General features: G+C 43.6%; 2 protein-coding genes across 2 annotated transcripts in view; both read left to right on the top strand.

Annotated features, from left to right (window-relative positions):
- Positions 1–265: 265 nt before the first annotated feature.
- On the top strand, positions 266–29197 carry PPEF2 (protein phosphatase with EF-hand domain 2). The gene is made up of 17 exons (XM_079772824.1): positions 266–308; positions 4731–4847; positions 10053–10180; positions 10328–10385; positions 11831–12006; positions 13388–13502; positions 15070–15116; positions 15931–16097; positions 16565–16601; positions 16694–16843; positions 20697–21083; positions 21894–22079; positions 23368–23510; positions 25656–25762; positions 26671–26834; positions 27578–27665; positions 28567–29197. The coding sequence occupies exons 2-17, from the start codon at positions 4793–4795 to the stop codon at positions 28848–28850; spliced, it is 2292 nt and encodes a 763-aa protein (XP_079628950.1). The 5' UTR covers positions 266–308; positions 4731–4792; the 3' UTR covers positions 28851–29197.
- A 26002-nt stretch (positions 29198–55199) lies between these two features.
- Positions 55200–65697, top strand: part of LOC307103990 (uncharacterized protein) — a 10746-nt gene continuing 248 nt past the window's right edge. The window contains exons 1-4 of the mRNA XM_079778614.1: positions 55200–55338; positions 59200–59265; positions 63608–63688; positions 65334–65697. The exon at positions 65334–65697 is cut by the window's right edge and continues 248 nt beyond it. Coding sequence (XP_079634740.1) covers positions 59209–59265; positions 63608–63688; positions 65334–65697 — 502 coding nt within the window. The 5' untranslated portion in view covers positions 55200–55338; positions 59200–59208. The remainder of the gene's footprint in view (positions 55339–59199; positions 59266–63607; positions 63689–65333) is intronic.

The raw sequence follows: 65697 nt of genomic DNA on the forward strand, positions 1-65697 counted from the left end.
GCAGGCCTGATCTGACTGAGGTCACGGGGTGCCTACTGCCACAAGGCTTGATCTGACTGAGGTCACGGGGTGCCTACTGCCAAGAGGCGGGGAGCCCTGATGCCTGGCCAGGGCAGTGGATGTCCTCATTGCCTTTCGGGGAGGAGGTATGTCAGACAAGGCCTGTACTTTATTGATTGGATTCTAGATCTGGAAGAAATGCAATCAACCCAGGGGTCCCTCAGCCAACTGTGAATCAGGATGTGGAGCGCCCCTGCGTGTTAAAGTGGTTCCTGCCCTGCGTCTCGTAGTGAAAAATACCGAAGGAGGTAAGAGCTTTCTTTCTAGCCCAAAGTGCAGAGATGGATGCGACCATGAGGACCACAAACATATTTTCACGCAGGAAATAAACAAACGGGTTTGGTTTGGAGACAGAGGACAGAGAAAGCCCCTTGTTTTCTCAGTGACTGACCCAGGGAGGGTCTTTGCTCTGCGTGTTCCAGGTCTTTAAGTCCTGGGTGATGAATCTTCCTTCTGTTCTGGGGGTTTACTTAGTGGGCAGATAAACAGTTACCTACACTTTTTAATGATAATGTCAGATACAAGTGGTGCTGGATCAAATCCTAGAGGGGCGTGGAGTCTCCACCATGCAGTGTAGATGCGCTGGGTACCTGGGAAGCAGGCCTAGCCGGGCCTCAGTAGCAGAGAAAGGGCTGGTGGTTACCAAGGTGCTGAACAATCCAACAACCTGAGGCCACATCAAGTTAATTTTTCGTGATCTTACAAAGTTTTCACTTTTTGCCTTGAGAATTATTTTATTTCTCTTTCCTTTTTGTTTTTCTTAATGACTTCTAAAACATTCTCAGCTGGCCTGCAGACAATATCACTTTCTTATCTTTTAAAAAAAATAAATTTGTATTGATTTCAAAGAAGGAGGGGGAGAGGGAGAGGGAGAGAGAGATAGAAACATCAATGATGAGAGAGAATCATTGATCAGCTGCCTCCTGCAAACCCCGAGGCAGCCCCCCACTGGGGGTCAAGCCTGCAATCCAGGCATGTGCCCTGACTGGGAATGGAACCGTGATCTCCTGCTTCATAGGTGAACACTCAACCACTGAGCCACACCAGTTGGATTCACTTTCTTATCTCAAGGCAGCTGAATGCGATACCTATTTAGTCAGTGTCTTTCTTTTTTAAATTTTTATTTTATTTTTCCCATCACCATTTATCCCCTCTATGCCCTCTTCAGTGTCTTTTTCTAATTTATTTCTTATATGCAAAATTTTTTGAAAAATATAGTTTATGATTTTTAATGATAAAAGATACAATAGAAGTATGTAAGTTAAAAGTGAAAACTCCCCACCCTACCACATTCTCTAGAGGTAATCATTGTTCACAGTTTGGTGTATACTCTTGGATTAGACATATAGGACATATTTCTTATGTAGCCAAGATCACATTAAGCATACTGTTCTGCAATTTGCTTTTCTTCATGTAACACTATATCTTGGAAATATTTTCATACTATCCCATATAGACTAGCCTTGTTCTTTGTCGTGGCTGATCACGGCTAAACGCTATCCCATTGTTTTTAATTTGCCATGATGTATTTTGTCAACTCTGTACTGATAACTATTTAAGGTGCTTTTTATTTGAGGGAAAACAATTTTAAAGAAATTTCTGAAAGTGTCAATTAAAAAGCTCCTCTATGTTTTAAATGACAATGAAAAACTTTGCAAGGTACTTCTCCTATGTAACCTCATGTCACCCTCATAACAACCCTGTAGTGGAGTCACATGATCCATACACGGCAGGGAAGCAGATGAGGCCTGGAGCCCCAGAGCGGGGAGTCCATGCATCTACGCTGTTGTAGTAACAGCTGGGTGCCCCTCCCCGCTCCCCCACGATTTACGAAAGCACATGGATATGCTGCCTGGTGGGAGGCTTTATTTCTTTCACTCCTAGAGGTTGTTTTAAATGGTTTCTTGGCCCATGAGAGTTATTATTTTCTCACTCTGTAGCAGTGTCATATTTCTACCTTCAACGCTTTTTTATAGGATAGGTGGTTTGTCCTATTCTACCACTGTATTTGGATTTATAAACACATCAGAAACAAGATATCTGAAGGGCAAAAGAGAACTTAGGTGATAACAGCAAGCCTTGACCCAGCCATATTCAGTAACCATCACATTGGTTTATGCTTGTCTTAGCTCAGGCTGCTATACACAAAATACCGTAGATTGGGTGGCTTAGACAACCAACATTTATTTCTCACAGTTCTGGAGGCTGAGTAGTCCAAGATTAAGGTGCCAGTAGATTTGGTTCCTGGTGAGAGCTCTATTCCTGTCTTGCAGATAGCCACCTTCTCCTTAAAGAGAGAGCGCTCTGGTCTCTCTCTTCTTGTAAGGACACTGATGCCATCATGGGGGCTCTACTTTCATGACCTCATCGAAACCTAATTACTTTCCAACGGCCCCACCTCCTAATACAATCATATTGGAGGGTAGGATACCAACATATAGGTTAGGGGGGCCCTGATATTCAGTTCATAACAATGCTGCATTGAGATAGTATGTCTTATACTGCCTCCTAAATTTGAGCCAGGACATGTTTTTTTTTAATTGTTAATATTTTAAAATAAATATAATATCAGATTCAGCCCATATATTGAGGTTCTACTATATGTTGAAAGCACTTTAAATATATTATTTATTTTTCTCAGTAATATATAAATGAGAAAACGGAGAGGTTAAATGGCTAAGATCTAGTGAGAAGCTGAGCTGGAATTTTCCACCCCATCTATGCACTTCCAAAATCCAAACGTTTCAATACACAACATGGCTCTATAGGGAGTTTACTCATTATCAAAGCAGTTTATGAGCCACTGGCAGACTCAATCATTGCTGATGCCCCTTCCAGCTCTAAAAGTGTGTGGGGAGTTTGGTTGATTTGTTCATGATGGCTTCTTACTTTACCTCCTGCTCAGATTCTGATTACACATCATTTTTTAGAGAGAGTGGAAGGAAGGGGGAGAGACAGAGACAGAGAAACATCGATGTGAGAGAGACACATTGATTGGTAGCCCCCTGCATGCGTCCCCACCTGGGGCTGGAGATCGATCCTGCAGCTGAGATATGTGCCCTTAACCAGAATCGAACCTGAGATCCTTCAGTCCACGGGCCGACGCTCTAACCACTGAGCAACGGGCTAGGACTACATGACATCTCATATCTGGAAACAATTTTGCTCACAAGAAAAGAAATTATAGTCTTCTTTTCTTTGAATATTAATTTTTTAAAAGTCAATCAACAAAAGTAAGGTGGGCCTTACATTTGAATTTTCAAGGGAAAAGATAATTTGTTGATAAACCCCAATATAATAACCTTCAAAAATAGAGGAAGGAGAGAGAGGTAGAAGTGAGGGAGGGGGGAAAATATTGAAATGGAATCCACTGTTGACATTGTCAGTACATCTTACATTGATTCCTGAAGAAGAGCTAGAGAAAGATTTATCATTGATGTGTAAAAATTAATATGGCATAAAGTTAATTCAATTAATATTTATTGAATCCCTATTAGTGTCAGGCACCATGCTAAGTCTTGAATATAAAAATGGTGAATTTGTACACACATGGTCTTTGCTCTGAAGGAAATCACAGTCCAATGGTAGAAAGACACAACGTAGAAATTTTTAATATGGTATTATAATGATGAAGATATGAATAGAATATTCAGGAGCTCAGAGGGGGGCATGTCCAACTGGGTTCCTTAAGAGAGGTGATGTCTAAGGTGAGCCTTAAGGAATGAGGCGAGTTGGACAAGTTAGGAAGGATGGGACAGGAAGAATATTCCAGGTAAGAGCAAAACCACAAAGGTCATGGTGGTCAAAGAGCAGAGTTTGAAGAAAGGAGAGAAAGGAGATGAGGCTGGAAAGTAGGCTTTTGAGAAGATGAGTTATATTTATGATACATGGAATCTAAGACACTCCAGTGAAAGTTTAGCATGAAGCTAGGTATATGGGGCTGATGTTTAGGGATGGCCTTGGATGAATTTGAGAGGTGGGAATTGATAGTTGAAAAATGTGATAATTAATTAAATCATCCAGGGAGTTTGTACAGAGTGAGAGATGACATTTGAGACTAGATTACAAATAAAAATTAACATTTGAGAAATGGACAGAGAAAAACGAGCTCAAAAAAGGAGAAAGTGTAAATAGAGAGGCAGGAGTAAATACAAGGGGGTCTGGCCTCATGGAAGCCCAAGGAGTAGAATTATAATTAAGGGGTGGCTTGTGGAGGCAGATGGCCTTGCTATTCTGACAACAGCAAGTGGCTGTCAAAAGTAGTCTAAAGTCTGAAGAGGCATTAAGGAGAAAATATGTAGTCTACTCCTGGAGGTGAAGAAAAGAGAGGTTGGGTTATAGCTGGAGGAATATGGGAGGTCAAAGGATAGTGATGACGTTGATGATGATGATGGTGATGATGAGTTGCTTTGAGAAGAGAGAAGACTTCAGTATGTTTCTTGACTGTAAGGGAAAAGCTAGTAGAAGAGTAGAAAGCATAAGAGAGAGATGTACTGACAAATGGAGGGACTTTTCAGGGGAGGTACACCACATGCACTGAGACTGGAGAGGTGATAGTCTCAATTTTTTTTTTTATTATGTGGGAGACAAGGTTCATAGAAAATTTGCTGCACCTGAACTAATACTCTGCCCGAACCTCCCTATTGAAGATTTCCTCTTCCTTTCATCAGCAAACAATTCACTCTTCCTTGGACTTGCTATCTGAGTCCTGAAGAAACATTGTTCTTACACCATGGGAAGTGGCGCCTCAACCCACCATCATTTTGCTTTCCAGAATGCAGAAAAAGGTATGTGTTTCCCACCTCCCAAACTAGTTCTGGGTACCCCAAAGTTTATGTTGCAGAGGAGGGACTTGTCAGGATAGAAACAAAAACCATTGTATTTCTCCTCATGCAACTCTTCAGCTTCTTCTTGTGCTATGACCAGCAGAATGTTCAGCTGAGTATCTTAGGACTTGGTGAAGTATATTTGACAGAATTAAAATTTAATCAAGGGGTCAGGCTGTTCATTGGGGTTTATCCCAAACTATGTAAGTGAGTGACATAGGTTGGGCAAAAAAAAAGATGAAAGAGCACTCCAGGTAGAGGGTACAGCATGCACAAAGGTCATGAGGTAGGAAGGAGGGAGGCATATTCAAGGAACTAAATGGTTTGAAGTGAGTGAGATAGAAGGTAGCATGACATGAGGCTGCTGAGGTAGACAGAGCCCAGATCACTGAGATCTTATAGAATTTTAAACTTTATCCTAAAGGCACGATGAACCATTGAGGAATTAAAAATAGGAGTTCTATAATAAGATTTTAATATTAAAAGACCCTTATTTAAAAGACTCTTCTGGCTTCCATGAAGAAGGGATTGAAGGAGGTAAGAGGAGAACAGTTTAGAAGCTACCAAAGTCATCTAAGCAAGAGGTGATGACATCTTGGTCCAGAGTTGGTGGCAGTAGAGACAGAGAGAATAGGGTAAACTACAGTAATATTCAGGAGGTGGAATTGACAGAATCTAACTGACTGGATATATGAGGTGAGGGAGAAGGATCGGTCAAGAACAACCTTCAGGTTTCTGGCTATCAAAACTGTGTAGATGATAATAACACTTACTGATGTAATGATAATGAAGAAGAACCAAGTTTGATTGGAGGGAAGATGATGAGTTTATACACGCTGATGATGAGTTTCTGCACTCTTGGTTGGAGGTGCCCTTGAGGCATGCAGGTGGAAATGCTAAGTAGGCAGCTGCATATTCAGATTCGGATTTGGGGGGAATGTTGGGCTGGAGATATGTGCATTTGGAAGGCATCAAAGTGTAGGTGGTTGTTGAAGCCATGAGGGTCACTGAAGTAGCCTAGAGTGAGAATAAAACCAGATCAGAGACCAGGGCCTAGGACAGAGCCATACTTACTTAGAGAGAGTGGAAGGTAGAAAGAGGTTGATCCAGCAAAGGAGGCCAAGGAGAGCAGCTGGGGTGTTGGAGGAGGCAAAGGAAATAGTGACAGCACCTTGTTTACATAGGCCTATGCATCTCGGTAAGCTTGCAGCTTCCTTGATTTCTAGTTGGGCAATATGTCCTAGGCTCAATTTGCATATTTTTGGTCCCAGACCAGGCATAGCTATTTCTCCAGGGTGTAGTGTATTTATTGCTACCAGGTTGATTATTATTTCTATATTATTTTAGTGAACAGATTCAGAAAAAATATATTATTTAAAGAAAAAAATAATCATGACCAATTTGTATTTAGGATCACAATATTTTTACTTATCAACCTTGATATTATATTTATACTAGAGGCCTGGTGCACAAAATTTGTGTACTGGGGGTGGGGCGGTGACCCTCAGCCCAGCCTGTACCCTTTTGCAGTCCGGGAGCCCTTGGGGGATGTCCAACTGCTGGCTTAGGCCCGCTCCCTCTGGAGAGGGGGCCTAAGCCGGCAGTTGGACATCCTTAGCACTGCCGCGGAGGTGGGAGAGGCTCTCACCACCGCTGCTGCACTCGCCAGCCGGGACTCTGGCTGTGGGAGCACACTGACCACCAGGGGTCAGCTCCTGCATTGAGTGTCTGCCCCCTGGTGGACAATGTACATCATAGTGACCGGTTGTTCTGCTGTTCAGTCGATTTGCATATTAGCCTTTTATTATATAGGATGTTTACTGAAAACACTTTAAGATTCCTTTGCAGTTCTTTTGTTCTTCAGATATATCCACTGGGGATGTACAAATTACTGAACTTTCAAGTCATTTGCAATAACTCTTTTCTGTGCAGTGATGTCACCAACTTATACGTGGTTAGGTTCACTTGTTTAACTTTTGCTTTGGATTTTTAGAGATTGAGGTTTTCACTTTAATTTGTTTTATAATTTTGTAAAACATTTATACATTTACTGTTCCACTTATATGTTGCTGTGTAACAAACTATCCCCAAACTTAGTCGTTTAAGACAAGTATTTTATTCTGGTCATGATTTTGTGGGTCAGAACTTTGAAAAGGGTCCAGCTGGGGTGGTTTGTCTCTGATCCTCAAGGCAGCTGGGGCTGGAAGCTCTACCTCTACGACAGCTCTTCATTCTGTATCTGAAGCCTTGGTGCCCTTTGGCCTCTCTCTCCCCACGTGATTGCCTTGTTCTTCATATGGGGTTTTAGCATCTTCATATGGGGTTTTAGCATCTTCATATGGGGTTTTAGCATCTTCATATGGGGTTTTAGCATCTTCATATGGGGTTTTAGCAATCAGGCGTATTTGTAACTTGCACCTTAGCATTTAGTTTACATAATGCCGGAGCAAGAAGTGCTCAAGTGTATTGTGCTGTGGGGAGGGGAGGATGGGGAAAAGGTTCTAAAACTGTCTTGTACCTCACAGTGCCCATCTCAATTAAAGATAACCCCAGCCCCAGAGAGAGAACTGGAGGGAGAATAAAGAGGCAGAGAGAGGCGCTGCCTGCTCCCCGGCCCTAAGTGGCCGAAGCAGGACACAGGATATAAGTATGTCTAGTTGGCAGCACTTGCCTTAAAATGCTTGAGGCGAGGTGTTAGCGAACATTTTCAGGGAACCTTAATGGCCTTGATATTCTTCAGTGTTGCTTACACTTTAGCGCAAGTAAGAGTCACATGTCGAGCTTGTTAAATCTGCAAGTTTCTGGGTTCCCTGTAGAGATTCTGATGCTGTAAGTCTAGGGCGAGGTCCAGATGCCCATGTGTTTCCCACGTGTTCTGAAAGAGTCTATAGTGCTTACCCTGGGCATGCCTTTCACTCTGCTGAACATGCATTTGTAGAATGCAATTGGTAGAGCTTCAACCTCATCCTACATAATAAAATGGTAATATGTAAATTACCATCACTCCGCTACGCCCACGATTGGGCCAGCAGGAGGCGCAGGGGGCGGGACTCAGGGTGGCCGGGGTAGCTGATTGGGCCAGAAGGACGCTGAGCTCGCGGCGCCAGAGGCGCCGCGAGCTCAGCGTCTGTACCATGGCTGCCGGAGGCTTTCGGAAGGCCTGGGGTGCCTGCGGACAGCCAGCCGGACAGGTCCCCCGCGATCAAAGGCCAAAGCGGGGGACCTGGCCGCCTGTCTGCTCCGGCGCAAGGCCTTTCGAAAGCCTCCACAGCGCCGGAGGCTTTCGGAAGGCCTGGGGCGCCTGCGGACAGCCAGCCGGACAGGTCCCCCGCGATCAAAGGCCAAAGCGGGGGACCTGGCCGCCTGTCTGCTCCGGCGCAAGGCCTTTCGAAAGCCTCCGCAGCGCCGGAGGCTTTCGGAAGGCCTGGGGCGCCTGCGGACAGCCAGCCGGACAGGTCCCCCGCGATCAAAGGCCAAAGCGGGGGACCTGGCCGCCTGTCTGCTCCGGCGCAAGGCCTTTCGAAAGCCTCCGCAGCGCCGGAGGCTTTCGGAAGGCCTGGGGCGCCTGCGGACAGCCAGCCGGACAGGTCCCCCGCGATCAAAGGCCAAAGCGGGGGACCTGGCCGCCTGTCTGCTCCGGCGCAAGGCCTTTCGAAAGCCTCCGCAGCGCCGGAGGCTTTCGGAAGGCCTGGGGCGCCGGCGGACAGCCAGCCGGACAGGTCCCCCGCGATCAAAGGCCAAAGCGGGGGACCTGGCCGCCTGTCTGCTCCGGCGCAAGGCCTTTCGAAAGCCTCCGCAGCGCCGGAGGCTTTCGGAAGGCCTGGGGCGCCTGCGGACAGCCGGACAGGTCCCCCGCGATCAAAGGCCAAAGCGGGGGACCTGGCCGCCTGTCTGCTCCGGCGCAAGGCCTTTCGAAAGCCTCCGCAGCGCCGGAGGCTTTCGGAAGGCCTGGGGCACCGGCGGACAGCCCGCTGGTGCACCAGGTGCATGATTAAATCATGCACTGGGCCTCTAGTCACTTATAATTTAGTAAGTGCCTTTGAGAAATATTTACAGTATGACTTTTCTCCCCGTCATAGGAAATCAAATTTAGCTTTGCTTAAATTCCTCCCAGGTTCTCTTTTCCCACTCCACCATCATTTTTCTCCTTAGGGAAATCAGCAAGAATTGTATTAGCTCCCTAACGGAAGCTAAATATATTAAGTCCATCTGTCTACCATCCACGTGGCTGACCTGAGTGAACCTGCAGGCTTTCCTGTGTGATCCTGCTTTATCTACAAACAACTTCATTCATCACCGGCGGCACATGCAGGCCTTGAGCTTAAGAAGAGTCTAGTTATTTGTATGGACAGCTGTCCTCCTCTGTGGACCCCAGGTCCCAAAGCCCGTGTGAGGAATTAAAAGTCCTCAGGCCATCCTGTGGTGACAGTCACCTAACACAGGTCCTGGCAAAAGGACAGCCCAAAGGCTGCCTGTGTATCTGATAGGCAGCGCCGCCGTGGCAGTGCTGCGATGGGGACCCTTAAAACCGGGGATGTCGGAATACGGGGAGAGCCAGCATAGAACCCAGCACGTGCTCATCACACCTGACACTACAGCATGTCATAATGTGCATGTTTTTTGTTGTTTGCTTTCCCCAGTCATCATCTAATTCATCACCTTTTCCAGATGAGAACATCGAGGACCACGAAGGTGACTCACCTGAGGCCACAAAGCTGGTGTCAAAACACTTTCAGGCCCAGAACCCAGATCTCCTGACAGCCAGTTTATTGTTACAATATCAAAATGCTCCTCCCCAACGCCTGCATTATCCCACTTTTCAAGGATGCTGCATCCTTGCAATCTCTCCAATTTCCATATCCTTCTCAGAATCCTGACAGTCCAGCCTTTTCATCTTCACTCATGTAAATATTTTCATTAAAAAAGTGGGAATCCAATACGCCTCCAGTGATAGGAGCATAACCAAGAGGTAAGAGTGGAGGTGGCCTGAGGCATAAGTAGGGAAAAGAGCACCCCCACCAGGGGAAGGCACGTCCTTCCTACCAGCACCCACGGTCTGTGCCTTCTCCACCGTCTTGTCCCCACATTACCGTGGGAGAGGCCCTCACCTCCTCCCAGGCCCCGGGAACCCTAGCTCACACGCCTGCTTCCCCATCCACGTCACAGCCTTCAAGGCGGCGGCCCTGATCCAGAGATGGTACCGGCGCTACGTGGCACGCCTGGAGATGCGGCGGCGGTGCACCTGGAGCATCTTCCAGTCCGTGGAGTATGCGGGGCAGCAAGACCAGGTCAAGGTGCGGTGGGACGTGGGACGCCTCCAGCCCTGCCTTCCAGCCCCTGGGCAGCAGGGCCCAGGTGCCCAGAGGTGTAGCCGGTCTGGACCACTCCTGGGTCTCTTCCCACTCACCTCTAAAGCCGAGTCTCCCTGGGTTCCTCTGTAGCTCCACGACTTCTTCAGCTACCTTGTGGACCACTTCACCCCCAGCAGTCACAATGAGAGTGAGTATGAGCTGCCACGCGGCACGTCCTCCTGTCTCGGGGTGCTAGGTCTGGGGGTGAGGTGGGAGATGCACAGGGAGTGAAAATGTGAATCCGGTGACAGCTGGGAATGGGCAAGGAGCACAGCCAATACATGGCAGAGTGGACGCGTATTCTGGGTTGCCCCAGAAGCACACCTGGAGACAAGGGTTTGAGTGCAAGGAGTTTATTTGTTAAATACAGGAAACAGGGTGGGTGGGGAAGGAGGGGGAAGGGATTCAGGGAAGGGAAGGCAGCCAAGAAAGGGTGGGCTACTAAGCTAGCAACTCAGTGTGCCTGGGAAATAATGCAAAACACACGCCCGGAATGATCCCACCTGAAGGCAGAGGGAACCTGAGTCCTTATATTGGCAGCTCCTGGGAGGGGCAGACAGGAAGGGTTGTTAACTCCACAGCATTTCAGGCCTGCCTAGCAGGGAAGCAGGGCTTTCTGTGGATCCAGGAAAAAGCCCTCAGGCTAGAGATGCGGGCCAGGCAGTTGGAAATTGCCTGAAGGGCACTGAGCACCATAAATGCTGGGGAACTTGTTTCCCACGTGGCTTTTCCTTTTCCCCTCCTTCCCTCCCTTCCCTCCTCCTCCTCCTCCTCCTCCTCCTCCTCCTCCTCCTCCTCCTCCTCCTCCTCCTCCTCCTCCTCCTCCTCCTCCTCCTCCTCCCTCTTCTCCTCCCTCTTCTCCTCCTCCTCCTCCTTTTCCTCCTCCTCTTCCTTTTCTAATCTTCACCCTAGGATATTTTTCCATTGATTTCCAGAGAGAGTGGAAGGGAAGGAAGAGGGGAGAGAGAGAGAGAGAGAGAGAGAGAGAGAGAGAGAGAGAGAGAGAGAAAGAGACATTGATGTGAGAGAAACACATGGATTTGTTGCCTCCCGCACACGCCCCCACCAGGGCTGGGGAACCTGCAACCAAGGTACGTGCCCTTGACCAGGAATCAAACCCAGTCCACACGCCGACGCTCTCACCACTGATCTAAATTGGCCAGGGTTTTCCTTTCTTCTTAACAAACCTAGGCCCCTAAGTTTCCATCCTTTCTAAGTCTGACACATCTCAATCCTTTAAAATAAAAGTAGAAGGGAATTGACACAAGGACATACATAACCTTTGCCTCCTGCCCATCCTAACTTGTCGTCACTTTCCCCTTTTCTTTCTCTCTCCGGAGCTGGAGCTGATGCCAGACTGGCCACTTCACACTTTCTAAGGTTGGCGAGATTCCGCAGGAACATAACTCTTGTTTGTATATAATAGCCTATGGTGAAACTGGTTTTGTTAAATGTTGCTTCACTTAAAGTCACTGAACCTATTGAGAGCATTAAGTGAGGACCTACTGTGTGGCCCAAGGAAAGACTCCTCTGTGCTGCCTGTGGACTGACTGCACGTCTGATTGTAAGCCGCCACCCTTTCTGTCCTGGCAGGGGACTTCCTGAACCGCATGTTCACTGAGGAGGGAGTCCCCCGGGACTCCGAGGTAGAGAAATGCAGCGACTATGAATCCATAGAGGTGCCCGACAATTACACGGGGCCACGCCTCTCCTTCCCACTCCTTCCTGACCACGCAACGGCCCTGGTGGAGGCTTTCAGACTGAAACAAGTAAGCTCACCCAGGAACCCGAGTCACCACCAACTCCTGGTCGCCTGCAGGGGGAGAGCAGTCAGAGCAGAAGGCACGGCCCCAGACTTAGGGTGCTTGTGTCACGGGTCCACCGGAGAGATTCCACTCCCTCCTCCTCTGCTTAGCCAGGACTGTGATCAACCACCGGGTCCTATGCACTCAAAACTTCTCCTAATAATGTAATCCCCCTTTGTCCACCCATCCCACAGATCATTATTGGGCACCGCTGTGTGCCAGCGCGTTCTGGACATGGGGACCCAGCAATGAGCAGGACAGACACACAACTCCCTGACATTCTAGTGGGGAGACAGACACATAATAAATAACCATAAATGAGTAAATGATGTACCCACTCTCTCCATTCAGAACAAAATCCCTGCAAATAGCCAGGCCCTCCCTTGTCAGAACAGTTCATTTATTATTACTTGCCCAGGCCCCAAGTAAATTGTGTGTATTAGAAGGCGGTAAGAGCTATGCAAAAGGATCAACCAAGTTCTAGGTGGGAGAGGTGGCAGTTTTATCCAGTGGTCTGAGGAGGCCTCTGAAAAGGTGATTTCTGAGCAAAGGTCAGATGAAGGTGGTGAGGGAACGCACCAGGTGGACATCTGGGGGAAAGCATTTCAGGGAGAGGGAGCAATTGGAAAGGGCCTGAGGCAGGACCTTGCCTGGACTGCCCATGGGCCTGGAGAAGGCCATTGTGGCCAAAGAGGAGGGAGGCAGGGAAAGAGTATTAGGAGATGGCGGCAAAGAGGACAGGGGGTGAACTTTATTCTCCTGAAAGAGATGGGGAGACATTGAGCACAGGAACGCTATCATCTGGCGTGCTTTTAAAAGTAATCATTTGTGTGCTGATAGAGTGTAAGGAACAAGGGCTGAAGCAGGGAGGCCAAGTCAAGAGGCTATTGCAGTGGTCCAGGCGAAAGACGATTGTGGCCTGAGACGCTGGTGGTAGAAGCAGAGGTGGGGAAAAGTGGTCGGATTCCGGCTCCATGCCAGGTTCCAATCCTTCCCCTCTTTCATATGAATTAATTTACTGCAGGAGGAGTTGGGGTGATTTTCCCGGTAATGTCAGGATTACCCAGTACCATCAGCATGCATGCACTTATTCATACTTGGCTGAACAATCATGTGTTTCTCCCCAGCTAAAGGCCAGGGGGGCTTTCATAGAGCAGATAGAGGAAATTAGTTCAACATTTGGGTGACGGTGAAAAGCGGAAACAAGGGTAGAAGATGGATGAAAAAGAAAGGATCTGTGCATAGGGTCCCAGGGGCAGTTGATTAGACTCACTTTTGGGGAGGCCCGTCTTCCCTCACAAGTATCAGTGTTGTTCTGTTCCCTCCCTCCTCTTCCTCCTAGTAGCAGCTACATGCTCGCTATGTCTTGAATCTTTTGCACGAAACCAGAAAACATCTGGTACAGCTGCCAAACATCAACCGGGTCTCCACCTGTTACAGCGAGGAGATCACAGTGTGTGGTAAGAGCTGGTCTGAATTGGTTTTATATGCTAGACCCAAACTAGAAAACCCTGCCTGTGGTGGGGGAGGAGGAAAGGCGGGGCTGGAGGGAGTGGGGATAGAGAGGGTGAGGGGGGCGGGACTCAATGGCCAGGTGGGCAGGCTAACTTCACTCCTTCACACTGAGAGCAATCGCATATTTGCTCCAGATACTTAAACTAGAGGTGGTTCAGTGAAGGACTAGGGGGCCACAGGGTCCAGCTCAGCCTCTGCTTTATTTTCCCAAGCAATTCATATTTGACCCCAAACTCATGCTCTCCATTTAGAACAAAAACCCTGCAGACCCTCCCTTGTTAGATAGTTTATTTATAACTGGAGGCCGGGTGCACGAATTCATGCACAGGTGGGGTCCGGCCAGCCCTCCCTGATTGGGGCTGATCGGGGTGGGCTGGCCAGAAGGATGGGACATGGGTGTTTGGCTGGCTGTCCCTGCCCCCAATCGGGGGTGGGGGGATGGCAATTGGGGCCACAGTGTGCATCAAAGCAACTGGTCGTTCCTATCATTCGGCATTCCTGTCGCTTGGCTTTTATATATATAGATTGCTTGACCAGGCCCCAAAGCTTAGTGAATATTCCTGCCATTCACATATATTGTCCCAGACAGAAATCCTGTTAGTGACAATTTTTCCACCTCCTTATGTTTTCAGTGATATTTTAGATGGCACCTCACACTTTATATTATAGATGGACGCCCCACACCTTAATTTAGGGGAGGCAGACTGTGGTACAGCAGGGATCATAAAATGGCACTTCTAGGAACATACAGCTTACAGATAGGTCCTGAAATAATCTTAAATTTTAAAAATTAGTTTCCAATATTTGAAAATTAGAGGATTTCATATTAAAATCCATATTTCCAACTTTTCTTGAAAAATCTTGCAAGACTGACCCATAGGTAAGTTGCAGCTTCTGTACTAGATGGAGTGAAATGTCTCCCATTCTCGTCTGGGTTTTCAGCCCCATGCTATTCTGTCCCATCTTTGCTTCTGTAAGAAGACAGGTTGTTTACTCTCCTATATAATAAAAGGCTAATATGCAAATTGACCAAATGGTGGAATGAACAGCCGCTATGACACACATTGACCACCAGGGGGCAGATGCTCAACGCAGGAGCTGCCCCCTGTGATCAGTGCACTCCCACAGGGGGAGCGCCGCTCAGCCAGAAGCGGGGCACATGACTGGCGAGTGCAGAGGCGGTGGCGGGAGCCTCTTCCATTCCTAGAATGTGAGAGGGCGCAGGCTGGGGTGAGGGAGCCCTCCACCCCTCGAGTGCATGAATTTTGTGCACCGTACCTCTAGTTTAGGATAATCATGCAGGAGAAATATTGCGTTTCTGCTTTCAACATTAACAACCCCTACAACAAAGGAAATTATAATTATTCCTTATCTTACATATGGAAAAATGACTAACCATAAGTTTCTTAACCTTGCCAGTTTTTCTCTGGGTATTTTCCTTTTTTAGAGTAAAAAATGAGAACCAATGGTAAGGACCAATTAAAACTGATATTCCTTTTCTGTTTTTGTTAGGAGATTTACATGGTCAGTTGGATGACTTGATATTCATATTTTATAAGGTATGAATGTTCAATTTAAGTTTCTGTCTTTCTCTGAGGTACAATTTAGAAGTTTGAATACAGTATCTAATAAGCAAATTATTAAGTATTGCTTGGATTTTAAAATATTAAATATACATAGCATATTTATACATATAGAAAATATTAGAACACATAGTAGAAAATATATAATATAAAAGCCAGCATTGCATTATATTCTACTATATAAGCTGTTTAAAAAATACAAAATTTGAGGTTAATAAAGAGAAGGAATCATTATTCAGCAATTGATTTTCTTTTTTTCAAATAAAGAGAATTATTTATTATCAAAGCAGTTGAAAGCTATTTTCACATCAGTTTTTAATTATAAAATATAGAGCATATAGTAACATATAGTATATGAATATTCTGTTTATGTAATATAACTTTATAGATATACTGCATTTCCCAAAGCATGTTGCCATGTATTTCTTGTTTAATCCTTATGAATCTCTGGCAGTTGTTATTGTTAATTAAAAACAATGCTGCCAGGACTTAAAACTGGCCTTTGGATCACAAGTTCAGTGTCCTTTGCACATACCACATTACAACACTCTGGCTTTGCGTAAAACATTTATTTTGATGAACATGTCATAACCTCAGCCTGGCTGGAAAGGAAATATAGGACCAATAGAGAATATTTCCATCTCTTACTGACGTTTTACATTTGGAGGAGAGCCCAAAACTCAGAATTGGTGTTAGATCTGATGTAAATGTCAAGTACACGTTGGCTTAACCTGATTTCCTACTCCCTTCTTCCTCTGCCTCTTCTGGGACTTAAATCCTTATTGGGAAGAATGGCCTCCCATCCCCAGAGCGAGCCTATGTGTTCAACGGTGATTTTGTGGACCGAGGCCCGGACTCAGTAGAGATCCTGATGGTCCTTTTTGCCTTCATGTTGGTTTACCCCAAAGAGTTCCATCTTAACCGAGGAAACCATGAGGACCACATGGTGAACTTACGGTACAAACCAAAACACGCTTGGTATTTGATATTTACTTGTTGCAATTGTAAAAAGTTACTTTGTCAGAGTTTCTTATCTGTTAGATGCTTTTTAAAATAGTCTTTCAATTTTATAAAGTAAAATATACAAGATAATACATTTTAAAAGTTTTTTTAAAAAATTTACACATTATCCTACTATTTAATAAAACCACTAATTTTTTTTTACATACCCATACTCTTTATCATATAAACAATAAAGTTTAACTACAGAAAAAGTAAGGAATACAGATAAGCAAAAAGAAGAAAAATTAAAATATACGATAACTTGTCTACCCAGAGATAATGTTTAATTGTAAACATTTTGATGATTAGTCTCTTTTCTATATAGTTAAGTACATGTATAAGAATATACATTTTATAAAAATGCAATTGTGTCATAACTATTGTCACTAAATTTAATATCTATTTTTTGCTTCTAAATCTAGATATGGCTTCACCAAGGAAGTGATGCATAAATATAAGGTGTGCTGCCTCTAAAAGCAAAAGTTTCTCTGAGCTCTGAATAGTTGACTGAAGTATCTGAAACTTAGTGTCTTGTTCATATCATTTTTCAGACGCACGGCAAGAAAATACTACAAATACTGCAAGATGTTTTCTGTTGGCTTCCACTGGCCACGCTGGTGGATGAGAAAGTCCTGATTCTTCACGGTGGTGTGTCAGACATGACCGACCTAGAGCTTTTGTCTAAACTAGACAGGCACAAGGTACTGACTGGATAATGAAACTAGTGCACATTTTACCAAAACACCCAGTTTTACTATCAACATAAAATAAAGGTTATCTTGCATGCTGACTCCAATTGACTAAAAAGGGCTGTAAAGATAAACCATTAGGCCTGGCCAGTGTGGTTCAGTAGTTGAGCATCTACCTATGAACCAGGAGCTCGCAGTTCGATTCCTAGTCAGGGCATGTGCTGGGGTTGTGGGCTTGACCCCCAGTAGGGGGTGTACAGGAGGCAGCAAATCAATGATTCTCTCTCATCATTGATGTTTTTATCTCTCTCTCCCTCTCCGAAATCATTAAAAAATACACACACACACACACACACACACACACACACACACATATATATATATATATATATATATATATATATATATATATATTTATTTTAAAATTAGACCAGCAACTTTCAGCCTTTTTTTCTTTTAACTCATAGCACATAAAATTCTGTGGTACACCAAAAAACATTTTTTGCTGGTCTGACAAAAAAAAAATAGGTATAATTTTTTATTCATTCACACTGAACGGCTATTGTGTTAGCTGTTGTCATTTTTTTTTAAATTTGACAGTCTAAGGGAAAAGAGGTCAGTGTCCCTGACTAAATGTTCAGATGTTGCATGTTTTAAAAATTCTTATGGCACTCCAGTTCAAAAATTGCTGCATTAGACCATTAAAAGGAGAAGGACTGAGAATCCACAGCTGGGCTCAGGGAGCAAGTTGCTGTGACCAATTAGTGGTGTTTGCCATGGACGTGAGAGTGGGGAGCTAGTACCATGTGTTTCCATCCCCGATCTAATAACAGTTGGAGTAGAGAATCATAAGATACCATACACGTGGAAGAGTCTATGATTAAAGGAAAACAGTTCTGTTACTTATAGTTATGCAACCTTGAACAAGTTACTTAACTTAGTGTAACCTCAGTTTCTAAAACTGTACAATAGGGATATGAATGTATCATAGATGTTGTGAAAATATATGTGCATCTGCCTTACAAAATTTATACTCAGTAAGTGGAAATAGTATTAACTCCATTTGGCTGAAGTAGCAGACAAATAACAATGGCTTAGTATTTATTTGTTTCTCATGTAAATAAAAGCTGGAGGCCAGCAGTCCAGGACTGGTGTAGTAACACCACAAAGCCATCGGAGACCCAGGTTCCCAAGTTGCATTATGGCCCAACATGGATGCTTGAGCTCCAGGCATCATGACCCCAGTCTAGCCAGCATAAATTAGAGAGCAGAAGGAAGGCATGCTTCGTCCCTTTAAGGACATTTGTTTGTACACACAATTTCTGATCGCAACTTTGTCATATGTCAACACTCAGCTGAAAAGCAGGTTGGAAGGTGTAGTCTTTATTTCAGGTGGTGTCTATAAGAATCTGGGTTTCTATTACTCACGAGGACGGATAGACAGATATTGCTGTAGCAACACTGCTTAGTCTGTCCCTGTGGCTCCCAGATGCACGCCTTTCTTCCCACACATAGAATCATGTTCATCCCCTCCCCAAGGGAGTCTACACTCAAGTCTCATCCACTTACATCCAGCTCAAAGCCTGAGGTTTCTGGATTCAGGTCCTATCTACTTGGTTTGACTATGGCTCCTTGAGGTCTGATGACTAAAAGATGTTATGTGTCCCTGCACACCAAACTCCGTGTTGGGAAGAGAAAAGGTAACCCCTTGGCAAAGGTGGAAGAGGGGAGGCCGGCCAACATTTTCAATAGTTCCCTGCAAACTCCTCTCAATGTCTCCACAGTCTCAACCCTTTCATGTTCTTGACTGAGAGGGAGGGTCCCAGGTGATGTAAAACCAGCTCTTAGTATTTCCTTTGTCAGTTCTGCATGTTGTCTGGTACCTCATTGTTTTTTGTTTTTTTTTCAATTCAAACATTTCTATTCAGCTGCATCCACGTAGAGACAGCAAGTTATGATAGATCAGATTTATCTCATGGAAAGAATCACATTTAATTATGTAAATATAGGAGAAGTGGGAACTTTGGGAAAGATTGCTAGAGATTCCTGTGGCTTAGCAAAAAGCTAACTTCCCAGGAGTTGGTTTGCAAAGCTCTGGGGAGAGGTGAGGTCTTGATCTGTACAGAGTCCAGGGCCACTTGGGAGGAAAACACTAAGAAAATGGGTTCTGGGGCCAGTTAGCTGGATTCTGCCCTGGTATAGTCTTGGTATCTCTGTGCCTCAATTTTCTTATCTCTACCATAAATAAGGATGCTACTTCATAGAGGTGTGACGGCCAATGAATTAATTCATGTAAAACTATAGGTGAGGATGGTATTTCATAGGAGTGGCCTCAGGTTAAACAATTAGTTCATGTAAAGTGCCCAGGACAGCCCCTCTTTGGAAAGGGCTCTCCATATGTTAGCGCTGTTATTCTCTTTAAGAATCAAAGCCAGGGATGCCTCATGGAGCAGATAATAACATCCTTAAAATGAAGGTACCTGAGGGGGACTGATAGTCTGGCCCTCGATGTGAGTTGGCAACGAGGAGAGCAAGCGGTGATCATGAGTCCATTCACATTTTGTGGCTTTCACTCTCTGTGCCCAGGGCTGGACCTGCCTAGGAAATACTTAGCACTTGTCCAATGTTAGAGAATAACCTCTGTTCTGTTCTCTTTCATCTGGACACCTCCTCAAACATCACGCAGGTTCTGCTGACCCTCTCTGAGTGGCCTTCCTTGTTCTTGCCCTCAGCCAGCCCACGCCAGGACATGGCTTTCTGGTGTTCTTATATCTACTTGCAGAGGCTCTTGTTCTCTGATGATGTGTTGCACAGATATCCCGTGTGAACCAGACCTTCATCACTGATATTCCTGTGGGAGTCGTGTCCCTCAGTTTGCACTGTGGCACGCAGGCATGCCACGAATGGCTGCTCGATGCCACAGCTCTGCTCTGTGGCCTGGCCCCTCTCTTTCCCATGATCAGAATTCTTTTTGCTTGTGTCCTCCATGTTCTCATCCTGGTCCCGGTACCATGATGACTCTGAGTCAGTGAGAGGGACCATGCTGAACCCTCTTCTCAGGCTGAAAAGAGGTGTTCCCTTCCCCGGTGAGCTAACAGGTCAGCTAGCATTCCTGTAAAATGTGATCTCACAGCAAGTGTCAAGAATTCCCTGTTCCAACGTTTCTCAGCCATAAGCTGCCTTTCTTCTCCTCTGCTTTAGTGTCTGTGAAACAACAGAAAAGTCAGTAAGGGCTCGTCTTCCTGAGAGAGAGGAGTCCTTTCTCATCCTTGTCTAAAATCACTAAGCTCCAAGAGAGAAATCATGACATAGGTTAGCATTTATCCAGTTATCTGTGGTGAAGGACCAGGCTTCATAATTTTCCAATTTTAAAAAATATTTTTAATGATTTCAGAGCAGAAGGGAGAGGGAGAGAGTGATAGAACAATCAACTATAAGAGAGAATCATTGATCGGCTGCCTCCTGCACACCCTCCACTGGGGATCGAGCCCACAACCTGGGCGTGTGCCCTGACCTCCTGGTTCATAGGTTGATGCTCAACCACTGAGCCATGCCAACCGGGCAATTAATTTCCAATTTTTCACAGATTAATACTTTTGTAAAATCTGAATGACTAGAAAAATGAAATTCCAACAAAAAATATAAGGCTATGGATCATGGCTTGAATGCCATAGCACTACCAACTGGCTGTAAAAGTTTCTAAAGGCTCACTCCCAAGTTCAGTGCCTATCTTGTCCAGGGTCAGGACAAACTGTTCACAGACCAGCACTTATTTGTGGACCCCAGTGTGAGGAGCATTGGCCTGATGCTCAAAAAGGACCTCTGGTTTCATTCCATCATCTGTGTGTTTTCTGGACATTTGTAGATTGTTTCCACCTTGAGGTGCAAAACAAGAAAAGAGAACGAGAAGCAAGCGGAGGAGAAGGGAAAAGCCGAGCAGACGAGCCCTGCAGGGAGCCTCTCCCCGTGGTTTCTCCCCCAAAGCCGCTCTCTCCCCTCTTCGCCCCTTCACCTCAGCTCCCACAAGACCCACAAAGCTGGACGCTCCTGCAGCGTCCCCTGCAGCATCCCCCTGGACCCTAGAGGGCTCTCCCGGCAGGTGAGGCGCTCCGTGGACCTGGAGCTGGAGAGGTGCCGGCAGCAAGCAGGCTTCCCGGTGATCAAGGAGAAGGAGGAGCCCTGGCTCTTCACCCCAGAAGCTGACCCTGCAGCCCGGGAGCTGCTGGAGCCCACTCAGGAGGAGTGGAGGCAGGTGGGTGTGGCCAGGAGCTGCTCCCAAGATTTGGCTGCCATCAGGAGGGACCAAGGATTTAAAAAAACATCAAATCTCATCTTTCCATGCAAATTCAGGGTATTTTTTTTTTTTTTTTTTGCCCGTCTTTCTCTATCCCTGGCGTTAGGACATCCCAGGAAGATATTAGTATTTGCCTAACGACTCATATATTTTAGAGTTTTATGAAGGATGGAAAGATGTAGGCTCTATTGCCTGAGTAAACTTGGTTTAGTGACCTAGCATCGCTGGGGTGAAAGGTAAGCCACCATTTCTTGGATGCTATTGTTTTATTTTTTGTTTGTTTTAATGTGTCAGAAAGATGGCTGCTGTAGCTCAAAGCCCCTAAGGGCTGTCAGTAGCTTCTGTCCTCCTCTGTTATCAGGCAACCAAAGGCTTTTCCATAATCTCTGGAACTGTGTCACATGGCTACCCCTAGCTGCAAGGGAGGCTGAGAAAGCAAATATTTAGCTTGGCACATTGCCACCCCAAACGCCCAATCAGGGTTTTGTTTGCAAGGAAGAAGAATGGATATTGAGGATGTATTCACAATGCTTGCCAAAATAGAGGCATACCTCGTTTTATTGCACCTCACTTTATTGTGCCTTACAGATGTTGCATTTTTTCCCCCAATTGAAAGCAAGACCTTCCATTAGCAAAAAGATTACAACTGGCTTCATTGCTGTTCCATCTGCTCTTCCTCCTTCTCTTCTTCTTCCTTTATTTGTAGAAATGACTCTGAATGAATATCTGTCTAGTTTTTAGGAAAGACACCATCTCTGTTTTCTCCAGGTTGTAGATATACTGTGGAGTGATCCCATGGCTCAGGAGGGCTGCAAGGCCAACACTGTTCGAGGAGGAGGCTGTTATTTCGGGCCGAATGTGACAAAACAGCTGCTACAGAAATACAACCTGCAATTCCTGATCCGCTCACACGAGTGCAAACCCGAAGGCTATGAATTCTGCCACAGCCGCAAGGTGGGTGGACCCTCTGCAGTATCACAAGAGCGGTCCCTATTGCTCCTCCCAGGTCTGGGTAAGCGAAGGCTTCTCACAACCAACTGTGCCTTGTATTTGTTACCCACTGGTAAACCATAACTGGGTCCCTCACCATAATTTATCCTTGGCTTTTAGAGCCTCTTTAAAATTCAGTTTTGTTTGAGGCTACCACTCACCAATACCCTGAGAGGAGAGTGAGGGGAAGTTTGCTCCCATTTCATGGATGCAAATATGGCCTGGGGTTTTCCCAGCCACATCTCTGTTCTTCAAGTCACATTGCTCGCTGTCACATGTCTCAAACAGCAGCACAGAGTAACAGGACTTCTGCACTGTGCCCCAGGCAGGGGTTCTGGATTGTTTGTCTTCTCCCGCCTAACCTTTGGGCATCTCTAAATCCTGCAGTGTTTGCCTAGGCCAGTGGTCAGCAAACTCATTAGTCAACAGAGCCAAATATCAACAGTACAAGATTGAAATTTCTTTTGAGAGCCAAATTTTTTAAACTTAAACTATATAGGTAGGTACATTGTTATTAACTTAATTAGGGTGCTCCTAAGCTGGCCTTTGCTAAAAACTCAAGGGGCCAAAGAGCTGCATGTGGCTCGTGAGCCGCAGTTTGCCGACCACTGGCCTAGGCTAATACCATTAGGGTGAGAGTATTCCCAGGAATACTAATTCTACAGGAGAACAACAGTTTTCCATGCAGAAAAAACAAGAGATTAAGTAATATGATAAATGTTTGGTTAAATACTTATATAAGTTTCTTTATTATAGGACTTCTAAGGACTTTTAATTTCCTATATTCATTGTAAATCTCCAAAAAAGATGCAGTGTTTAGCATTTTTCAATATATTGACAATGGAAACTTTTTTCACAGAATGTCTTGGGGGCTCTACACTGTGGGAAATTGCTTTGAGGCCTCACACCAGCTAGTTAGTAACTTATTTGTGTGCTGGTTATAAAGGCCATCTCAGTTCGTTGGGCCCAGCTGGCCTCTAAGTTGAATCAATGAAGTTTTTTCTATGACTCCTCCTAGTTTTACTTGGGACAACAATGTGAAGAAAGTATGTTGTGGATGTTCTATCAGAATTCAAGTTTTTATTACTTGGGTCACAACTCTTGCCCTACTAGCATTAATGACTTTAAATGAAGACCCATAGGTGAGGTCAAGGAGAAAGAGCAGCCCCTGAAATTGGGTTGGACCCTCTAGGATTGAGGGCAAAGAATTCTCCAGTGAACCTGAATGCCTGTCTCTCTTCTCTTGATTTAGGTGTTAACCATCTTTTCTGCTTCCAACTACTATGCAGTTGGCAGTAACAGAGGAGCCTATGTCAAACTGGGGCCAGCCTTGACCCCACACATCGTGCAGTATCAAGCTAACAAGACGACCCACATGCTGACCATGAGGCAAAGGCAAGACTTTCCAATGAGTGATTTCAGAAAAGCAGAATTATAGTGTTTATAGAATCTTTGAAGTGTCAAATGTTATTACATTTATCTAAATTCTAAGTGAGAATTCAGAATTTGGCTCTTTCAGAAGTAAGGCGGATCTATAATAGACATTATAGGCAGGCGCCTCTTCCTTCTCCACACACTCCAAAATCTCTCCCTCCTCATCATTAATGGAAGGAACAAGTTTGTTTCCTGCAAATTTGCTTTTATTGAATTTTTTTCTCAGTGGGCGTATCTTGGTAAAAACCCATGGTCCAGCCACCAAGTCTTTCCAGGGTCACTCTTCTGTTCTCTCTCAGCCTTAAAGAATTTGTGCTATCCCATTAACCCCAGCCAAAGGGCCTTTCACTATCTGGGGATTTGGCAGATGGATTTCAGTGTACACACCTGTTAACAATGGCCCTTTCCTCCTGGGAAGGAAATATATAATATTACTTAAATGGCTTCTGTTGAGATGATTCTGAGTTGTAATCTTAGTTAGAACATACCACATATTAAGTGTTATTATAAAGCATATATATATATATCACAATGAACTTATGAAATACATCATGTAATAATTTCTACTTTTATATATGAAATTATTAAGGAACAGAGGTTAAATCAGCTGGCCCACGGTCACACAGCTCATAAGCAGTGAAAGTTAGCCTTGACCCAGGTAGTCTTATTTAAGAACTCATACACTTCCTATGCAATACTGCCTCCCATCAAAAAAAAGGGCTCCAGAATATAAAGCTACTAACAGATACAGTTTTAGTGGCACTAAACAAGCTTTTAAAATTTTCAGATGAACTAAATTCGAAATCAAAACTAAGTTAGTATAAATCCGTTGGAAAGAACACATTAATATTTAGCATCTGCCTTGTGTGAGTGCTATAAAAATACATTATTTTAAATCATTCTTGAGTCCAAAACACTCAGAGTTATTAAACAGTCAAGTTATTTAAAAAATTAAGGCCAGCATTACTTTAAAAAGAAATATTATGTGAAAATTTAAATTCACCAAGCAATAATAGTTAAACCTACTGTGCAGCAGAATAATCTGTGGAGCTTTATTAAAAAAAAAAATCAGTCATCTGAACCTCATCCCAGTTCCACAAAATTAGAGTATCCAAGGGTGGGCCCCAGGCACCTGAATGTCATGATTTCATATGATTTCAGTGTTGTCACTACAAGAGGAGTCACTGTATGGAATCCTATAAATAATATGTTTAATAACATAGTGAAAGATCACTCAGCTCTCTGAAATATTCATTGATTGCATCAGAGCAAGTACAGCATCATCCAGAAGTCACTTGTCCAACAACTTCAACTATTTGGACCACAATGGAGAACTTAGAAGGAAGGGGGGAAGTGCTTCTGACCAGCCATAACTGATGTCTTGATGTATAAGAACTCAGTATCATGTGTTTTACTTAGAGAAACCCTCACTCAGAATTTACTTACTTTTGGTGTAAATCCACATCTCCCAATAATAGGTTAGCCAGCCTGGCGTCCACCTGTCAAAATTGATTCCTAGCTCCACCCCTTATTAGCTATGTGACCTTGGGCTTGTTACTTACTCTGTAATGGGCATAATAGTCTTACCCACCTCAGTGGGTATTGTAACTATGAGAAAACAAAATAAGTGTTATCTTGTTATTCATAAATCTTGCCTTGTGACTGTTTAATGTGATAATAAATTACAAGGAAAGCATGATTTTTGAAAACAGATATTATTTATTGAGTGCTTTTTAAATGCCAAGTTTTCTTCTAAGTGTAGTACATGAATTTACTCTTTTATTCTTTACAATAATCTTGTGAGGTAGGTAATATTTTTATCCCTATTTTGCAGATGGACAAACTGAGGTACAGCGAAGTTATATTTACCATACTATTCTATACTGGGCAGGACAGCAGCATTCCACAGAATACTTCAAATTTATCCTATTTGTGCACAGCAGGGAAAAGTGGGGCAGCGAGGGGAGGCGGGAATAAGAGATGGAGCTCTTCCCTCAAAAACTGAACCCTTGGGAAGTTGGAAGAGAGAGGCGAAATATAGTAAAAACCCATGACTATTTCTTATAGAGTAAAATGTTCCTTTTTTTTTTTTTTCTTCTGTCCCAGGATTAGCAGAGTAGAGGAGTCAGCTCTAAGAGCTCTGAGGGAGAAGTTATTTGCTCATTCCTCAGATCTTCTTGAGGAATTTAAGAAGCATGATAATGGTAAAACTGGTAAGTTAATCAAGTAAGATATTCATAAGGGAAGGAAGCTGATAAAAACAACAACAACAACAACAACTTGTTTCACAGTAGTTAGCAAATAAATATTTGCTGAATGAACAGATGGCCAAAAGACTTCTTTGACTACTTCCTCCATTTAATTCAAGTCAATGTCCAGTTATCTTTTCTAAATATTAAAATTCCATGCTCTTAACAGAATATGAACTTGGCTAAATATAGATGGAGATGGTGAAAAGAGTCAAGGGAAGGGTGACAAGGCCAGAACTAAGCAAAATCCAACAGGTGGGGCAGGTTACAGAAGTTTGCCCAAGATTAGCAAAATTTTAATGATTTGACTTCTTGTTATCGTCAAGTGTTTATTTACCTGTTCTTCATTCTATTATAAAAGCGAGCGATTTTGTCTTTTGGAATGTGTAATGGACATTTACTACATGTACTCATATTAAAAACAGCAGTAACTGTCATACAGTCATAACAGTATTTTTTCCTATACAAGTAAACAACCAGTGCTGTATTTGTATAATGGTTTTTGCTGTTATTTGTCTGAGTTTTGTGTGATTTCCAGTAGTATTGCCAAATATAGCAAATAAAAACAGGATGCCGAGTTAAATTTGAATTATGGACAGATAATAAAAATCTTTAAATATAAGTATGTCCCATGCAATATTTGGGATATACCTATACCTCGTGGTCTGTCTGAAATTTAAATCTAACTGAATATCCTGTATTTTATCTGGCAACTCTACTTTCATGACCATGACCAACAAAAATAGGGACAGTGCCTAATATTTCTATTACCTACAGATAGTAAGAAGAATGTCAGGTTAAAATGGTACCCACTGTTGGGCAGGAAACTGGACTTATAGGTGACAAGACAACAAGTTAGCTCTTTCCTGTAGGTCTAATCACCCTGAGTGACTGGGCAGCAGCTGTGGAGTCCGTGTTGCATCTAGGACTGCCGTGGCGGATGCTGAGGCCACAGCTGGTGAACAGCTCAACAGATAACATGCTGGAGTACAAGTCCTGGCTGGAGGACTTGGCCAAAGAACAACTGAGTCACGAGGTAATGATGAGAAAATGGTGGATGAGGGCATATTGTGGGACATGAAGCCCCTGATGGAGAACTTGGAATAAGACCAACCAAATATGGAGAAGCCAACAAGGGAGATGAATGGGAAAAGGGAACAACTATTTGTAGAGTTTCCATGTGTCAGACTTTATGGTAAGGGATTTACGTATGTTGCTTCAGTTTATCCTTAAAATCACACCAAGAGAGAGGTATTATCAGCCCCAGTGTACTCATGAGGACACTGATCACCGAGGTTGAGCTACCAACCTCTGATCATAGAGTTCCTAAGTTACAGAACTGAGACTCAAACCCAGGTCTGACTTCTTGGATTTCATTCTGCTTCCTCCATTAAAAAAGTATGTATTCAAGAAATACTTGTTGAATACGTAATGTATTTGAAGCTTTGGGCTAGGTGCTTTTTAAAAATAGCTCTATTGCAATGTAATTCACATCCTATACAATTCATCCATTTGAAATGCACAATTCAATGATTTTTAGTATACTCTCAGATATGCGCAGCGACCACCCTGTCAACTTTAGAACATATTTACCATGCGCTACAAACTCTTAAGCCTAAAGCATTTGGCAGGCTCAAGGGGGTTGAGGGTGAAAAGATGGTAAAACATCTTCAGGTTTTTTTAAGGGTGTCTTACTGTCAGGATTGATTGTGTGTTGATTATATATTAGGGAAAGCTAAACATAAGATATAGAAGGAAGGTGAGTTTTTTTTCTTACAGAACATACAGTCAAGTTTGCTGGAAACACTGTATCGCAACCGATCCAACCTGGAGACCATTTTTAGGATCATAGACAGTGATCATTCAGGTAAAGGCTCTCATTTTCCTGTCACTTCTGACACAGCAAATATTTTACCTCCCATCCTCTGGGCTTCTTCCTGAGTATATAGCTCTCTACTGAAGTACTTTGAAAGCCAAGGAAGTAATGGCAATGCTTATAAATGGCAGAAACCAGAGTTCTTGAATAATACCAGCCGTCTATATAGAAAAGGGCTTAGGCAGAGAAGAATCAAGACCAACTGAATGAGAACTTTTTAAAAAAATTTCTTTATTGATTAAGGTATCACATATTTGTCCTCATCCCCCATTCCCATCCCAAACCCCTCCCCACGCATGTCCCTACCCCCTGTTGTCCGTGACCACTGGTTAGGCTTATATGCATGCATACAAGTCCTTTGGTTGATCTCTCCCCCTTACCCCCACCCTCCCCTACCTTCCCTCTGAGGTTTGACAGTCTGATCGATGCTTCCCTGTCTCCGGGTCTGTTTTTGTTCATCAGTTTATGTTGTTCATTATTTCCCCTAGATGAGTGAGATCATGTGATACTAGAAATACACTTATAAGAACCAAAAATGAGACAAGCAATAATGGTTATGCTGAGAGGCAAATGAATCAGTCTGTAGTGAGTTTCTTTCTGGGCCAACAAGACGCTGACGATGCCTTGCCATACTAGCAGTCAGCAGCTGTGCGTCGCTGCAGGTTGCCCAGGACCAAACCAGAGAGGGTCGGACCTGCATTACCACCATTTGTCCACCATCCAGAACTGAAATATCATTGCTGACATGTACACATAAGGAACTGTTTGAGAACTTCTTATAGGAAGAATAATTATTAGTGGATGAGAGCAGGTGTTCTTGTAAGATTGTCAGAGGAAAATGAACCTTGAAAACTAGGCTGACTAACTGAAGTGACTTCCTCTCTCTGGTAAGGGTTCATCTCACTGGACGAGTTCAGGCAGACTTGGAAGCTGTTCAGCTCTCATATGAAGATTGACATCACAGATGACTGTATCTGTGACCTTGCCCGGAGCATTGACTTCAACAAGGACGGCCACATTGACATCAATGAGTTCCTGGAGGCCTTCCGCCTTGTGGAGCAGTCCTGCTCAGAGGGAAATGCCTCAGATTGCCCACAAGCCACCAACACGAATGACAGTGGCTCCTGGCCTGCCACTGAAGACAGCCTGGTCTCTGTTACCCAAGTTGCCTCATAAGCGATGCCAAGTGATATCACTGGAATAGCTTCCTTATTCTCCATACATTTGTGAAACTTTATGCTGAGAATTTGCCAACCAACATGCAATAGAATCACCTTTGTATTTGTGGGTGCAGGGTGGTGTGTGTGCGTATGTGTTGTCTTTTTAAATATATAGGTGACATAGCCTATATATTTAGAACTTTCACAAGGTGGGACCCAAGTATTAGTACTTTTTAAGTCTGACGTCTACCCCAGTTATGAATCACTGATAATTCAACTCCCTCATTGTTTCCATTTTCACCTTTTATTTATTACTAGAGGCCCGGCGCACAAAATTCGTGCACGGGTACGATCTCTAGGCCTGACCTGCAATCAGGGCCATCTTCCCCGGCTGCTGGCAACTGGCCCTTCCCCCTACCCCCCGCCACCCACCTCCAGTTCTCTGTTCGCTATTGGGTGATCGGAGCCTGCTGGCCAGGGGAAGGGACTGAGAGGTTGGCCAGCAGGCCCTGATCGGGTGATCATGGCCTGCAGGCTGGGGGCAGCTCCTGCGTTGAACATCTGCCCCCTGGTGGTCAGTGCACATCATAGCGACTGGTCATTCTGCTGTCCGGTCAATTTGCATATTACCCTTTTATTATATAGAATTGTAAAAATGTCATATTGGTAAAGGAAAGTTCTGAAAAATTATTTATGTAATCCCATGACCTAAACATATGGATTCTTTTTATTACTTTTTAAAATTATAACTATAGTATTATATAATTTAATGTTCTGCTTTTTTTATAAATCCACACCTAATTATAAATATTTTCCTATGTTACTACATAGTCCTTATGATTACTAGTTTAATGGCTGCATAATTTTCTTTCAAATGTATGCACTATAGTCTAGTTAGCCATCCCTCAATTGTCCAACATGTGTATTATTTCCAGTTTTTCTTTATTATAAACTAGAGGCCCGGTGCACGAAATTCGTGCACGGAGGGGGGTTGTCCCTCAGCCCAGCCTGTACCCTCGCCAATATGGGATCCCTCAAGGGATGTCCGACTGCCCGTTTAGGCCCGATCTCTCACAATCCAGGACTGCTGGCTCCCAACTGCTTGCCTGCCTGCCTTCCTGATTGCTCCTAACCACTTCTGCCTGCCAGCCTGATCACCCCCTAACCACTCTGCTGCCAGCCTGTTTGACCCCAACTTCCCTCCTCTGCCGGCCTGGTCACCCCTAACTGCCCTCTCCTGCAGGGTTGATCACCTCCAACTGCCCTCCCTTGCAGGCTTGGTCCCTCTCAACTGCCCTTCCTTGCAGGCCGGGTGCCTCCCAACTGCCCTCTCCTGCTGGCCATCTTGTGGTGGACATCTTGTGTCCACACGGGGGCAGGATCTTTGACCACATGGGGGCAGCGATATTGTGTGTTGCACTGATGATCAATCTGCAGATTACTCTTTTATTAGATAGGATAGAGGCCTGGTACAGGGCTGGGGGCCAGCTGGTTTGCCCTGAAGGGCGTCTGGGGTCAGGTGGGGGTTCCTTTGGGGTGTGGGGCGGCCTGAGCGAGGGGCCTGTGGTGGTTTGCAGGCCGGCCACGCCCCCTGGCAACCCAAGCAGAGGCCCTGGTATCTGGAATTTATTTTCCTTCTACAATTGAAACTTTGTAGCCTGGAGCGGAGCCAAGCCTGGGGCTCCCTCCGAGGCCGGCCGCCATTTCTGTTGGGGTTATAATTGAAACTTTGTTGCCTTAAGTGGGTGGGCCCGGCCAGGGTGTGCAGAAAGCTTTGCTTCCCCTGTTGCTGGCGGCAACACTGGCCTGCTCTCTCAAGCTCCATTCTGCTGCCATTTGTTTGAATTTGTTTACCTTCTATAATTGAAACTTTGTAGCTTGAGTGGAGGCTTAGGCCTGGCCAGGGCAGGCGGAAAGCTTGGCTTCCTCTGTTACCTAGGAAACCTTGCTCTCTGTGGCGGTAGCCATCTTGGTTTGGGTTAATTTGCATGCTCGCTCTGATTGGATGGTGGGCGTGGCTTGTGGGTGTGTCGGAGGTATGGTCAATTTGCATATTTGTCTATTATTAGATAGGATAACACTGTGGTTAATAATTTTGTGCATATAACTTCTTCTACAAAAATCTTTTAAATTACACATTTTCTTAGAATCAAATTCCAGGAATGGGATTACTTTATCAAAGGGTGTTGTATTTGTCTATAAAGAGATTTACTATTTAAAAATTCGCCCATATGGCTATGAGTCTGAGAAGCCCCGAGATCTGCAGTTAGCAAGCTGGAGACCCAGGAGAGCTGATGGTGTGTTCCCAGTCTGAGCCCACATCCAAAGGCAGAAGAAGACAATGTCCCAGCTCAAAGACAGTCAGGCAGAGAGAGAATTCTTTCTTACTCAGCCTTTCTGTGCTATTCAGACCTTCAAGGAGTTATATGAGGCCTTTACTCACTTTACCAATTCAAATGTTAACCTCATCCAGAAACACCCTTACACATGTACCCAGAAATAATGTTTAACCTATATCTGGGCACCCCATGATCAAGTGGCATCTAAAATTAAGCATTACAGGTGTGAATATTTTTATGGCAGTTTGTTTTTCAGACTGAGTACACCAGTTTCACCATAAATTCACAAGTTTGGGGTGTGATCATAAGCTTCCCCAATCAGTTCCCCTTAGGATCTTCCCTATCTGATTAAATGTCAATTTCATTCTGCCAGTTTCCTTATTTTTAAACAGAAAACAGAAGCTTGACTTCTCTCTTTTTCTTATTTCCCATATCTAATCCATCAGCAGATTTGTTAGCTTTACCTTCAAAACACCTACAGAATTTAACATCTTATTTCTCCTTTGCTAACTCTCTAGTCTAAGCCATATTACCTCCCCACTTCCTCCTTTACCTATATAGCAGGATTATCAAACTTTTTGATCACAAGATGCTTTTATACTCTTAAAACTTATTGAAGATCCCAAAGAACTTTTGTTTATGTGGGTATATCTGTTGATGTTTTCTATATTAGAAATTGAAACAAAAATATATAAGATACTTATTAATCAAGTTAAAATAATGTATCTATCATATATTAACATAAATAACATTTTAAAACTTTTTTTGAATTAATTATAGATTCATAAGAAGTTGAAAAATAATACAGAGAGATATCATGCTCCTATCACCCAGCTTCTCCCAGTGGTGATATCTTAGTTAACTCTACTGCATTATCAAAACCAAGAAATTGATAATAAATAACATATTTTAAAGAAGATTAACAAAACAAAATTAGCGAGAAGAGCATTGTTTTACATATTTGCAAATATCTTTCATGACTATCTTAATAAAAGATGTTTACATCTGCTTTTGCAATCAATCAACTATTATATATTTTGTTGGCTAAAGTTTATGAAAAACATTGAGCCTCATACAGACATGCAGTTGAAAAAGGATGGAGTATTTTAATAGCTCCTTCAGATAATTGTGGATAGTCTTTTTGATACTATACCAAAAGTTGACAAGTAGTAATGTAGAAATGGGGAATTTGAAACCATATCAATTAAAATTTTTATGCTGTCAATACCATACAGCCAAAGATAACCAGGAGCACACTTGTAATTGAACAAAGTTAGGTTTGTTGAATGTTGCAGCCCAGCCAATAGCAGCACCAGCTGGTAGCATATGGAGAACAATCACCAAGCTGAGCCCAAGTTTAGCTGTGATAATCAAAATTGAAGGATAATTTCAGGATGGGCTCATACTTCCCAGAAACATTGTTTTCAGAGAATATGCTAATATACGTAGTCATGAAAGTCTTTCTGTTTGGGAATTATTTTTACATAATTGTGTGTGTGTGTGTGTGTGTGTGTGTGTGTGTTTAAATAATTACTGCTGCTGCTGGATATAGAACTCACATGCAGGTATAATTAGGGTTCCATGAATCTCTAAGAATTGTGCAACATAATACTACTAGAGGCCTACTAGAGGCCTGATGCATGACATTTATGCACTGGTTGGGGGTGGTCCCCTCAGCCCGGCCTGCGCCCTCTTGCAGTTCGGGACTCTTCGGGGGATGTCCGACTGCCAACTTAGGTCCTTAGCGCTGCTTGGGAGGCAGGAGAGGCTTCCGCCACCACCACTGCGCTCGCCAGCCATGAGCCCAGCTTCTGGCTGATTGGTGCTCCCCCTGTGGGAGCGCACTGACCACCAGGGGGCAGCTCCTGCGTTGAGCGTCTGCCCCCTGGTGGTCAGTGTGTATCATAGAGACCGGTTGTTCCACTGTTCGGTCGATTTGTATATTAACCTTTTATTATATAGGATAAATGATTATTGTTGCTTTAAGCCACTTATTTTTGGGATAATTGGTTACACAGCATTAAATGACCCAAAACATTGATAATCCGAGAAATTAAAGTTTAGCTGTGATAATCAAAATTGAAGGATAATTTCAGGATGGGCTCATACTTCCCAGAAACATTGTTTTCAGAGAATATGCTAATATACATAGTCATGAAAGTCTTTCTGTTTGGGAATTTTTTTACATAATTGTGTGTGTGTGTGTGTGTGTGTGTGTGTGTGTGTGTGTGTGTGTGTGTTTAAATAATTACTGCTGCTGCTGGATATAGAACTCACATGCAGGTATAATTAGGGTTCCATGAATCTCTAAGAATCATTGCTTTATTTATTTATTATTATTTTTTAATCCTCATCTAAGGATATTTTTCCATTGATTTTTAGAGAAAGTGGGAGAGAGAGGGAAAGACAGAAATATTGATGTGAGAGAAACACATCGATTAGTTGCCTCCTGCACGCTCCCTGACCAGGGCCCAGGCCAGGGAGGAGCCTGCAACCAAGGTAAATGCCCTTGACTGGAATCGAACCTGGGATCGTTCGGTCCACTGAGCCAAACTGGCTAGGCAAGAATCATTGCTTTAAATTTGAATGTTTATTTTTGTAGAACTCAAAACCTTCTTTTTATTGGTATTTTAATGATTAAAAGAAAAGCATAAAGTTCATAACCTCTGGGTTTATGTCTTGAAATATTTCCCAGAGACTCAAGGTTTATAAGGAACTTTCGACATTGAGTACAACCTCAAGATCACTTCGCTTACAGGTGTCTGCTGGAACGTTCCAGGAAGAACATCGCTGCTCCGACAGACAGCCTGGTCCCGATTCAGGAGAGAGACACGTGTTAGAAAGTTTTCATTCTTATCAAGCATCAGCCTGCTATGAGAATCTGAGTCAGAGGTTTGGATTTCAGTTCCGGCTGTGGGGTCTGTGAGGTCATCTGAGCTATGGAAGCCACACTGAGCGCCCTGAACCTCAGCCCGTCAGGAGGCAGGGAGAGGCCTTGACTACCAACACAGGTGTGTTGATTCTGGGGGCTAATGAACACAAAAACAAAGAATTTCTTGACATATCTTAGTCTTAAACTAAATGATACAGAGCTAAATTGCTTTATTATCCATTAATATAAACTGCTTTTCCCAGATGAAGATCATTTTAGGCATGCATTTTTTTTTTTTTTTGGTAAACAGATTAGATTCATTATTATATTTAATTTTAATTTTAAGCTGTTTCAAATATACTCACTCAGTGTTTTTTTTAAAACTATTTTTCTGGTATCTTATGGCAAATGAAATTGGTTTTTCAATTACAGTATTGAGGTAGTGTTTTCTTTAAAAATAAGTGTCCAGACTTTGAGAAACATCCTTGCAGATAAAAGTCCAAAACTTCATGCTGTAGCCTGTGCTTATTTCTACAGTTCCAAATTTGCACTACTTCCCAAACCCTTTCTTCCCAGAATCCCCCAATTATACCATTCCTTTCACATCCTAGTTCCTGTGCTGAATTGCCCTCCCCTGGTTGGGTTGGCCTCATTCTTCAAGACTCAACACAATGCCTTCTCCTCTAGGAACTTTTCTTTTCTTTCTTTCTTTTTTAAAAAAATATATTTTATTGATTTTTTATCCCGAGAGGGATAGAGAGTTAGAAACATTGATGAGAGAGAAACATCGATCAGCTGCCTCCTGCATACCCCCTATTGGGGATGTGCCCTGCAACCAAGGTACATGCCCTTGACCGGAATCGAACCTGGAACCCTTCAGTCCACAGGCCGACGCTCTATCCACTGAGCCAAACCGGTTAGGGCTAGGAAGACTTTTCTTGAGCCATTTGCTCCCCACTTCCTTCCCTTGGCCACCAGCTTTCCTGGGTTCCTTCCAATGAGCCTGGTGGTGACTTGACTTGCATGCCAGTCTCCTCCTCTGGTCTGTGAGCTCCCTAATAACAGAGCGCCAGTTCCATGTCCTGCTCTCTTCACAATTCGCCATTTGTCACGGTCCACTGTCCAGGTACACAGTTTGGCACTCCATACATAACTTTTGAGTATGATGAATATTCAATGAATATTAATAAGGGTAAAAAATATGTATCCTTGTTTATTTTTTATTGATTTCGGAGAGGAAGGGAGAGGGAGAGAGAGATAGAAACATTAATAATGAGAGAGAATCATTGATAGGCTGCCTCCTGCACTCCCCCTACTGGGGATCAAGCCTGCAACCCTGGGCATGTGCCCTGATGGGGAATCGAACCATGAACTCCTGGTTCATAGGGCAACGCTCAACCATTGAGCCACACTAGCCAGGCTATCCTTGTTTCTAAGTTGAAATCTACCATCAGGTTACAAATTCAGTCTAAAATGTCTCCAGAAAGATTAATGGTCAGAAAAAAACCCAATCACACAGAACCCAACCTAATCACGGCAACAACAAAAAACAATTTTTTTAACAGAAAGATAAAACAACAACAAAAAAAAACACCAAGGTGCACAGAGGTTTTTATTTAAGTGGTAATATTCTGGTGGTGTAAGCATGTGGGGAAATAGGCATTATTGGGTGAGTTGTAAACTGGTGCAAAAAATGCTCATTCTCTTTGACCCAGTAATTCTAGATGACTAGCTTCAGAAAAATTCTCCAGAGCACAAACCCCCCATGAACAGAGATGTTCTTGGCAGCACTGTTTGTACTATCAAAAAAAACTGGAATCTACTCTAAAGACCACTGATGAGAGGAGGGATGAATAAATTACCACCTCCCCCAATTCTATGACATAATATGTAGATACTAGAGTAAGGTGACCAAACGTCCTGCTTTTGGCGGGACAGTCCCGATTTTTAACAATTTGTCCCGCGTCCCGCGGCGTTTTAAAAAAGTCCCGATTTTTGGAAAGAATGCACGACAAGCTAGGGAACGGCGGGAGAACAGGAAGGGAATATACGGTTTTCGGCGGCCATGTGGCTATTTAGCCAGGATATGAGTTTTATACTATTTTTGTTAATTTTATAATGTTAAACTTTAACAATAACAAATAATTGTTGAGAACTGATTATCGAGAACTGCTTATCAAAGTTCGCATTGTTGATCCGTTGTTAGAATTCAACCACCATTGTTTGGACTTAATGAACAATGGCATTTTTTGGGATTGGCAACGACGAAAACATTTTGTAACTGTCTCTCAGATGATACACATCGTACTGCGTGCTAGTAAGCTAGTTAAACAAGTGATGTCATTACAAATCAGCTATTCAGATAATTTAGGTAAGTAATTTATTTATTTATTTCATAAATACGTAAATTTTCTTGAAGTTAACAGACAGTACTCGTATTATTTATATTTTATAGTGGCGGCAAAAAGTCTAGCGCCGGCCTTGAAAGTGAAACTTACGCCTTATGTTACGGCAAATTCAGAGGAAAAATAATACAAGTTAGTATTGTTATTATTTAGAAAGAAATATAGGATTAAAATAATTTTTAAAATATAGTTACTTTATAACAATCAAATTAATTTAATTTATAAACTAACAATAAAATATGTTCATGTAATTATGTACCTACTTACTGTGTTTTTAAGCAATATGTATATAATAATTTATAATATAATTTTAAATTATTTTTTTTAGATTTTTAGCATAATGAGTAAGAAAAGAGGATGCAAATTCAACGATGATCTAAGAAGTGAATTTCCTTTTATTAAAAAAACCAAAAGCGATTACAATATAGACCAAATTTTTAATCAAGAACTCCTCCCCCTCCCCCCCCCCCCCCCCCCCCCGGGCCGAAACCCGTTTGGCTCAGTGGATAGAGCGTCGGCCTGCGGACTCAAGGGTCGGTCCCAGGTTCGATTCCGGTCAAGGGCATGTACCTTGGTTGCGGGCACATCCCCAGTAGGGGGTGTGCAGGAGGCGGCTGATCGATGTTTCTCTCTCATCGATGTTTCTAACTCTCTAACCCTCTCTCTTCCTCTCTGTAAAAAATCAATAAAATATATATATATAAAAAAGAACCCCCCTCCCTCCCCCGGTCAATGGTGTCCCGCTTTACCAATGTTAAAATCTGGTCACCTTACACTAGACCTCAATAATTTTTTAAGCCACTAGATGTCACTCTGAGCTAACGCGCTGTGCGATAACAGCAACTGCCACAAAATGCTGATTTCCTTGTCGCCACTAGCCAGACTTAGCGATGTTATCTGGTCTCAGGAGACCGAGACTCCCAGGGAACGCCTGCAGGTGCAGGAAGAGAGGACCCGCACAGACGCAGAGAGGTGGAGGCAGCAGGTCTGAGGGGCGGGACTAAACCGGCCCGGAGTTAGGAAAGGGATCCTCCCCGCAGAAAGGGCACACGCTGGCCACAGTCAAGCTCCTTTCTGAGCCATGAATTCATGTGTGTTAGCGGCCTCGCCTTGACAACTGGTTTTGTTTCCAAAATTTCTGTCTTCACACAAAACCTTTCCACCATCTAGGAAGGAATTTTGAAAAAAATAAAAATAAATTCACACCAAATTTGATCAAGTTTCTGGATCTACCCACTAAATGATAGGAGCTAGAGGGCCCGAGGGAGCATGTTACATGTCAACAAGCATTTGTAATCAACAAAATCCAGACTGGGGACTCTGTAGGACAAATGACCTGGTTTCTTCAACAAATAAATTGCAAGGAGACAAAAAGAGATGAAGGGGAAGGCTACAGATGAAAAGAGGCTTAAGCCCGGCTGGTGTTGCTCAGTTAGTTGAGCATCATCCCATGCATCAAGAGGTCACCAGTTCGATTCCCAGTCAGGGCACCTGCCCAGGTTGTGGGCTCGATCCCCGGTCGGGGGCATGCAAGAGGCAGCCCCATGTTTCTATCTCTCTCTCCCTCTCCCTTCCTCCCTCTCTCAAATCAATAAAATGTATATAAAAGAGGCTTAAGAGCCTTATGAAGCAACTACAATGGATAGAATTTATTTAGCTCCCTAATCAAAGAAATATTTATTTTTAAATAAGACAGTCAGAGATGTGTGAATACTGACTGGATACTTGATGATATTAAGGAATCCCTATTAACGTTTTAGGTATGATAATGATATTGAAGTTACGTTGTTTTGAAACCCTTAGAGAAACATACTGAAACGTGACTGATTTGTTTCAAAATAGGGGGCAGTGTGTGAGAGCTTGGATGCAATCACAATGGCCCCGAGGTGGTCGCTGTGGAAGCTGGGTGATGATTACAAAAGGGTTAATTACACTCCTTGCTTTTTCGGTGGGAATTTTTACACAATAAGCATTATTTAAAATTAGGCATCAGTGTTAAGGTGGGAGGAATAAATGACACACTTAACAAGGCAAACAATCAAACAACCTTTCTCAGGGCACACCTGGAGCTGGACAAGAACCACTGCAGTCCTTAAACTTCTGAGTGGGCATGAGTTAAATAAACACAATTCATTCATTCATTATTATTATTATTATTATTTTGGAATTTGGTAGGGCGGGGGGTGGGGGGAGAGAAATCACCCAATCTCACTAAGCCTCAGTTTCCTCATCTGTAAAATGGACATCGTACAACAATATTTTCTAGGGGAGTCATGAGACTTAAATGGGAGAAGCACATAAAAGAGTATTTTGAAACCCATAATGTACTACCCAAGGGCTAAAGTTTGTTTATTTGATAACAATAGTTCACTTATTCACACATAGTCAGAATGTTTAGGTATGGGTCCTGGAATATGGACTTTTTAAAAATGATTTTTAAATTGATTTTTAGAGAGAAAGAAAGGGAGAGGGACAGAAAGAAACAATGATGTGAGTGAAGCATCCATCGGCTGCCTCCTGCATGCCCCCTACCCAGGATCGAGCCTGCAACCTAGGCATGTGCCCTGACCAGGAATCAAACTGGCAACCTTTCAGTGCAGGGGTCAACACCCAATCAACTAGAACTTTTTTTTTTTTTAAAGCTTCACAAGTGATTGGTTCCACTGTACATACAGCCAGGGTTGACAACCATTTGTCTAATTGAGCTTTGATGCATGAATAGTTCGGAGCAATCATTGAGAAGATTGGGTCCGGTTGATGTAGTTCTCAAGGAACTGTTAATGAGCAGAGGTGCCCTCGAGGTGTTCATCCTTAGAAGGACAGGCCTTGTCCAGCTGTACACGCATTGTAACATCTGGCCACATCTGACCCCCCACTTGCTGACACAAGAAAAGTTAGGCAATTTCAGATATTTCTTGTGGAATTTTCCATTGCGTTCGTTTTTCTTCCTTACAGGAGATTTATCTTTTCTGATTATAAAAGGTTTTGTGTTCTGTAAACTTCCCAGTTTCAGATATGAGCCAGAGAGACAGGTCAGAGTTCCTGAGTCACATTCCAAGTCAGACCTTCCGGAGTTTGTACTCCTGAGTCACGCTGAGCCCTGAAACCAGGGGGTTTGAGATAGGCGAGCAGTAAGCCTGGCACACCATTCGGCCCAGCACAGAACTCCCCAGCAGTAACTTCCTGTCTGATCTCCCTGTTTGCTCCTGAAGGATCAGTTGAAGTCCCTAAGAAAGGGGGTAGCGGGGGAGGGGGGGAAGTCTGGGCTAAGAGAGTCAAGTTTGTTTTCCAGTCTCTTTACTAGAAGCGTGGGCTGTGTAAAACTGTGGAAACAAAGGTTTACTTGCAGCGGGATCTTATTTGACTGCTTCCCTCCCCATATCCAGTCTTCTTTCTTCCTTAACACATATTCTCCAAGGCAAGCCCCTGGGCGGGATCTTTCTGGGCACAGAGGGAGTCATAAATGCCAAGTGATGTCACAGCTCCGCCCCTTACCCAAAGGGCAACCTTGAGTAAAGCACTTGACTGTTTCCCTGTTTGTAAAGTGGGGTTCATGACTGTGCCTCCTTCCTAAGGCTGCTGGAAGGATGACTAAGTGAGGCCAAACCTAAGTGAGATTAAATGAGATAAAAAACGCTTAGCACGGCGCCCACCACAGCAAATTGACTGCATTTACTACAGGATCCACAGCCAGCAGCCCCGAGGCCAGGGCTTCTCGAGCTGTTACCTGCATGGGAATCACCTGGAGACCTTGTCTAAGGGCCATTCAGGCCGCAGAGTTCAGTTTGAGAAGATGAGAAGGTGCTGGAGCTGGAGTGATGAGGTGGCACAACAATGTGAATATACTTAATGCCACCCAATTGTACATTCAGAAATGGTCAAAATGGCAAATTTTATGTTATGGACATTTTACTACAATAAAAAAAAAGTTTTTAAACAAAAGGACATTCAGTAGCATTTTTGGCAAACTCCTAGGTGAGGCTGATGGTCCTGGTTTGAAGACCACACTTGGAGCAGCAAGGCTGCGAACCAGCCCCGGCAAATTCGTATTGCACTTCACGGTCTACACGGGCATTTCTGCCTCCCTCGTCTCTGTGACCTCCCTCGTCTCTGTGACCTCCCTTCTCTCTCTGACCTCCCTCGTCTCTGTGACCTCCCTCGTCTCTGTGACCTCCCTCGTCTCTGTGACCTCCCTCGTCTCTGTGACCTCCCTTGTCTCTCTGACCTCCCTTGTCTCTCTGACCTCCCTCGTCTCTGTGACCTCCCTCGTCTCTGTGACCTCCCTTGTTTCTGTGACCTCCCTTGTCTCTGTGACCTCCCTCGTCTCTGTGACCTCCCTCGTCTCTGTGACCTCCCTCGTCTCTGTGACCTCCCTTGTCTCTGTGACCTCCCTTGTCTCTCTGACCCCTCAGGAACAGCAGGTGGCACTGTGTCTACAGCACATGGTTCTTCCTCGCCTGCACACACCTTGTCTCGGGCGGTTGCCAGGCAGGTAGCTGACGGGGCTGTCTCTATATAAGCAAATAGGATCTCATTTGCGGGCCTCTTCCCTTTTTCTGTCTCAACTGCTTTTGTGGGGCCAAACCTCCCAAGCAAATACTTCCCACATCAACACAGGCTGCTCCTCCCTCCTTTACACTTAGGTTCCGGCTACAGACAAGCCCCCAGCCTCATCAGGGAGCACTTGCTTTGCCCATTGGCTGCTGGCCTTCCTCTCAGTCTGGTAGGAGGCATTGCAAACATTTCCTCTGGACTGACCTTCTTACCGACAGGACCCATGGACACTGCTTTGTTCTGTCCGTTGAGTGTGGGACACCACGGCGTTGGCTGGAGTCCCAGTTTCGGTGTAGCGGTCCGTGCTCCCTGCGGGCAGCTGGAAATAGCTGGAAATAGCTGGGAGCTCGGTGTGAGCTGCACCGTCAGCACCACCCCGGACAACAGCCCTCCACGTGCGTCCCCGGTGAGCCAGTGAGAGCTGACTCTTCCCGGGAGCCACACCTATGGCTCCGGTTAGGGCCCTGGCCGCAGCTGTGTGCTGAGCCTGAAGTGCGTGCAGTTGAAGCGCTGGGCTGTCCTTTCTACATTTTTCCTCCGAGTAATTCTGCAATAATCCTGCGCGGACGGAGGCCTTTCCTGAGCCATTGGGAACAAGTACAGGATCACTGGGCCATCCTTAACTCCACTCAAAAGGAGTAAAAAATAAAAATAATAAATGGTTCTGTCAACTTGTTTAGAAGGAACCATGTCGCAGAGGCCGGGGCGCCTGCTGCTGGCCCCTCCCCTGCAGCAGGACTTCTCAGGGGTCTCCAGTCTCAACAGGAAGGAGGCGGGACAGGCGCCCCCAGGGTGTGAGGCCCTTAGAACAGGGCTCTCCACACGAGAATCACCTGGTGGAGTGAATGTCTTGCAAAATACTGACGCCTGGGTCCCAGATCAATTGAATTGGAATGTCTGGGGGGTGGGACCAGGGCATCAAACAATTATTTCAAAAAGTAAGTCTAATGTGTGGCCACATTGAAAACCTGTTTCTGCTTTGTTTTGTTTTTACCTGAATCAGAGCAAAAATTATAGTTAGAGACAGAGGCTGGAGCTAGGAGCATCACAAAACGCAAGACTGCCGGGTTTTTATGACAAAATGTGAACACTTGTCGGAACTAAGCAGCAGTTTTAACCACTGTGGTCACATTGTAAGGGTGTTGACCCCAGGAATGAGGGTCATAGGCTCTTAGGTGAGAGCACAGACCCCGTGGCCAATGGCCACCTGGGGAGCCCCTGGTGCTGGCCTGCCCCTGCGGGAAGGAGCTGGAGGGCAGGGAGGTTTGGTGTGTGTCATTCACAGGAAATGCTCACCAACGACCTGCTGGATGCACTGAATGTTGAAATAAAAAGGGTTTTAACTATAAAAGAGAATTTCAAAAATAAACTGTTCCATGAAGTAGACAGCAAACATAACAACCCAACAGAGTGGTTAACAGATTTACCAAATTCACTTAAAATGAGTATGGATCAAAATTTGATTTCTGTATTTCCTGGTCACTTTGTTGCACTTACACTCCCCTCTATCAGGAGAAGTATTTGTTTGAACATGCTTCAGAAAAATGAGACCTCCAAAGATAAAAAGTTTCACCTACGTTACTTACATTCTTGAAATCCATTATCCCTAATGGATTTAAAGATATATTCTAAGCAGGGTTCCACAAACTTGTACAAACACAAGCTTTAAAAAAATGCTGAATCAGAATCACCTAGGAAAGGGGCTTCAGAACTTGCCGATGGTGACGTTATTGCCTATTGCTGCTAGAACAAATAAAGCAACAGGAATTTAGTATGTTGCTGTTTTGGAAGGTTAGAAATCCAACACAGGTCTTGCTGGGCTAAAATCAAGAACTGTCTTCCTTTCTTACAGGTAAGAATTGGACCAGGTGAGAAAACTGTGGAACTGGGTAGCAGGCAAGAGGTGGTTCCTGGTCCTTTGGTCTGCCATATTTCATCACACCCTTTTCCCCTTCTCTCACTCTCATCTTTCAGCCAGTAAACTATTAAGCATCTATTAAAATTAGTGTTTACAAAGAGTTTGTAGCTACATAGTTGCCATATTACAAGAAAGGCAAGACCTCATCAAGATTTTAGCTACATAAATAATATGCTAAAGAAAAGAAAGAAATGCATCAAAAACTTACTAGAGGTCATCTCTAAGTGTTAGGATCATGAGTGGTTCTTAATATATACATTTAACAAATTTATCCAAGGACAACAGGGGGGTGGGGGTATGTGTGGGGAGGGGTGTGGGATGGGAATGGGGGGATGAGGACAAATATGTGATACCTTAATCAATAAAGAAATTTAAAAAAAACAAAACACAAATTTATCAAGATATAATTCACAATCCGTAAAATTTATTCTTTGAAGGTACAGGACTCAGTGGTTCATTATGTTCAGAGTTGTACATCATCACCATTCCCTAATTCCAGAACATTTCACCACCCCAAAAATAAACTCCATACTCCCTGACAGTCACTCCCATGCCAGCCCTCCCACTTCCCATGTCCTGGCAACTATTGGTCTACTTTTTGTCTCTACAGATTTGCCTGCTCCTGACATTTCATGTAAATACAATCATACAATGTGTGGCCATTTGTATCTAGCTCCTTTCATACTTTGCATGATGTTTTCAAAGTATATCCATGTTGTAGCCTACATCAGTACTTCATTCCTTTTTATTGCTGAACTAGAGGCCCGGTGCACGAAATTCATGCACGGGGGTGGGGGCGTCCCTCAGCCCAGCCTGCAGCCTCTCCAATCTGGGACCCCTCAAGGGATGTCTGACCGCCTGTTTAGGCCCAGTCCTCCCGGGATCGGGCCTAAACAGGTGGTCAGATCGGGCCTAAACGGGCAGTCAGACATCTTTCTCACAATCCAGGACTGTTGGCTCCCAACTACTCACCTGCTTTCCTTCCTGATTGCCCCTAAATGCTTCTGCCTGCCAGCCTGATCACCCCCTAACCACTCCCCTGCCAGCCTGATTGCCCCTAACTGCCCTCTCCTGCAGGCCTAGTTACCCCTAACTGCCCTCCCTTGCAGGCCTGGGTCCCCCCCAACTGCCCTTCCCTGCAGCCTCGGTCACCCCTAACTTCCCTCCTCTGCCGACCTGGTCACCCCTAACTGCCCTCCCCTGCAGGCTTGATCGCCCCCAACTGCCCTCTCTTGCAGGCCTGGTCCCTCCCAACTTCCCTCCCCTGCTGGCCATCTTGTGTCCACATGGGGGCAGCCATCTTGTGTGTTGGAGTGATGATCAATTTGCATATTACTCTTTTATTAGATAGGATAGCATCCCATTGTGTGGATATACCACCTTTTGTTTACCCATCCATCAGTAGATGGATATTTTAATTGTTTTCACATTTTGGTTATTATGAATAATGCTGCTATAAAATTCTTTCACCAGTTTTTATGTAGATATGTTTTCAATTTTCTTGGATATACATAGGAGTAAAATTGCTGAATCGTAACTCTTTTTTAAATGGTCCAAACTTACTGAGGGGGTATGTGTTGGTTTCATAAGATAAAATAAACTTTATTCAAAAATGAAATACACCTTTCATTTAAAAGAGAATTTAGATTAGCAATGTAGATCGGCGTCTTGACTTAGTCATATCTACTAACCGCAAGAAAACCCACCTTTGTGCCAGTCTCATCAAGTATACTTCCAGTTGATTTAACACCAGTCCAAATCCACTCAGACTCTAACACAGAAAGAAAACACATCAGAGACCTAGTACTCCTTCCTTCCATTTGTGGATTTTCCAAGTGTTGCAGAACAAAAATTCAATAATCCAAGACCTTTGTATAGTAAGTTACACTGATTATATCATGCCTGCCTCTCTCAGGGCATAAGGAGAAAGTCTCCTTATGGTTGGGCTGTACTAACAAGTTATTCAGGACCCCCCTTCCTATCCTCTGGTTTGGTCAGCTTCCACGCTGCTGAGGCCCAGAACCAGACATTTTCTCTTGTGCTCAAACCTCTCTTCCCATTTAAATATCCAAGTTGTGGTGTCCCCTAATAGGCTAACCAGACACTGGTTGCTCAAATGCCCCCTTACGAGGTTTTGTTCTACTTACACATGCCTCTGTGCACACTGGGTCTGACTCTCAGGCTATGACACCCTCCCTTTATCCAGGTCCAAAGGCTGTTTTCCTACCGAATGAGATGGGGGAGAAGACTTCCTCTGTCAATGCATGACTCATGCATTTCCATGGATTTATTTTAAGTCTTTTAAGTTGAGATTCTCAAGGTGTATCTCCTAACCAAACTATGAATTCATTATGGTACTTTTCTAGTTGTTGCAATTATCTGTCCTCATTGTTCATTAGCAAAACCCTAGAGTCTCCTGAAAGAATTATGCATGATGCATGAATAACCACAAAAATGTATTATCATCAAAGACAAGGGTCTTAGCCCCACAAAGAATGAGGTGTTGATAGGAAATCCCTGTCTCATCCCTATGTAAATGAGGGTCATCAGACCCATTTTTAAAAAATGTGCTGATATTACACACCCTTAATATCTACATATATAAGATCATTTAATTATCCAGATCACTTGGAAACAAGACTTCAAAGAAAGTCTTCATTAAGACTAGTGGACGTTTCACTCTTCCTGGCATGCAAGGTAGTATCCTTCTAATTATAAATTATATTATCTTGCTAAAGACATAGGCAAATTAAAGAATTTAGTTTAATGTAGCGACTAACATTTTAGCTCACTTTATAATCATGCATATGTTTTTATTTGATTCTTTATTGTTTTATATGCCCACATGTATATTTATCTTAAATATGTTACTCTGATGTTTGCTCTGGGTTATATTCGCACTTTAAAATACATAATGACTAAAAACAAATGATAGAAAAAGAAGACTGACAAAATCCTACATAAATAGAACTTTAAAAGGTGTCTGCAAATGTACAGTCCTTCTCACCTCCATATTTGTAGCAGTGTAAGGAAAAATAAAGGGGAACATCAGCACTTATCAGAGGGGAACATGAAGAATGTAGGCCTTCTTGAGAGGAAATAATATTTACATAAACTTGATCTTTATATCATCTCTTGAATTCTCTCTTCCCATTTCAAATATTGTTTAACCTTGAGAATGGACTTTAAATTAACCATTGGCAATTTGGTTCAGAATATGGTCTCTTATGGCATTTTGCAGATCTAGGATTGTTGGATATGTGCTGTTATTTTCTGTCTTGATTTGTTTTAATATTACATGTATAGCCCTCTTTGTAAAAAATATTTTAAATGGCAGAATTAATTTTTATAATAAATATTTTTAATATATTTTATTCATTTTTCACAGAGAGGAAGGGAGAGAGATAGAGAGTTAGAAACATTGATGAGAGAGAAATATCTATCAGCTGCCTCCTGCACCCCCCCCCCCCCCCCACTGGGGATGTGCCCGCAACGAAGGTACATGCCCTTGACCGGAATCGAACCTTTGACCCTTCAGTCCGCAGGCCAACGCTCTATCCACTGAGCCAAACCAGTTTCGGCAATTTTTATAATAAACATTTACCATAAATAACATGTCTTCCAAAAATCAATCAATTAATATACTCTTTATGAAAATGATAGTATTCTGCTGATGAAGAAATATATCAATTATATTTATTTTTAGAATGCCTCATCTCCTTTTCCCTTGAAACAACAAAAAGGTACTTTGTATATCATTTGAAAAGTATATTATTAACATTAGAATTTTTCTTGTTCCCATGAAAAATGAAAATGATTGCAAAAAAGTCACCATGATACAGTAGAAAACAGAAAATTTTTGTGCCTATGAGAATTTACTAATATACCAAATAAACAATCTACATAATAATATAGGTTTTTGACAGGAAAAAATACCCACTTCTAAGTGGCTATTATACTAATCATATCTACCTATCAAAATCATTGTAAAAATCAAATTAAATGATAAATATTTTTAAATCTGTGTTTTTATTAACAGTTAATGGAATAGGCCAATGTACTATTAGGAAAACATTCCTAATAAGCATGAAATGCTTTATACTGTGTGTGTGTGTGTGTGTGTGTGTGTGGTGTGCATCCTGAATTAGGGCACACACAATTCTTAAGGAATTTATATCATAATATCATAATCTATATTTCAATGTTTAGTATCTATACATCCTTTGGTTCCCAATAACATGACCTTCAGCCAAGCTCCTTAATAATAACATGCCTAAGCCAGTGTCTTGCGACTTAAGTAGGAAAGGGCTCCATATTGCCCCAGTTAAGAAATAATACTCTTGCTTTACTTGCAGACACAGTCAAAAGATGAAAGTGGTGCTTCTGATCACGCTCCTTTTGGTTACAGCTCACTCCATACCAGTAAGTAACCTCTTGGTGTCTCCTTCTGCAAACCATCCTTGGTTCATGCATTCTGAACTTTTACATCCTCAAAAAAAAAAAAGAAGAAGAAGAAGAAGAAGAAGAAGAAGAAGAAGAAGAAGAAGAAGAAGAAGAAAAAGAAGTCTTTCATTGGAATCTATCATAATCTCATTTCAAGTTTCTTTGGAGCTGAAAGCAGCTCTTTCAACCCATCTTAAAGGATCCTAGCAGAAAAGCAAGAGATTTGAGTCAAGCGCAGTGGGAAAGCGCTCCTAGCCTCAGAGTAGGGCAGTGGTTTTCATTCTTGGCTGCACTTTGGACTTGCTTGGGAAACTTTAAAATCCTGGTTCACCCCTAAAAAGAAACCTGATTTAACTGGCCTGGGCTGTGACCCAGGCATCAGGATTTGTATAAGCCCCCCAGGTGATTATTCCACTGGGCAGCCACGGCTCAGAACCTCTGTGTGTGTAAGGGGCATCAGAGGGAGGGGTGATTGCCCCGGAGAAGCCCCTGATAAACGTTAAGACAATCAGTAGCCCAGTGGTAGTAGGTTAAGCAAGACTACAGCTCAAGTTGCTATTGTGGACAAAGAATAACTTGAATAGGCTGAGAGAATTAGCTGAGATAATACTTCCGGCATTAAAAACAATTACTGACTGAGGTTAGCATATATAAGTTCATTCACTCATTCTAAAAATTAATTTTTCTTGCATAACTCTCAGAGATGGGCAATCATACTAGATGCCAGGATTGCTTAGATGACAAAACACAGTGCCTGCCTTTAAGGAACTCAGAGTCTAAACTTCCTAATTCATTACTCTTATGATCATTACTGCCAATTTCCTCAGTCTCCATTGTCTGCTTCTCACTTTTCACAGGTACGACAATTTCATTCTGGAATGCGATATTTCTGTTCTTGGAAGGTAATTGTTCCCTTTTAAAAAAACAACAACCTAAATTAAGAATGTTTGCTGTCTCCTAGAAAGATATGATTTAGAGAGAAAATATTTGACATTTTCAAGAAGTAATATTTTCAGGAACCTAAGGTATGTTATAAAATTTACTCTAAGATGGAAACTGAACAGCTAAGGCAGAAAGCCTAGGAAATAGCCTGATTGGCACAGCTGGGAACCCTGTAGGCAGTCCCTGCCAGTTGGGGGAATCATCTGCAGAGAAATAGACTCTGTCCAGTCTGTGGAGGTTGTCAGCACCAGCCCTGAGTCACCTCTTGTTTGGGTGAACAACACCTTTCTCAATAGACAACTAGTTTATTTCTTCCTTTACAAATAAGGGATAATATAAGTCATGAAATTTCTTCTACAAGTTTAGCATAATTTGAAGTAAGTAGAAGCCAATGAACTAGAACCCAGAACTCACCAGACTATTTTGTGTATTCTTTGCAATATAGTATTTTGTCTTTATTTTTTAGAATCCATTGAAGAATGATCCCATGTTGACTATTCATGCATCACACTATAAACTTGTTAAACATATCCATTATAATATTCAAAACAACTCATAAAAAGTCACACGTATTAATTCCTTTTAGAAAACTTTATCTCAACTGACAAATTTCTACTTCTTTATCCAAGCAAGTTCTGAGATCCTTTTATACTTGTTGTCAGTAATTATCTTCAGTGTAGATTTTTGTCCATAGATTGTGGCTTCTTGGAATATTGCTTGCTGCTTGCATGTTCCTGGGGGGGACTGGGGTACCTGCAGGCTCAGGTTTCTGCTCAGAGAGACTGCCAAACACACAGCTCTCTGTTCCCCACACCGTCTCTCCACTTCCCCTTCCTTCCTACTCTCAATAGAAAGGCAGAGATAAATCACGCTGTTTCTAGGGCCTCTGGTTTTTTTTTCACCAGAGTTAACATCTGGAAAATTATTGTCCTGTTATTCATCTCAGCCAGCTCCTAACTCCCTTCTCTTCCATATGTTTGTCCAATTTACATTGCAACAAGCTTCTTTACTAATCACAGGTCAGAAAGCAATTTTTGCAATTTTGTCTTTGAAGTGTCTTACTTTCTTCAAAACATCTTAAAATACCGTATATTTGAACTGAAACAAAGTTTCTTAACTATTAAATATCATGTAACTGCTGGGTTTTTTTCTCTTGCAGGAACTTCAGTGTTTGTATAAATTCTTGAACATTTGTGTAAGTTTTTTATTCTTGAATTTTCTATCATTATCAAGACTTGAAAAAGGAGTGAACATTCAGGAAAATAAGGGAAAGTCATGGGAAATGGGAAATCATGTTTGGAAGTTTTGTTGTCATCATACTGGCTATTTTTGCTTTTTATGTGTTTTTTAAATTATTAATATGAGTTACTAATGTTTCATAGACTAATAAAATTGCTCATTAATGGAAGAATGAAAACTTGTGACTCTGTCTGAAAAATATTTTAATTTCTTGAAGACAGTTATTAACCAATAGTCCTCTTAAACTTCCATTATGTGCTTCCTACTAAAAACCTCTGAGAAGGAAATTGAAAAACAACAACCAAAAAAACCACCAAACATTTATTTTAAATTTACCTAACTTTTATTTTGAAAATATCTCTAAAACTATTTTTCAATTTCTGTTTTTCAGAAGATTTACTGTAATGTGTAGTTACTTCTATTTTCTTGCTTATGAATCACAGTGTTTCTTGAATTTTTCATCACTTTTGGAAAATTTTTACTAATTATCTGATCAAATATTACTTCTGTACTATTCTTTTTGTACTCTTCTTACACTTGAAATTCACAATCAACCTTCACATTGATTCTCATATGTCTTAGGTGCTTTTTCTATATTTTTATTTAAATCTTATTATTGAAAGTATTACATATCTTTTTCTATTTTTTATCCTTTTGTTTTCTTCTGCTTCAGTCTACTTTCTGTTCACAAATTCTGGCTTCAGTTGAATTCAATCTGATGTTAAACAAGCTATTGAATTCTTAATTTCAGTTGTTATATTTTTCAGCTCAAAAATGTCCATTTGATGCCAAAGTCACCATCTATCTTTTCATTTCATGAGCATTTTAAGCACAGTTCTTTTACAGTTAGTGTCTGATAAGTTCACTTTTGGATCTCCTGAGGGTCTGCTTCTATTATCTACTTTTCCCTTTTCTTTTCAGTTGAGTCCTGTTTCCCTATCCCCACACCTTTGGGACACCCCCCCCCCCTTTTTTTTTAGCCTAGTTATTTTTGATTGAATAATGAACACTGTTGTTGAAAATTGTAGAGACAACTTGAGGTTCTGGGTAAAGTTGTCTTCCTCCAGAGAGGATTTATTTTTGTTTCTCATGAGCATGTAGGCCATGGGCACAACATTCATAGAACACCTAACACCTTATTTCAATCAGAGACTGAGGTGATTAGAACAAGTCCCTCTGATTCACTCTTATTTCTTGAGTGAGGTTCTTTGAATTTCAACCATAAGCCTTTGACCCTCCAGCCCTATGGATTCGTCTAAAGTTCTTCTTAGTTTCTCAACTGTTTAGCCACTACTTTTGTAATTGCCAATGCCTCCCTGGGAGACTTGCCTCAATGCAACAGTCAGTCCATAAAGCCTTATTTTCTTAGAACTCTGCTACCTTCAAACAGATGCTTAAAAGAGATGTTTTTGGTCCAATTCTTCTAGTTGTTCTCACCAGGAGAATTGGCTGGAACAATAAGGTTAGAAGAAGAATACTTGATTATCTTTTTAAAGACCAGCCTGGCCTAGGTGGCTCAGTGGTTGAGTGTCAACCCAGGAACTAAGAGATCTTGGTTCAGTTCCCCGTCAGGGCACATGACCAGGTTGTGGGTACGATCCTCAGAAGTGGGTGTGCAGGGGGAGGCCTCTGGGTGATGTTTCTCTCTCATCGATGTTTCTATCTCTCTATCCCTCTCCCTTTCTCTCTCTCTCAAAAAAAAAAATCCAATAAAAAGATATTTTTAAAAAATTTGAAGAGAGATCAAATAAAAATATTTGAAATTTCATTGACTGTGATACACATACAAAGAAGTAGAGGAAGTTGGTAATAAGTTAATAAAAATTTTTAAAATATGGTATCAATTGAAAATTCTTTCCTTCCTACCTATATAAACTTAAAAGTATTAATGCAAGTAATATTTATATGTTGAGTATTTACAAATGCATTTTTGTCTTGATTTTTGTTCTATCAGAGGAACCCACCAATGAACAGAAGAACTACCATGATACCTATGACCCTATTTCCACCCAAAATAGACAATGCTACTCCTTTGACCCCAACCCCAGCAGTCCCTCTTACCACCAAGAGACGGGGAGATTCATGATTCTTGGAGAACTTCCTGACAAATGCAGCTTCTTCCTTCAGGCATTCATACCACAGCTGAAGATCAGAGATATTAATTATCGCCCTGCTCCTCATATCACAATGTACCCTTTTCAATATCCTGAATAAAATGACAATGCTTCAGTGAAAATTTTTGTATCACTATATTATTTTCAAGGTGAATGTCATTTTTCTATCTAGTGCATTTTAAAGAGGAAGATAAGCAAAATAATCTAGGAAATAAGTGTGTGTTTTTTTCCTTTTTGGGAAGTCATATGCCTCACTAAGAATCAGAGGTTCTACAACAAAGGAAGGATGAAAAACAGTATTGGGGAGAGGCACGCAGCCTGCAGTCTCTGCCAAACTTGGGGGTGGGTGGGTGGGTGGGGGAGACAGAGGATTCTGGCCCCAGCCTACGTTCAGGCGCTGGAAAAGACGCCTGGGATGTGTCCAGCAGGAGAAGTGGGTGTTCTGACCCTTTGAGTTGGGGCAGAAATTGATGAAGCCCAGGGGAAATGCTCTAAAATTTCCTTTGTTTTATTTTGGAGGTAAAGTGACAAATTTCTTCCTAATCTGTCGATACCGATGTACAAAGCAAAACAGAACGAGAAAGATTTTACAGGTGTTACATCTCTACAAGTATGTGGTCCATGTTTCAGAAAAGAGAAAGGTAATGTTTGCACCTCTTAAGAACAACGATCACCATCTATTACCCCGTTCTGTTCCTCTGTGGTGGAAAAGTCACTACATGTCACTTGTGCTGGACTTTGGCCTCATCTGGAAAGTTTCCCAAAACTCTCTTCTTATAACTGGCTGCAACAGGGCCACACCTAGAAGTTAAAGGAATGGAGTTTGCGTAGGAGAGAACGTGCATGTATTTATTAGAGGCCAAAGTCTCAGGCTTGGAAAGGATCTTAAAGGCCATTGAATCAAATCACCTGGGAGCTTGTTGGAGAAGCAGACAAGATTGGGCTCCATTCTGGACCTGCAGCTCAACAAGACCCCCACTGCTCCTCCACAGCATGCAGACCTCTGCCCGACGTATAGACATCTGCCTGCATACCTCTGGCAACGAGAACTCACTCTGTGCTAGAGAGCCCTTTCCACATTCCTTCTTTGGGTACCTTTGTTCTTGGAAAAGTGTTCTCTGTATGGAATTAACATTTGATCCTAGTTGAATTCTTTGGGGCCACATTGAATAAATCTAGTTTGTTTTCTCAATGGTAACCTTCAAGTAAATAAACATAATGCTCCTAGTGCCAAGTTTCTCCAAGCAAAAATTCTCCACTTCCCTAATCATTCTTTGCGACATAGTTTGATTTCTCCCCGTACCCTAGGAGTCTTCTGCACATCTTCTCTAGTTTTTATATATAATGGTTTTTAGAACTGCACTTAATACCACAGATGTGATCTGGAAAATTACAAAAATGAGAGGATTGCCTCCTACATTCCAGATACTATATCTATTAATATGATCTAGGGCTATAACTATCTTTCTAGGTAATCACCAAGAACACATTTGATATCTTCGTACCTGTCCCTTGGACTGAAGAACTGGATCTTATATTTACCTCTGTTATCACTTACCTGATTAAACTCAGCTCTGCATTCTCTCACACAGAGATATTTTTTACCTAGAGTCTATCATTCAATAAATTTGAGTTCAGTCGTCCAATATATGGTCTTAACTTTCTCTGTTCATTCATCTATCCAGTCAACAAATAATTTTCATGTACCTCTTTGGTTCCAGGCAATAGGGAAACAGACAAGCACAGAGAGCCTGGGCCTCTGTCCTCCTCGGCTTCTCACTGCTTTCAAGCAGTAATGTGCTACACCTAGGAGGATGCTGTGAAAGGTAATAAAGTATATCTGGCCCAGCCGATGTGGCTCAGAGGTTGAGTGTCCACCTATGAACCAAGAGGTCACAGTTCGATTCCAGTCAAGGCACTTGCCCGGGTTGTGGGCTCAATCCCCTGTAGGGGGCATGAGGGAGGCAGCTGATCAATGATTCTCTCTCATCATTGATGTTTCTATCTCTCCCTCTCCCTTCCTCTCTGAAATATATATGTGATATATATATATATATCACATATATATTTGAAATATATATATATATGTATATATATGAATATATAGCAGATACCTTGGGGGCTAGGAATTACATTTTTATTTTTTAAATATATTTTTATTGATTTCAGAGAAAAAGGGAGAGGGAGGGATAGAAATACCAAAGATGAGAGAGAATCTTTGATCAGCTGCCTCCTGCATACCCCACACTGGATATTAAGCCCACAACCCAGGCAGGTGCTCTGAATGGGAATCGAACCATGATCTCCTGGTTCATAGGTCAACGCTCAATCACTGAGCCACGCAGGCTGGGCGGAATTACATTTTTATGACCAAAGCACTGAGAACAACAGGGCACTTAGTAAAACAAATATTTACATGGCTAATAAAGGGCACAGTTTTATTCATCCCCACAGCTGGGTCCTGGAGGGAAATGCAACCCAGAACTGGCTCCACTTTAGAATCATCTGGGGACCTTTTAAAAATATACCAAAGCCTCACCCAAGTCGGACTAAATTTAAATTTCTGGCTGTGGAAGGGATCAGAGCATCAGCATTTTCAAAATGGGATCGTTCTAGTGTGCAGCCAGGTCTGAGAATAGCGGCTCTCCAGAAACCCCCAGAGGCACAGCTCTCTGCCCTTCTGGCTGCCGCAGAGGCTGGCTCAGCAAGCAGACCGACCAGCACAGCTGGGCGAGAGGCTCTCCAGCTGTGGGGGTGGGGGGTGGGGCGTGGGACAGCCACCATAGGAGGCCCTGACAGCCCGTTATGGCTGCGGCAGCCGGGCAGTATGCTGCGTGCTAGTGTGCAGGGAAGCGGCTAGAGCAGGGCTGGGTGCGGTTTCGTCAGCCTCCTCTGCTGGCACTCAAAGTGCTTCTCTCACACGTCTGTGAAAATCGCAGGGTTGCTCTCTAGGAAGCCCTGAGGAATGAGCTTCCCGTGCAGGAAGCGCACGCTTTCTGGTACATTTCTATGTGCCCACCAAGCTTTGTGCGTTCCTGGCATTTGCTGGAAGGAACGCAGGAAATGAGAAGCAAGTGCTTACCTCCTGAAATGGGAGGATTTTTAGAATTAACGCCATCCAGATGTTAAACCCTGAATAATAAAATACTGTCTGAGACAAAAGCCAACACAAAAGAAGATGTGACATGATGTGGCTTAGGTTCATTTCATTTGAATTTGCCATCTGCCTTATATTCTTCTCTGACGGTTGTACATTCTTAATCAGTTGTTTGAAAAAAAATAAAACCGACACATTTCACAGGTTACTGGCCTATTGTATTTGGTGCTGTTTGTCTGAGGGGCTCTCTGGTGGTTAGAACTCACGCATGTGTCTGCTGAAAAGGCTCTGGCCTCGCTGCCTTCTGAAGGGCCTCCCCCCTCCAGCCTCTGTATAATTATGTGCAACGAGCGGGGGTTGTGGTTGGCTGCAAAGCCAGGAGTAAGCAGTTCTCTCAAAAACAAATCCTGAAAACAGACTGTCACTCCCTATCTGACATCATGTTTTATAAGTCCTCCTGTCTCAAAAACACCCAAAACCACAGAATTCTTTACCAGGGGCATTTTGTCAGGTTAACAGAATGCCTTGTTGCTCCCTAATGGAAGTCTCCTGCTGGTCTCAGAAGACTCCAGTGGCAGCAGGTAAGTCCTGGTGGCCCCAAAGGGAAATGCCTCCCCTCTGAATTATTGATGTATTCAGGGTTTAGAGAACCTGCAGGCATCAGATGGAGCTGGTGGATGTGGCAACGTGAGATGGTTACTAGAGTAGGGAGAAGGGTTTGTTTGTAGCCTGGCGGTGGGCAACAAGACCCACTGGGGTAGAAGACAATTTTAGAATTTTTATATCTTGAAATTTCATACGTTTAAACTTGTTTTTAATGAGTTCCATAATATACATTTTACATATGCTGTAGAACATGCTAAAAACAGATAGAATATTAAATGATAAATAAATAACATATAACGGGTACATGCTCACATTTTTTTAAAATTGATGATATGCATGGTAAAACACACACACACACACACACACACACACACACACACACACACACACGGAGCCCATGGCTGCAGAAGTCTGAGAGGTATGCGATCCTGTTACAAGCCCTCAGGGTTTCCAGTTCTTTCTCCCCGTGATCTCCCTGAGCAGTTTTGCTGAAGGGAAACAGCAGTGACAGAATCAGCAGAGTTTGTGGCTGGGGAAGATTTCTCCTTACGTTTTCTTGTTGTTTTGAACTTGAACTGATAAGATGTATCATGATATGCTGTTCCTTTGCTGGACCTCTGAGGAGGGTGTAGTTGAAGAGAAGAGCTGAAGTGAGAACAAGACAACGCCATGCCTGCAAGATCTGTTTTAGAAATCAGGATCCACTGGATAAAGGGGCATTTTACTCACATAGTTTACTGTGTCTTTTCTAAACTCATTCAGCCAAGCTTTAAAAAAAATATTAACAGTGCAGGTAATTTCAACATTTACTGGTTACTTATTTAGACATTGACTGGTTATTAAAGCCTATTTTGTAGCATGATGAAGATCAAATGAGATCGTGTACTGCCTTGCCTGTAATGAGGGCTTGGTAAATATTAGTTTCATTTTTATGTTTTATTAGTATTAAATTTTATTATCTGACATAGCTCCCCACTTGGCCTAACTTTCTCGAGGTGGTTGTCTAGCTACCGGAGGGTATTTGGGAGCCTGGGAAATATATCCTCTTTACCCTCTCTCCAGGCAGGCCTGGTCTCACTTCCCATTGTCTCCAGGGGGTGCTCAATTCTCCTCTGATACGCAGCGTTCTTACTGAGCAGGTCCCTGGCTATGCGCCGTCCTGGCCAGGTTGCTTGTCCTTCAGAAAAGGCCGGTGTAACTATTAGGGCTGAGAAGCCTGCATTATAAAAGGTAGTATCTTCCTTCTCTGTGTCCCTGCTACCTTTCACAGTGTCCATAAATACTTATTGAATTTAATTGAAGATAAAGAGAGGCAGTAATTTAAGTAAAAAAAAAAAAGACTCCCTAAAGGTAGAATATGAGCAATACCAGGGCAGGGGTGGAGAGGAAATGTTTGGGGCTTATTATTCTTCTGACAATACCACAGAGTTTCAGCGTAATCTGTCCACACGAAGTCTGTCTAGCTGTCCTCCTTCCTCAATACCGAAGGCTGAGTGGTGGGTGGGGAAAGGCCCTGTATTTGGTGGCAGTGGTGCTGGTCAGGGGTGTGACGGAGGAAGACCCTAGGCCTCATGGGAAAATGAAAGTAGACAGTGTCTTTGTCCATGGCAGGAAGTCAGCTCCCAGGTGCAGAGGTGTCCTGAAAGCTGGCACTGTGCCATGTGCCACGTGCAGCATTGAGGGGCCTGGAGGTCAGCTCTTGGGAGCCATGGGCTGCCTGTGTCTTAGTCAGCTTGGGCTCCTTTAACAAAATACCAGGGACTGGGCGGCTGTTTCTAGAAAAGCACTCTGTAAATGGTAAAATACTCGCACGTGACCATTATCCTGTCTAACCCCAAAGGGCCAAGTAAGAAACAGGGCTCGGGATCTGGGTCACTCAGAAAGAATCAACTGGAGGCAGACAGACATTCAAACCCCGACTCTAAACCTTGGCTTCCTCGTCCATTAAATAGGCATAAAACACCCACCTCATGCCCTTACTACAGGGATGAAGTGAAATAATGTGCGTAAAGCACGCTACACAGGGCCTGGACTATAGGAAGTCCTCAATAAAGGAGTTAGGGGTGGTAGGGGAGGCAGGAAATAGTGCGGGGAAGGAATAAAGTTTCCCTCTACCTATCGTATGTTCTCAGCTGGGGCTCTGTAAGTCAGCCGGGCAAGACAGACCACCAAGAGAAGACAAACGGAAGTTCATTCACATGTGCACCATGCACATACTAGGGGCATACCCAGTGACGAGCAACCAGAGGGGGTGGCTAGAATTTGAGCTCATACAAAAAGGGTTTGGGGCTTCTAGGCCAGGGGAGGTCAGTTATGGGACGGTGTCAGGGAGAGAATGGTAGCAGGCTGTTCAGTGAGGCTTAGCATGCAGACCCAAGTCAGTGCCTTCTAGGTTAGTGGGAGTTGTTGGGAGTCCTTCTCTTCCTGGCAGGGAGAGGGACATACTTTTCACAAATAGAAATGTCCTTCACACAAGGGAAACGCATGCCCTGTTTTCAGAATTTCCCCTGCATCCGCTGGTTCTCCAGGGACTTAGCTCAAAATAATTCCCATGCCAAAGAGGCATATTCTGGGGTGGCATATCCTGGTAGGCTTCCATAGTCAACAAATATTCACACCAGAGCTCCTAGGCGGTTCCTGCTTCCGAGGAGTGACCTGCTGGGCCTCGGCACCGCCAGGAAATCAGCCCAGCCGGGGGCGTCCTCCGTGTTCTTTGCCCTCAGAAAGGAGGCTCGCTGACTCACAGGGCTCGGTGGGCCTGCCGCGGCTCCTGGGGGAGGCTGCAGAGTCAGCCACCACATTGCTGAGTCAGGATCCCTGGAAAATACCTCCAGGGCCTCTGTGGATGACAAATTAAAGGTGCTCACCGCCTTGCAGTGGGCTGGGGTCCAGCAGGTCAGGAAGCAGCCAGGATGTTGATGATGTCATGTTAACCAGAGCCTGAGGCTGTTAGTTATTTCCGCTTTAGGCATTTTTTTTTTTTTTTTGCTCTTGAAAGTTTGATCTTTTGACCTAGACAGCTGTGCAAGGAAGGCACTGTTCGTGTCAAAGTCGCATCCAGTTTATGGGTTCTCTCAGCAGATATTTTATGAGTAACCGCTGTCAGTCAGTAAGGACTAACGCAGTAGAGGCAAAAGTCTGCTCCTCTTATTTAATCTCTTAAAATAGACTGCATTGATTGACAGCCAGGCTGTTCTACTTTTCTCTATATCTAGTTGGTGTTCAGCTCAGAGCCTGGTAGTAACAATAAAATCACACAGAGGGCTGTGTTCCATGCACTATTTTATTTATTTAACTTGATGTATTTTTTTAATTTATTGATTTTAGAGGGAGAGAGGAAGAGAGAGAGAAACATCGATTTGTTGTTCCACTTATCTACACATTCATTGGTTACTTCTTGTATGTGCCCTGACCAGGGATCCAACCTGCAACCTTGGCATATCAGGACAACGCTCTAACCAACTGAGCTACCCAGCCAGGGCCCGGACCCCATTTTGAATGCTTCATATATATTATCTCATTCAATTTCACCACCAACCTTAAAATAGCTTTAATATTATCCCCATTTTCTAAATGAGGAAAATGAGGCAGGAAAAGGTTAAATAATTTGCCCAGGTCACACAGCCAGCAAGTATCAAGGTCGGGATTTCACACCCAGCCTGCTCTAGTAACCTCTGTGCACTGCTGCTTCCATGGTACATGTTGGTGTCAAATGACTAAAGACTGAATGACCAAGGCATTGTGTGTGTGCGTGTGTGTGTGTGCGTGTGTGTGTGTGCGCGCACACACACACGCGGCTGTTTATATGAATAAAGAAGTGTCCCCTGTGCTTTCAGCGCCTCATCATGGCCCCGTGTGTGAGTCTGCTGGTCTTCCTCCACGGAGTTCTCACACTTCAGATGGTGAGTGACGCTGTGCCTTCCCACTTCCTGCCCTGGCGGGGCTCCTAGGTTGACCCAGAGGATCAGAGGCATGCGCTGCGGGTCTACAGGGCGCCCAGATTTCTGATATTCTGGAGATAAGATTAACTAGGTCAGTTCCCCCCACACCCGCCCCCATTCTTGCCCCTTTTTATATCCATTCCCTCCTTCAAGAAAGGATCTAAATTCATTTTTGGCAAAATGAGGGTGACTAAAAGTTACTTAGGAGTCAGCAAGTTTTCAGAAATAATGTTTAACTTGCTGACTCTACGTCTTCGTAAGGCGGGGAGAGTGGAGGCCCTTCTGCTCCAGCATATCTCCACAACACCCTCTACCTGGGAGAACATGTGCCAGGTAGGTTTAAGTTTTAAGTTTTGTTTCATGATGCAGAAGGCAGAGCCCAAAGGCACAGAGGGAGATGGAAGAGGAGAAGGATGGAGATCTGAATGTCTGCCTCTGAGGCTTCAACATGCTGCTGTTCTCCTGGCCTTTTCCTTCCGCCCCGCCTCAGAGCAGCCCCCCTCCTCTCCCCACAACCCAAATACCTCATCATCCCTGAGAGTGCAACGGAACCAGCACTTCCCTCACCCCCGTCCCACCCTTGCCTAAACTCAGACATGCTCATGCCTCCTCCTGCAGTTATTTTTTAAAATATATATATGCGGTGGGGGCTTGCCCAGGGTGGGAATGGCTGGGGGGGGGGGGGGTGTGAATTGGGGAAAAAGAAGACATATGTAAAACTTTAGACAATAATAAAAATATATCTTATTTTTTACACACACACACACACACACACACACACACACACACACCCATATATATGTATGTATTTTTTTATTGATTTCAGAGAGGAAAGGAGAGGGAGATCTAGAAACATCAATGATGAGAGGTTACGGTTCGATTCCCATTCAGGGCACATGCCCAGGTGGTGGGCTCGATCCCCGGTATGGGGCGTGCAGGTGGTTGACAATCCATGATTCTCTCTCATCAGTGATGTTTCTATCTCTGCCTTTCCCTTCCTCTCTGAAATCAATAAAATATACTAAAAAAAGAAAAAGAAGTAAGAGTTAAGGGGTGGAATTGGACAGTCCAGCATTGGCTGTTGCATGGATTCACCCACTGAACCCCTGCTAGTGTCCGGGCACAGCACTTCATTGTAGTCCCCGTGGGAGGATTCACTAGGAGGTGCTCAGTGGACACTACAGAGGGTCTAGGACATGGTGAGGACCAGGGTTGTCTGACATGCTCCATGCCACTGTCTTCACCTCTTTTGGAGTCATCACCCCCCTTTGAGAATCCATGTGGATCTTCCATCCCCCATGAACATTTTGCATAAAATGTCACACAGACCTTCTAGAAGTCCATGGGCCTCTAAGATTCAGGACTACCACCCTACGGGAAGGCCAACTACTGTCCACTTCCCTACAGTGAAACATGAAGAAATTGTGCTCCTGCCCACACCTCTCTCACTGTCCCAGCTGACAAATCAAATCAGGACTCTTTTTCCAGCCTCCAGCCAGCATTCCGAGTGGCCGCACAAAGTCGGCTTCTTTGCTCTCTGTCAAAAGTGAGGTGTCTTAGAGGAGTCCAGCAGGTAGAAACTCTGCATGAGATGCTCCTTAGTCAGACCTGTGAGGATGAGGGACGGAGGGAGAACAGCAGTGGGGAGTGGGACATCCGCTGATTTCTCTTTCTGATGATGCTGGGACATTAGGGCCAGGCCAATATGTTAAATACTGATACCTTTCCCCACTCCTGCAATCCCAACAATCCAGAAAATTTATTGTTCTTCATACAAACCACCTGCAATATCTACATCCTCTTGTCATTTATATGTAACTAGAGGCCCGGTGCACGAAATTCGTGCACGGAGGGGGGGTTGTCCCTCAGCCCAGCCTGTACCCTCTCCAATATGGGACCCCTCAAGGGATGTCCGACTGCCCGGTGGGATCGGGCCTAAATGGGCAGTCGGACATCCCTCTCACAATCCAGGACTGCTGGCTCCCAACTGCTTGCCTGCCTGCCTTCCTGATTGCCCCTAACCGCTTCTGCCTGCCAGCCTGATCACCCCCTAACCACTCCCATGCCAGCCTGTTTGCCGCCAACTTCCCTCCTCTGCCGGCCTGGTCACCCCTAACTGCCCTCTCCTGAAGGGTTGATCACCTCCAACTGCCCTCCCTTGCAGGCCTGGTCCTTCTCAACTGCCCTCCCTTGCAGGCCGGGTGCCTCCCAACTGCCCTCTCCTGCTGGCCATCTTGTGGTGGCCATCTTGTGTCCACATGGGGGCAGCTATATTGTGTGTTGCAGTGATGATCAATCTGTATATTACTCTTTTATTAGATAGGATAGAGGCCTGGTGCACGGGTGGGGGCCAGCTGGTTTGCCCTGAAGGGTGTCCCGGATCAGGTGGGGGTTCCCTTCGGGCATGGGGCGGCCTGAGCGAGGGGCCTGTGGTGGTTTGCAGGCCGGCCACGCCCCCTGGCAACCTAAGCGGAGGCCCTGGTATCTGGAATTTATTTTCCTTCTATAATTGAAACTTTGTAGCCTGGGGCAGAGCCAAGCCTGGGGCTCCCTCCGAGGCCGGCAGCCATTTGTGTTGGGGTTATAATTGAAACTTTGTTGCCTTAAGCGGGTGGGCCCGGCCAGGGTGTGCAGAAAGCTTTGCTTCCCCTGTTGCCACCGGCAACCCTGGCCTGCTCTCTCAAGCTCCATTCTGCCGCCATTTCTGTTTGAATTTGTTTACCTTCTATAATTGAAACTTTGTAGCTTGAGTGGAGGCTTAGGCCTGGCCAGGGCAGGCGGAAAGCTTGGCTTCCTCTGTTACCTAGGAAACCTTGCTCTCTGTGGCTGTAGCCATCTTGGTTTGGGTTAATTTGCATGCTCGCTCTGATTGGATGGTGGGCGTGGCTTGTGGGCATGGCTTGTGGGTGTGTCGGAGGTATGGTCAATTTGCATATCTGTCTATTATTAGGTAGGATGTGCATTTTATATTTATGAAGTAAAAGATAAATTATTAATATGTATATAGGGTGTCCCAGAAATGTATACACACTTAACAGCTAATAGCTCAACTGATGTTTATTTCTTTTCAGATTTAACCCATTGTAATTAATAAATATTCAAAGTTTGTATACAATTTTGGGGGGATACTCTGTATATGATATACATGTCCTATGCCATTTTTTTTTCCTGTGTCCTTTCCTTTTTAAAAACTGTAACTATTTAGAATGACATCTTATTCTGTTTTAATCTATGGCACTGAATATGAAACATTTCTAGTGTCAAGTTCTATATTTCCTCTAGGAAAAAGAGCTACAGTAATTGTGTGCTTTCTACCTGCTTGTGGTTCTGCTTCATTTTCTTTTCCCCTTCCCCCACCCCACACACAGAGACATATTCATTTCTGCTTTTAAATTCCTTCTAGCCACCACTACATTCTTAGAAAAACAGCTTTTGTGCTCTTGATTGCCTGTGGTAGCAACTGGAACCCCTCCGTGAAAATGCAATCATAGCCTCATAGAATATTACTATTGGAAAGGGACTTGCAAGTAATATTTTCAATCTTTCTGCTCTCTAGAACTCCTTTTTCTGGCCTTTTAGCTACAACCAACTCCTTCACACAGAGGTTTGATGTTTTACGAATCTTGTCTAGCAACTGCATTCTGCATCTCATATTTCATTCCTTTTCTTCACTCTTCATAATTAAATAATCTCTTACTGGACATGCTCAGTTAGATTACTGGCACTGGTCTTAGAGGATGCATCAATTATGTACCATAAATATCTGTGTCAATCCACAGCCAGAGCTTCTGATTGGTTTCCTAACACAAAACACACAGTGCAAAGCCTCTCCCCCTTTTCCCCCCGCCCCCCCCACCCCCCCCCCCCACCCCCCGCAACTGTCACAAACCAAAACATTTTGACTTGGGACTTCAGCTTAGGATCACTCAGAGCAGGGCACGTGGACTTCACTCTGGATATTCTTTTGGGGCTGTCAGAGGATTGCAGTAGGTAGATGGTGTTTACAGGGGCCCTAAGTAAAATGCAAATTGTGTTTAGTTAACTCTAGTTGAGATAACTTGGAAGTGGGCAACACTTAAGATATTTCCAAACCATTTAAAAAATGTCTAAATATCAGTGCAGATAAGTCTGTAATCCAGATAAATCGGTTATGATCACCTTATTTCCTGAGAGTGAAGAGACAGACCTTTTCATACCTTACTTTGAAAGTATGAATGGAGTATTCCAATCCTTGTTCTTGGAAAGGAAGCAACAGACTGAAGGAAATTAGGGGTTCTGAGGCAACTAAATTCTTCTTTTATAGAAAGGGGCGTTTGGTTTGTCAGACGAGAGCAGTGACAGCAGTCCTGGGCACAGAAAAGGCTACTACGTATTCCAGCTTCTGGTAAGTCCTAGCATATTGCCTTTCCCAAAACACAAACTGAGTTACCCGGGACCAGGATTCCTCGACAATGCCCTATTGCTCTGGGGGCTGGGTAGTTCTTTGTCACTGGGTTGTCCTGTGGGCTGTGGGATCGTTAGCAGCATCCCGGGGCTGTCCCCTACAGATGCCCTACCTGCTATGTATGGCAACCAGGGATGTCTCCAGACATTGCCAAGTGTCCCCTGGGGGGCATTGCTCCTGGTTTAGAATGCTTGCTCTAGATAATTTACAAAATAAGTCCATATTTGAATTGTAGAAACTTAGTACAATGGTAATATTTGAGGGACTGGTAAAATCTGAGTGTGTCTGAATTCTTCAAAATTTTGTGTACTGAACCTAAGTAGAAATGTTTTGGATTCAGTGAAAAAGGTTTTTTCTTCATATGAAATACCTCTGTCATACCAGAAAAATTCAGTACTGCGCTGAGTTTAGAAGTCATAGCGTTGAAACCAACCACCTGAATTCTAATACCATCCTAAAGAAAATCCTAAGACTAAAATGGCACCCACGACCAACAACAAACAATTAGACACGTAGGGCATATTGACGAGGATGTTTGTGGGCTCCAGTTCCTGCCTACAAAGCTCAGTGCTTCCCTTAGCACAGACGACAGAACATGGGCGCAAGAAAAGCTGTGACTTAACTCACATTTGCTTGCAGCACTTAACTATTCTAACAGGCATATGACCTATGATGGTAACTAGGTCAACAGAGATGAGAAGGATATAAAAATACCAGGCCAAATTGATTGGTCCTGGGGTATATGCAATATGGCACAGTTGTGCCCCAAAGAGTTTTTGGTTGGAAATGTCCTAGCATTGTGTCACATTGATAATAAAGGAGGACAATAAAACAAAAGGACCGAAAAAAAAAAAATGTCTAGTCCATCTTAACTGTTTAGTCAAAGCTCCATCATGGAAAGGACTCAGGGGGGTGGTAGTGACCAGGATGCATACAGCAGGGTCTAAGCCTTAGACTCTAAGCTTACTTTAGGACCTTCCCACTTGGCTACACTGATAGGGGCCCATCCTCATGGCTCGTTTCCCTGTGTTCTAAGTTTGCATCTGAGGGGACAGGTGACATTCAAAATATAGGCAAATCACCCTGGCCAGCGTGGCTCAATTGGTTGAACATTGTCCCGTGCACTGAAAAGTCACCTATTCAATTCCTGGTCAGGGCACGTACTAGGTTGCAAGTTAGATCCCCGTTGGGGTGCATACAGAAAGCACCTGACTGATGTTCCTCTCTCTCTCTCTCTCTCTCTCTCTCTCTCTCTCTCTCTCTCTCTCTCTCTCTCTGTTTTCCTTCCCTTCTTCTTCCTCAAATCAATAAAAATGTATATTTCTTAAATGTAGGCAAATCAGGAAAAAGCCAAACCAGTCTCCTGATTTAGTCCAATTTCAACCACACCTACCTGTTGCATGTCACGCAGCCTTACGATCCCCCTTGTTTTATCTTCTGTAGGAGTTACATGTGCATGGTCTCCCACCCGCACCCCTTCTCCAGGCTCTTTCGGGCCCAAACTCTGTCTATTAGAATGGTGCCACCTGTGTATTCCAGCCAGGAAGTGCTTTCTCTAACTTGGTCTCTGTCCTTCTACTTACAGCCAATTCAAAGATTGAAAGAGAAACCAGAGAATGCTTTTGACAGGAAGGCAGCTGACTTGCTAGCTCTGTGGACTTCCAGTGTTTTTGGAGCGCCAGATAGAATTAGAACCACTGTCAACACGGTGGCAAGCTTCCAGTTTCCACCAGCGCCTGTCATTCCTAGACAAAGCCCACCGACTCTGACTCCTCCCGTGCCGGGGAGCACAGCTCTGAGAGGCCCTGTCCTCACACCCGCCACCCACTCCAAGATATTGGAGAGCAATGGAGAGACCTCTGTATCTGGGAACCTGGGGAACTACTTCGGCATGTCAGCCAGGTTGCCCCTGATACCCCAAGTTCTGACTACTCCAGGTCTCCCCACAA

This window comes from Cnephaeus nilssonii, assembly GCF_951640355.1.
Source record: "Cnephaeus nilssonii genome assembly, chromosome: 1".
NCBI lineage: Eukaryota > Metazoa > Chordata > Mammalia > Chiroptera > Vespertilionidae > Cnephaeus > Cnephaeus nilssonii.

Coding starts and splice junctions, on each gene's coding strand:
- PPEF2 (XM_079772824.1), top strand. CDS start 4,793: ATGGGAAGTGGCGCCTCAACCCACCATCATTTTGCTTTCCAGAATGCA. Junction 25,763..26,670: donor GCATGATAATGGTAAAACTG/GTAAGTTAATCA, acceptor TCTTTCCTGTAG/GTCTAATCACCCTGAGTGAC. Junction 27,666..28,566: donor CATAGACAGTGATCATTCAG/GTAAAGGCTCTC, acceptor CTCTCTGGTAAG/GGTTCATCTCACTGGACGAG.